Source organism: Lolium perenne, chromosome 6, assembly GCF_019359855.2.
Source record: "Lolium perenne isolate Kyuss_39 chromosome 6, Kyuss_2.0, whole genome shotgun sequence".
Taxonomy (NCBI): Eukaryota; Viridiplantae; Streptophyta; class Magnoliopsida; order Poales; family Poaceae; genus Lolium; species Lolium perenne.
This window is the reverse complement of record NC_067249.2, coordinates 87,617,009-87,689,097: the sequence shown is the minus strand read 5'-3', so window position 1 is coordinate 87,689,097 and position 72,089 is coordinate 87,617,009. Positions and strand designations below refer to the sequence as shown.

General features: G+C 45.0%; 4 long non-coding RNA genes across 30 annotated transcripts; all 4 read left to right on the top strand.

Moving 5' to 3' along the window:
* Positions 1-12,797: 12,797 nt before the first annotated feature.
* LOC139832015 (uncharacterized) lies at positions 12,798-13,521 on the top strand. The gene is made up of 4 exons (XR_011746471.1): positions 12,798-12,903; positions 12,993-13,127; positions 13,209-13,309; positions 13,436-13,521. It is a non-coding gene; the product is annotated as an uncharacterized lncRNA (long non-coding RNA).
* A 12,556-nt stretch (positions 13,522-26,077) lies between these two features.
* LOC127320999 (uncharacterized) lies at positions 26,078-33,004 on the top strand. 3 transcript variants are annotated; one of them, XR_007863772.2, is made up of 12 exons: positions 26,078-26,350; positions 26,432-26,783; positions 26,874-27,021; positions 27,304-27,474; positions 27,690-27,759; positions 27,937-28,024; positions 29,376-29,584; positions 30,344-30,439; positions 30,813-30,871; positions 31,083-31,281; positions 31,506-31,573; positions 32,670-33,004. It is a non-coding gene; the product is annotated as an uncharacterized lncRNA (long non-coding RNA). The 3 variants fall into 3 exon arrangements; XR_007863771.2 differs by having other exon boundaries at positions 26,425-26,783; positions 27,304-27,449; XR_007863770.2 differs by having other exon boundaries at positions 26,425-26,783.
* Positions 33,005-38,204: 5,200 nt separating this feature from the next.
* On the top strand, positions 38,205-46,765 carry LOC127320982 (uncharacterized). Of its 25 annotated transcripts, none has more exons than XR_011747048.1 (16): positions 38,205-38,893; positions 39,026-39,069; positions 39,279-39,295; positions 39,386-40,123; positions 40,255-40,329; positions 41,210-41,284; positions 41,383-41,607; positions 41,710-41,817; positions 41,956-42,068; positions 42,152-42,347; positions 43,304-43,399; positions 44,072-44,159; positions 44,614-44,710; positions 45,025-45,267; positions 45,358-45,483; positions 46,315-46,765. It is a non-coding gene; the product is annotated as an uncharacterized lncRNA (long non-coding RNA). The 25 variants fall into 25 exon arrangements; XR_011747050.1 differs by having other exon boundaries at positions 38,205-38,944; XR_011747032.1 differs by having other exon boundaries at positions 39,279-40,123.
* Positions 46,766-66,023: 19,258 nt separating this feature from the next.
* LOC127320984 (uncharacterized) lies at positions 66,024-70,990 on the top strand. Its single transcript, XR_007863751.2, has 2 exons — positions 66,024-66,214; positions 70,770-70,990. It is a non-coding gene; the product is annotated as an uncharacterized lncRNA (long non-coding RNA).
* The last annotated feature ends 1,099 nt before the right edge of the window (positions 70,991-72,089 follow it).

The window sequence follows — 72,089 nt, the reverse complement described above, 5'->3', positions numbered from 1 at the left end:
AAGTTTATTTTATCCTGTGATGAATGTCAAAGGGTTGGTAATATCTCCAGACGCAATGAAATGCCTATGAATTATACTCTTGTTATTGAACCGTTCGATTGTTGGGGATTTGACTTCATGGGACCTTTTCCCTCTTCAGAAGGTAACACTCATATACTTGTTGCTGTTGATTATGTTACTAAATGGGTGGAGGCCATACCTACAAAAAGTGCTGATGGTGAGACCTCTTTAAGAATGCTTTTAGATATTATTTTTCCTAGATTTGGAGTTCCTAGATATATTATGACTGATGGAGGTTCTCATTTTATTCATGGTGGTTTTAGAATTACTCTTGCTAAATATGGTATTAATCATAGAATTTCTTCCGCTTATCATCCTCAAACTAGCGGGCAAGTAGAATTATCAAATAGAGAAATTAAATCTATCTTGGAAAAGACTGTTAATAAAACTAGAAAGAATTGGGCTAGTAAATTGAAGGATGCACTATGGGCTTATAGAACTGCTTATAAAAATCCCATGGGAATGTCACCTTATAAAATGGTTTATGGGAAAGCTTGTCATTTACCTTTAGAACTAGAGCACAAAGCTTATTGGGCAGTTAGAGAATTAAATAAAGACCCTAAACTTGCCGGTAATAAGAGGTTGCTGCAATTGAGTTCTCTAGATGAATGGAGAAGTGAAGCTTATGAAAATGCTAAACTCTTTAAAGAGAAAGTTAAAAAATGGCATGATAGAAGGATTATCAAAAGAGAATTTAATATTGGGGATAAAGTCCTATTGTATCGGTCTCGTCTCAGATTCTTTGCAGGGAAATTACTCTCTAAATGGGAAGGACCATATGTTGTTGAGGAGGTGTATCGTTCAAGAGCAATTAAAATTAGCTCTCTCCAAGGCGATGCCACACAAGTGGTGAATGGACAAAGACTCAAGCATTATATCTCAGGTGATTCTTACAATGTAGATGTTGATGTTATTCGAGTGGAAACACCGGAGGCTTTCATCAAAGGTCAAATTGACAGTCCGCCAGAACTCGACTTTGAATAGGTAACAGTACTGGTAATAAAAAGTTCGCAATTTACTTTCCGAACAGTATTTTTGCTGTTTTTGGAAAATATGAAAAATTACGAGATCGAAACGGAGTGGAGGAGACGCACGAGGGCGTGCCCTCATAGGCCGGCGCGGGCCCCAGCCAGGCCGCGCCGCCCTATGAGCTGGCCGCCTCGTCGCCTCTTTCCGACTCTGGTTCGACCTGGTACTTTCCTTTTGTCGTGAATTTTTTTGCTATATAATCCCCCGGATCCCTGGAGGTCCGTATATCGCTTTCTCGACGTGTTTTGTTTCGAGTTGTTTCTGCCAGGATCTGTTTTCAGTTTAGAAGCACCATGGTCTCCAAGAACAAGGGCAAGGAGCTTTCGGATGAAGATATTCAAGATCCCGAGTGGAAAGAGGAGGACAAGAACGTCAAGGAAGAGGATGAAGAAGAGGTGGAGGAAGACTCGCGCGCACACCCGCGTGCTGCCATTGCAAGCATCAAGGTGGTGGACAACCCTTTTAGTGCAAACAAGAGCGCAAGAATTCGCACCGGGGGAGGAGTTCCACGTCATTACCTAGCTCCGAAGACATCTTTCTCAGGCACTCACCATCCCTTCCGCAATCTAATTTTCAATAGTCAAATTGAAAGGCCTCCCAGGGCAGCATTGCCTAGCAATTGGGATATAGATCGTTCTAACACTGCAGGAAGGATGAAGCCTGAGGGTGAAGAGTGGGGAAATAACTCCAAGAGTTGGGACTCGCCGTCGGACATACTTCTTAACCGCGTCGAGCACAATTCGGAGATGATTCGTACAAGATTGATGAGCTTCAGGAGCTTGTTGAGAAGCTTGTCAAGAGTTCATCACCACCATCGCCGAAGGAGTAATTCATCATCGGTATTGGCATCCCCTTGGTTTGTTCCAAGCTTGGGGGAGTGCCGCGGTATCACATCATCACTACCTTTTACTTTTTACTGTCAAGTAGTGTCATATCATGAGTAGGGAAGTTATCATATAAGATGGGTTGCAGTTTGGAAGTATCTTTCCTTTAGTTGGTTGTCTATGTATCCCTTGGTGTGAGTTATCGTTATGGAATATTAATGAGAAGTCTTATCATTTACATATTGCACACCTTATTTTAGTTTGCAATCTCTATTATATGATCGATCTTGATTTTAGTGTTGGTATCACTTTGGGAGCATTGAATAAATCTATTTGGTTTTGGCAAACTTAGCATTGGTCAATAGCAACAACACTTTGAGGTTTAAGTAGAAAAGAGAAATACATGTAGTTGTTTCATTGTCTTTCTTTCTTGATTAGCTCATAGCTTATTATTCTGAAGTTAAAACTGTTTGTGCTTACAAGGAAGATGCATGATTATTTCTATCACATGTATATTTGTTTGTTTCCTTCGACTCTTATGCTTGCTAATTAACCTTGCTAGCCAAAGACCTGTACTGAGAGGGAATACTTCTCGTGCATCCAAACCTTAACCCAAACTTATGCCAATAGTTCCACCATATCTACCTACTACATGGTATTTCCTGCCATTCCAAGTAAATACTTCGTGTGCTACCTTTAAACAATTCAAAATTTACTATCTCTTATTTGTGTCAATGTTTTATAGCTCATGAGGAAGTATGTGGTGTTTATCTTTCAATCTTGTTGGGCAACTTTCACCAATGGACTAGTGGCTTCATCCGCTTATCCAATAATTTTGCAAAAAGAGCTGGCAATGGGATTCCCAGTCCCAAATTAATTAATCTAAATAGACACTCCTCCATGGTATGTGATTGATGGACGGCACCCGAAGGATTCGGTTAGCCATGGCTTGTGTAAGCAAAGGTTGGGGGGTGTCATCATAATAAAACTAAAATAAAAAGGCACTCCTTCATGGTATGAGATTGTTGGCAGGCACCCGAGGATTCGGTTAGCCATGGTTTGTGAAAGAAAGGTTGGAAGGAGTGCCACACAAAATAAAAATAAAATGGGAGCCGCTCTTTGAAGGTTTGTCTGGCAAGGGGGTTAGAGTACCCGCTACCAGTCGTTGACAACAACAAACACCTCTCAAAATGTTACTTTTATTCTCTTTATATGATTTCAAAACTGAAAAAGCTCTAGCACATGATTTAATCCCTGCTTCCCTCTGCGAAGGGCCTGTCTTTTACTTTATGTTGAGTCAGTAAACCTATTTCCCTCCATCTCAAGCAAGCATTTGAGTAGTTGTGATCAAACCATTATATTGTGATTTGCTTCATCATGTCTTTTACTTTTCCTTGTTTAGTACAAGTTTTATCTAAATGAATATAGCTTTGCAAGTTATCAATGATCATGAGGAGACTATTATGATTGAGTATGCAAGTTGTGCCATATAAACTTTAACATGAGAGCGCTGCTCAATAAGATAAGTATAACTTGTTAATTGTTCTCTGACCAAGAACGAAGTTTGCCATCACCAACTATGATTTCTTATGCACCTTTATTTGTGATTACCTTATACTTGTTTCAAGTTGAGTTATATGAGGAAGTTGTTTACTAGAATGTCTTGTGTGAATGAATATGATGCTTCTTGTCCGTATTTTATTTATCGACTCTTCACTCCATAAACATGTGGTCCTGTTTACCGAGTTCAGTTTCGCTTGGGGACAAGCGAAGTCTAAGCTTGGGGGGAGTTGATACGTCCAATTTGCATCACTATTTTATATCATAATTTTCTATTATTCATTGATATATTTCATATTTGGACATAATACTTATGTTATTTCATCTATTTTGCATGTTTCATGATTATTGGAGGATCGAGCACCGGAGCCAGGATTCTGCTGGAAAAAGCGCCGTCAGAATGCAATATTTTGGAAGATCAACAGTTGATGGAAATTATATCAAAAATCCTATTTTTCCAGATGACGAAGTGAGCCAGAAGGGGGAGCTGAGGGGACCCGAGGTGGGCCCACCCCATAGGCCGGCGCGGCCCAATGCCTGGCCGCGCCGCCCTGTGAGGAGGGGGCCCACAGCCCCCTCTCGCCTCCTTTTCTTCGCGAACGCCTTCGTCCCGAAAACCTAAGCTCCAGAGGGTACCTCGCGAAGAGTTACAGCCGCCTCTGCGAGGCGGAGAACACCAGAGAGAAAAGAGCTCTCCGGCGGGCTGAGATCCGCCGGGGAAATTCCCTCCCGGAGGGGGAAATCGACGCCATCGTCACCGCCATCGATTTGGACATCATCTCCATCACCATCATCATCATCTCCATCATCATCACCGCCGTCTCCACCGCTGCACATCGTCACCGCTGTAACAATTTGGGTTTGATCTTGATTGTTTGATAGGGGAAACTCTCCCGGTGTTGATTTCTACTAGTTATTGATGCTATTGAGTGAAACCGTTGAACCAAGGTTTATGTTCAGATTGTTATTCATCATCATATCACTTCTGATCATGTTCCATATGATGTCTCGTGAGTAGTTCGTTTAGTTCTTGAGGACATGGGTGAAGTCTAAATGTTAGTAGTGAAGTATGGTTGAGTAATATTCAATGTTATGATATTTAAGTTGTGGTGTTATTCTTCTAGTGGTGTCGTGTGAACGTCGACTACACGACACTTCACCTTTATGGGCCTAGGGGAATGCATCTTGTACTCGTTTGCCAATTGCGGGGTTGCCGGAGTGACAGAAACCTAAGCCCCCGTTGGTATATCGATGCAGGAGGGATAGCAGGATCTCAGAGTTTAAGGCTGTGGTTAGATTTATCTTAATTACTTTCTTGTAGTTGCAGATGCTTGCAAGGGGTATAATCACAAGTATGTATTAGTCCTAGGAGGGGCGGTACATTAGCACAGGTTCACCCACACAACACTTATCAAAACAATGAAGATTAATTAGCCGTATGTAGCGAAAGCACTAGACTAAAATCCCGTGTGTCCTCGAGAACGTTTGGTCATTATAAGTAAACAAACCGGCTTGTCTTTGTGCTAAAAAGGATTGGGCCACTCGTTGCAATTGTTACTCTCGCACTTTACTTACTCGTACTTTATTCACCTGTTACATCAAAACCTCCTGAACACTTGTCTGTGAGCATTTACAGTGAATCCTTCATCGAAACTGCTTGTCAACACCTTCTGCTCCTCGTTGGGATCGACATTCTTACTTATCGAAGATACTACGATACACCCCCTATACTTGTGGGTCATCAACTACCTACTTGGTAACCAGCTCATTATCAAGACTGATCAAAGGAGACTCAAATATTTATCTAGCCAAAGACTGCTTGAAGGGATTCAACACAAACTCATGCTCAAGCTATTGGAGTTCGATTATGCAATAGAATACAAAAAAGGGACTGATAATACAGCTGCAGATGCCCTGTCCAGGAAATACACTGACCCAGTGGAAGAACAATGTACTGCAATATCTGCAGCTACTCCAACATGGATGAATGAAGTGGCTGACACTTATACAAATGATAGCAAGTGCACCCAATTACTGCAGGAACTAGCTATCTCTGCAAACAGTAACCCCAAGTACACTCTTACTTCAGGGATACTAAGATATAAAAACAGAATTGTCCTCGAGACAGCCACTGACCTACGAGACAGAATTTTCAATGCCTTCCACTCCTCAATATTTGGTGGACATTCTGGCAATAGGGTTACTCACCACAGGATCAAGAAACTCTTTTTCTGGCCACATCTGAAACAATTCATTGCCGACAAAGTAGCACAATGCCCAGTATGCCAGATATCAAAAACTGAACGAGTCCATTACCCTGGATTACTTGATCCACTCAATATTCCTCACAGCAAATGGGCAGAAGTGAGCATGGATTTTATTGAGGGACTACCTAGATCCAAGGGAAAGGATGTGATCCTAGTGGTTGTTGATCGACTCACCAAGTATGCTCATTTTCTCACCTTGACCCACCCATTCACTGCCCATCAAGTAGCAACATTGTTCATGGATAACATATTCAAATTACATGGGCCACCCAAAGTTATTGTGAGTGACAGAGACAAGATATTCACCTCAAAAATCTGGCAAGATAAATTCACTGCCCTCAAGGTGGACCTGCACTTCAGTAAATCTTATCACCCTGAATCCGACGGTCAAACTGAGCGAGTCAACCAATGCTTGGAGCAATACCTTCGCAGCATGGCATTCAAGGAGCCAAAGAAATGGGCCGAATGGTTACCAGCTGCAGAGTGGTGGTACAACACTTCCTACCATACATCCTTGAAGACATCACCTTTCGAGGCCCTCTATGGATACTCTCCCCCACAGCTGCATGACATAGCAGTTCCCTGTGATGTCTCTCCACAAGTACAAGTTACATTACAAGAGAAGGATCGAATCCTCAAAAGCCTGCAACAGAACCTGCTGCAAGCCCAGAACCGAATGAAGAAGTATGCCGACTTGAAGAGAACTGAAAGGACTTTTGCTGTTGGTGATATGGTATATCTCAAAATGCAACCATATAGAGAAACAGCTCTGGGACTACGCAATTCACTGAAGCTGTCATCAAAATACTATGGTCCTTTTAGAATGATGCAAAGAATTGGTAACGTGTCTTACAAGCTGCAGTTACCAGAAGGAACTCTGATACACGACGTGTTCCACGTGAACCAGCTCAAGAAACACCTGGGGCCAAAAGCAGTACCCAATCCTACTCTGCCGTTACTCACTCCAGATGGCAAGGTCAAGTATGCACCATTGGCAGTTCTACAGTATCGACAAATTCCACGAAGTGCTGGAGCGTATGACATTCCTGTTCCGCAATGGCTGATCCATTGGGAGAACATGACACCTGAGGAAGCGACTTGGGAGGACGCCAAATTTATCCAAGCAACCTTTCCATCCTTCCAGCCTTGAAGTCTGGTCTCGCCCAGGGAGTATTGTCACAACCTGAATACACTGGTGCTCTTCCTGGCGCTGTCGACAACAGGTGAACATTCAGTGAAGCAACGGTTCAGATCACTTCTCCTCCATCGGACGGCTACAATTCAATTCCGTTTGAACTGTCGCCTGTGACAAGATTTGGCAGTTTGTAAGCACACTTTATTTTGAATCGCGGGAGAGTGGGTGGCTGGGTGGCGCGATCAATGAAAAACCCTAATTCTTATCTCCTACTTTATCAAGTTCTTCCTTTTGTTGCATCTGCCTTTATATTCCAGCAATTATTTCCTTTATTTATCTGTTGCTAGATCTTTAGCAGCTAGTTCTTGCCGAAGATCTATGTTTTCCTTCCTAAATCATGGCCGGGTCCTGACACACCACACTCTGGAGCCCGATGCGGCGATGCAGACGCGCGGAAATGGCGCACCTGCGGCAACGCGAGGTTGAACGGCCACAACAGACGGCGAACTTGAATGCGTGCATGAGCTCCCACGCCGCCGACGGCACGGCGAGTAGTGCAGCACCACGTGCAGCACCATCATCGACCTCTGATTGCTTCTCCTGCTGTTACATGGCCGACCCTCTGCGTCTGCCATTTCACTAGTACTCTTGAGCTAGCGTTGCTGCTGCCTGCTGGTGTATTAGCACTGGCCGGCTGCTGAGGTATCTCATGATTTCTCCTATGTGCTCAAAATGCTCTTCAATTCCTGTGCTTTGTTCAGTTCGCCTTGCAATGTATAGTAACTGAATAAGATCGGCATGTTTTGTTCATGTAGAGAACCTGGTGAGGAGATATCAGAAAGAACTAGAAGCTGACTAGCACTACACGCTGACAAGCTGCTGAGGAACTACATCTCAAACTCGTTGTTAGTGTCACTGTCACGTGCATAGCTCACTTCCTTCTATAGCACTTGGACAACTTATGAACTAAAGGAAGCTGAAGGTTTACCAGTAGTTGCCCTTGGAATTTTGATAGGACTAATTACAGGTGGCAATTCAGGTGTCCTGTCACTAGTACATCCTTCCTCAATGGAAAACGCTCACGTTCCCCCGGGGAACAGCTCTCTAATCCTCCCACCTGAGACTCATTGGATCGTTTCCATCGAACCGTTCACGTTGCGCCACGTCGTCGTCTTATCAGAGCGCCGGACCGCGTCTCTCCCGACCGCGCCGCACCCGACCGCCCTCATTATTGCGCCTCTCCGCGAGCCCTTAATCACGCTCTCGCGCGAGGTGGCGGAGGAAGCGAGCGGCGCTGTGGAGCGTGCTGGGAGATTCAACCGCCGCCGACGACGATTTCCCTCCGCTCACTGGAGAACGGCGGCGCCAAGCTTCGTAGTAGAGGTTCGTCGTCCTCTCGTGCTCCTCTCATGGAACCCTAGACCCCGTTCCCCGCCATTCGCTCGATTTCTCAACCCCTAGCTATGTAGGTTCATCGGTGCCGATCTCCTCCTCCGCGTCGGGTTCTTCTTCGTTGCCGATCTCTTCGGGTGAGTAGCTTCCCCTCTCATCTCTTGTTCCTTTCTGCTGCTTATGGGTGTCCTCCTGCTTGATCTGAAGCATGTTTCCCCCCACCCCACCCCCCACCCCTCACTAATGGAATTTCCTTCCTATTTCTGGCATTTCTGGCATAGTATTGAAGGTAGAAGGCGCCCTGATCTATTGGTAGACAAGGAAGGAAGAAACTTCCACTTTTGCTACAGATGGATGTGAGTATTTCCACTGAAATATCAGGATGTACTAGCAGATGTTCCTTTTATTCTACCAGCAGATGTTCATGTGTTTGTTAGTTATTTGTTTATGTAGCATTTTATAGTGTGCTCATGGATCCATTGCAGCATTTTTGTGTTTGTTTATGGTAGTTTGTACCAAACTGTTGTTCCTTTGTGTTTATATCTGTCCATGTCCATGTGCATCATTTTTTGTTAAATGTATGTGTATTGCTACATTATTCCATTTTTTTGCTTCATTTGTTTTTTGATATACCACTTATTTTTTGTTGTTTCAGGTTTCCAAAAAAGCTGGGAAGCAACCTATGCCTAGTGCAGAGGATCAAGCTAAGTGGACTTCGAAAGACCGTTTTGCTGCGAAGCGTCTGCGTGGTGTTGCAGATGAGTTGAAGCCTGAGAAAAGAGCTATTATTGAGCAGAAGAGTGCCTTTAGTGCATTACTAAATGTTGCACCATTCAACATACCGAATGAGCTCATAGACTATGTTGCGCAACATATCACACCGTCTCTCCGTGAGTTCAGAGTTGGGAAGAAGCGGATTATTTTCACCAGAGATATGATTACCAAGGTGTTTGGTATACGCTCAGGGCAAACGCCAGTTGTTGAACTCAAAAAGTTTGAACAAAGTGCCCTTCGAGATGTTTACAGGGGTTCTAATCCTAGACCTGACATTCCTACCACCATCAAGGTCCTGAAAGGTTGTGAAGATACTGATGAGGATACTATAGTTAGGTCCTGGGACCTCCTATGTATGGCTACTGTTGTTGATCCGAAGAGCAGCAATCATGTTGGTATGGACTACTTAGGTAGCATGCTTCATCCATCTAGAACCCATGAATATGCCTGGGATGAGTACATCCTGGAGCAGTTGATGCAAGAGGTTAAGAAGATGCAGAAGAAAAGGTTAAAGACTCCTTCTCTTAAGAAAGGGAATCCCAAGTTTGAGTTTTGGATCTCTGGCCCATTTGCTGCTCTTGGTGTATGTTTTCATTCCGACAACTTGTTTCACTTCCTGCACTTAATTCTACAAGCATAGTTTTGGTTGCTCACGTACTGTTTACTGTTTTTCTCTTTATTTTATTTTTGCAGATAATCTATTTGGACCATCTTCAGTTTCCTCCCAGCAGTCATGTCATAGACTATTCACTGCCAAGAGTTTGTCATGTCAAATGCAGTGATTTTGTTTTTGCAGTTCAATGTGACCTTTCCAAGTTGTTTCTTCACAACACCAAGGTTTTTGGTAGGAGACCGGTAAGGAAGTAACCTGCATTTCCATGGTTTTTTTTGTTATTTTCTTACTTGCTTCAATTAGGATTCTTATCATGTTTTTCCTTGTTCTTTTCTTTTTTGTTATGTGTGTAGTTCCTTGATATAAGTGAAACACCATATGCAAATGGACTACCTGGACGTGCCGAGGGAGCTCCTGTTGAACCTGAAGTGAACCCTTCAGCCTCACTAAATGATTGGCTTGTTTTCCCTAGCAGCCAGGAACTTGAGGTATTGTTCATGCTGCAATCTTATTTTATTGTTGCTACTTTAGTGTTACATCTTTGCTACCTTCATGCACATTTGGTTGCTACAGATTTGTACTTGATAATTATAGATTATCTTTTTGTTTTTTGGTGCTGTAATTTTTGTATCTATTTTTATGCTCCAATACTTTATATGAACTGCTACAATACTTAATATGAACTGCTCATATATCATTTTTCTACATTCAAATGATTATGTTTTTCAGGTTCCAGACCGTTATAAGCATTTGCATGAGAAGCACAAGACCTTGTTTGCTGCTAAATTTGATATAGCAAACAAGAATTATGTTGCTGGTGTCAAGCGTATGCAGTCTCAAAGGATGGTTGCTCTCCTTTGTGATGTTGATGCTGCATCGCAGACACAAGAAGGTCCAAGTGTTACATTCCAAAGTATGCATGGAGATGTAAACACTGATCTAGGAGAGGATGTTTCTGCAGATGATGATGAGCAGTCTGACAAGGAGGACTCTAGTGATGAGGATGTTGATGAGGAGGAGTCTAAGGGTGCTGATATTGCTGTGGATGATCCAGAAGAGGATGGTTCTGCAGATGATGATGATGATATTCCTACGGCTTACTCAGAAGATTGTGATTTTGAGCTTGCACCAAGAGATTCTGATGTTCCATCACACCGCGCTGCACCGGATGTTCCACAGCCAGCTATTATTAGAGACTCCTCTTGCCCATCTGAGGATGCCCGTGAACATCAATATGTTGATAGCCCTGCGAGATCTCCGGTCCTAGATGATGCTGCTAAGCGTTGTAGGGAAATTGCACTTGCCAAGGCCCCTGATGCCCCCCTTTTGACCTTTTTGATCCTGGCACCCCTGAATGGGAGGACTTTAATAAGATCACCGTTTTAGTACCTGATGCGGTTGGTGGCTCTGCTGTAGGGATTCCTGCTGCATGCAGTGCTGCTGATGCTTCTTTAGCTACGAAGGATGTTGATTTTGGTCCAAATATGTCTGCTCCAGAGATTCCTAGTGCTGAGAGCCCTCCTACTCAGAGTTGTGTTGCGAAGATGCCTCTTCCAGAGAGCTCTGCTCATGAGAGTCCTGCTGGAGAGTTGCCTAGTGCTGATATGCTTAGTATGTTTTTCTTCCATTTTGCTCTATTTTACTTTTCATTTCTTTTTGTGACCTTTTTTTTGTGCTGCTGCATTAGTGCTTTATAGTTGCTACATTAGGGTACTTCATGTGGTACTTTAGTACATCACTTGTGCTACTTAGCATAGACTTCCTTTTACCCTTATTTCTGTTCATTTTTTATAGCACCACACTAGTGCTTATATAGTTGCTACATTACTGTACTTTAGTAGCTACTTTAGTACATCAATGGTGCTACTTAACATACACTGCTTCATTCCTTTTTTTGGTTCATTTTTATAGTGCTACACTAGTCCTTTTATACTTGCTACATTAGGGTACTTTAGTAGCTACTTTAGTAGCTACTTTAGTACATCAATGGTGCTACTCCTGGGGTTTTTGAGCATTGTTTTTTTGCTACCTTAACATAGACTGTGCTCTTATTTTCTCACATTATTTGTTTCCTTTATTCTTTGTAGTGATTGTTGTTGCTACACCCGCTGATATCCCCACCGCTGTCCATGCTGCTATACCTGCTGATATCCCGGCTGACATCCCCACCGCTGTCCATGCTGATGCTGATACCCCTGCTGATATCCCCGCTGCTATTCCTGCTGCTGTCATTGCTGATGCTGCAATCCCTGCTGATATCCCCGCTGCTATTCCCGCTGCTGTCATTGTTGATGCTGCTATTCCTGCTGCCGATATCCCCGCTGCTATTCCCGCTGCTGTCATTGGTGCTATCCCTGCTGATATCCCCGCTGCTATTCCTGCTGCTATTCCCGCTGCCGATATACCTGCTGCTGCAGTAGATGTCATTGTTGAGCCTGTCACTCCTGTTGATCCAAAGTCCACAGGTTTTGTAGCAGTCAATTAAAACGCTTCTTTTCTTTTTCCATTTTTGTTTTTGTTCTTAACAACATTTTTTGTTCTTTTCTGTGTAGGTGCCACAGTCGCTGAGACATCTTCAGGCAAGAACATTTCAACTTCTGGTCCTGAAACACATGACAGGAAGAATAGGCATAAAAGGGCAGCAAAAGGGCCAGCTGACAGCACTCCTCCAAAGATGAAGAAGATTAAGGTCTCTCAAGATACACGTGACATTTATGATAAGTTTATTTGTCATGGTCGTAAGCTTAAGAGGCAGCCAAAGGACCGTGCTATGTGAGTTTTTCCATACCTTTTTGCTCTGTTTTTTTTATTTCTGATGTGTTTTCAATTTGTTTTCCCTAATTACTTTCTTTTTTCTGCATTTGCAGTCCTGAGTTTGTGAGGATTGGACGCTACTATTGCTCATACAAGAGTTTCCTGGATTCTCTTAAGCCATGCCATTACCTAAGCAGTGAGGTTATGAATGTGTGGATTGAGAAGTTCAACCGTGAAGCAAAAATTATTGGTGACAATAATCCAAGGGCCAAGAAGAAGTTTTCCTTTACCCAGCTTATGGTGGTGAGCAAAACCATATCATGCTCCCTCTATATTTTTTACCTTCCTAAACATGTAACTAGTTTCTAGTATCACCATTTTTTCCTTCATATGTAGGATAAGTTAATTGTTGATCCAGCAGCATTTGAGATAGAAGGTTGTTTGAAAGAGTTCAAGACTCTCAACTCAAAGTTCAAGCTATTAAAAGATGATCTTGTATGTTTTCATGTATATATTCATACATTTGTTATTTGTTGCATTTTCATCATATGTTACCTTTTCGAATGACTTTTTTGTTTTTCTAGTTGTACTTCCCAATTGTGAAGAACAATCACTGGGCCGTGCCCTGCATAAACTTGTGTTTAAAGAAGTTCCACATCTTTGATTCAATGAGAAGTGCAAAGGATGGTAGCTTGCTGGAACAATTTGCTACCAATCTGGTTAGTTTTAGGTTATTACATGTTTAAATATCTTACATATGTAGCAAACCTAATTTTCTTTTTTGTATCTTGTTTATGTAGTTCATAAACTTCAACAAGCTTCTCATTGAGTGCAATTTAACAAGATTCAATCTGGATGATTTCACCCTAGCTGACATTGAGCACCCACAGCAAACAACATTGTAAGTGTGTTTTTATACCTTTTAATGTTGCTACAATAATGTTTTCCCTATGCTACATTACTGTATATCTGCTGCTACTTTAGTGCAAACTTCAGTATCCTTATACCAACACCTTTTTTGATGCAGGTTTGATTGTGGGTTCTTTGTACAACTTTTCATGGAGAACTTTGACTCAAAAGTGATGGCTCAGTTTGATAACAATGCTATCCCAGATCACAGGAGACTTGTAGCAGCTTCTCTCATTGAGAACAGGGACAATGGGTAGGATGCCGTCGAAAAGCTGATGGAAGATGAGTTGATGAAAAGGAAGAAATACCCTGCTTAGTTTTAGTTCGCACAGTAGCCTATAATTTTGTGTCGTTTGTGGCACTGCTAGCTTCATAAACTATGTAGTTGAAAGTGTTGGCCACAACATGTTTCGATGTTTGTCTCACACCTTTTGTAACCGCTCAAGACGGTGCTTTCCATGTACTGAGATTAAATGTTATAAGCTACTGCATTGGGATCTGTTTTGTACTGAAGTGTTATATGAAAATTATTTTTTTGTGTTCAATTACTCTGCGCTATCATAATTGTTCTTTTGCTACTTGTTCCACAGTTTGATAATCTTCCTGGCAACATGTTGTCCATTTTCCTGGCAACATGATGTCCATTTTTCACTTAAAACTGGATGATCCATTGCATCTTCTCATTTAGCTACATTAATAACCTCCCTGTGCTACTTTTATTGCCCACTTATGCTACTATTGCCATAACCATCTGCTACACCTTTTATTTATTTTTGCTACATTAATTTTGAATGTTTGCTACTATTGTCACAACCATCTCCTACTCATCAGCATTACCATGAATTGTAACACAGTAATAAATATATCACAAATGTATCTGCTACTCATCAACTTAACAACTTTCATTATTACTTTTGTATCACAAATATATCTGCTACACAGTCAAATAGGACAGTCAAATATATCTTATATTTTTACATGTAAACTTTTGTACAACTGAAATTGAACTTTTTTCATGTTGACATATAGCAAAAAATAGTAGTTACAAGTTGCCTGAATTCAAGTAACATATACTCAATTATGTCATCTATACTGTCTTCTCCAATTCAGAGTCTTTTGCATCTTTAAATTGCTTTGCAAGTACCATATACTCGCATTCCTTCAAGTTGTGTCCTTCTTCATTGCAAAATGGGCATTTCTTTTTTCTATATTGTCTTTTTGGTTTTGGCTCTTTCATAACCTTTGGCTCCTCAGCTTTTTTCTTTCTCTTCTTATTAGCTTCATCCCTTAGCTCAACTAGGGGCTTCCTTCTTTGCTCCTTCTCTTTTGGACAACCTTTGGGCTTTACTCTGGTAGGGTTACGAAGATTGTTGTTTGAAGGTGTCTCGTGTGCTACTGGCTGCTCTTGCTGCTGTTGGTTTAGGTTGCTACCATGTTGCTGTTGTTCATGATGAACATTTGATGATCTTGGATCTGTAGCATCCCCATGTTCTTCTTCCTGACCTTGCTGCCCAGCTACTCTAGCTCTATGCATTGCAGCAACAACCTTCTTTGCCTCATCAACCATGTCTAACACTATTGCATATGTGTCATCAGCAATACAGGAATCTGCTGCCAAACTATTCAGTTTTCTGCAAAGGGAGTTGTACTTCAAAGTGTTGTTCACTGGAACACCAAACTTGCCACCGGTTGATCCTGGATCAGGCACATGTGTTGTTGCTGCCATTGACCAGCGATGGAGCATGTACTTTTCTGGAATGCTTCGTACATTCATGTGAACTATCACCCTTATGATATGAGGGCATATCAGTCCACACATCTCAAATTGGTTGCAGCCACATGTGTATGTTTCTTCCTCTAACCCAACTTGTACTTTGTATGTTCTGAGGTCAAGTCCGGGGTTTGGGACAAGATCAAAACACAACTCTTCTAGCTCTGTTCGAAGCGGATAAAATCCAGTTGACATTTGCAGCATCTTCTGGAACCTGTCAAACACTTCTCTTGTGTAGAACAGCACTGCTTGCTTTTCAATGCTCCAGCTGCATTAATTTGTTTGTAGCAAATACAATTAGGAAATGTTAAACAATTTTCTATAGTATTTAAACTGCAGTGAATTACTGGACACTAAGAACTTGCTACATTTTTCTAAGATGCTGCAATTGGTCTCAATAGATATAAATTGCTACAAGTAGTGCTATCTTCACTAACATGCTACAATACAAATTTTTGAAAACTTGCTGCAATGGTCTCACCTTCCCCAAAGTGGAGCGGTTGTAGTTTCCATTATGAAACCTGAGTTGTCTTCTCTATCAAGCATGAGGTTCTGGTATAATTCGTACTGTTGCACAAAATTGAATACTGATTCACCTGGTCGCACTAAGGTCTTGAAGTAAGAGTTCAGTCCTTCAGAGCGTCTTGTGGTACTTGTGAATGGAAAGAAGTTGTGCCTAAAATACACTGGTGCCCATGTCTTTCTGCTCCCCCACATGTTTTCCAAGTGTGTGTTGTCAGTCATTTCATAGACTTGCAGCATATGCTGCCAACATAACTCAAATTCTTCAGGAGTATCTGTTCCATATATGCATGAGTAGAATGCATCTGCAAATGGATTTCCTTCTCTCAAGTTTGGCCCAAGCTTTTTCCTAGCAAGACTCAAAACATGATAAAAGCAGCATCTATGTATAGCGTTAGGGAACACCTTGCTAATCGCTATTGCCATTGCTTTATCTTGGTCAGTCATTATGTGATTCGGTGCCATGTTATCCATTGCCATCATCCAACGCTCAAAAACCCATCTGAATGTTTCAACTGATTCATCTGGTAGCAGAGCACAGCCCAACACAATTGTTTGTGTGTGGTTATTGATTCCCATTATAGGAGCAAACGGCATATTATAGCGGTTTGTGCAGAACGTTGTGTCAAAGAACACACAATCCTTATACTTATGGTACAGCGATCTAGTCCTTCCGTCGACCCAGAACAGTGCTCTTACTGCATTATTTTCATCAAGTTGTGTGGCATAGAAGAAATTTGGGTTTTCAGCTTTTCTCCTCTCAAAGTACTCAACTGTCAGGCTGACAACTCGCAGCGTCACAGCTTCTCGCAGCATTGTGCGGATGTTTGATACATCCCTCTTGACATATGGCAGCCCTCTCACATCACCACCACGGACATCTGCTAGGGCTCCCATTATTTTTGATGTAGATATGTTCTGGTTGTGAAGTGTTTGCAGCAACTGGAAATCTTCCTCTGGGACCTTTCGGTGTGATCGGTAGAACCGTCTTCTCCCGACCATTGACACCATTGGGTGTGTGTGCTCTGCATTGAAAAATGTGACTGTCCAAACTCCTGCACGCATGCCAACTACCATGTGCGCTTTGCAGTCATGTCGCAGCACTATGTTCCGCTGCCTTGTGTCCTTTACATCCATCTGCTCCTTGGCTTGTTTCCCTTTTGATTTCTGCGCACTGAAGCTGCTCATATCCGTTGCTACAAAACCTTCTGACTTGCTTCTAGTAGTTTTAGCTGTTCCGTCAAAAGGTTTGCCAGCATGAACACATTCGAAAACTCTGCTCAGAATTGTACCTTTTGGAGCATGTCGTGCTGTGTTGTACTTTGTATTGCCAATGTGTGTACCAAAACCTAGTTTGTATGCATAATTATTGTACACCTCTTTTGCTTCTTCTATATCATCAAAAGTCAGGCCAACATATGGTACCATAGGCTGGGACAATATCTCTTCATCATAATCCTGAGCTACACTTGCAGCAGAACCAGCTTGCCCACTGTGAGGTCCTGGTACAAATTTTCCAGCAGCACTGCTTTCTGGTGCAGAACTTGTTTCTGGTGCAGCATTGTTCAGATCAAAACCCCTCAAGATGCTGTCAGCAACAAAACCCTGCATGTATGCATAATCCTGAGCTTCACTTGTTCAAGTAATTTGTCTAAAATGTAGTGTCAACTGAATCTCAGTATTATGCTAACAATAGTTTTGCTACACCATGTAGCATCAAATTGTTAATGCATACTAGAATGTAGCATAAGTATTTTACCATGCGCACTGAAAATTTTGTTTGTACATTGCTACATTTTTATTTTGCAATTCTAATTCATTGTGTAGCAATTGTAGCAACATTTCAAAGTAGCACCATATTTTCATTAGTTGTTAGCATTTGCTGCACAATCTATCAACAATCCAGGAGCAGCACCAGAACAAATCACTAGCATTATCAAATGTAGCACCTCTTTTTAGCAAAACTATATGTAGCAAGTATAACACTGCATAGTCCATCAAATCAATCAATTAGCTAGCCGCGCAGTTGGCATATGTAGCAGAACCATATGTAGCATATGTAGCAGAACCATAGTGATTTGCAAATCAAATCACCGATGGAGCATCTAAGTGCCGTAGCAAATCAAATCAGAGTAGCAAAAAAATTGGAATAATCGCGGAAATACACTCACCGATGGAGCAGCTTCTTCAATCTCCGGGTCATGAGTGAAATACACAGGAGGGTTGTTGTAGGTACTTCGATTTGGTTGCGCCGACGGAACTCCGGCGCCACCGCTCGAGGATCCCGTCGGAAAACGACGGCCGAGATCTGGATTTGACGACGAGCTCGATCCTACTTGTGCAGCACGACTAGGTTCTCCGTTGGGGTAGAGGACGGATCTCAGCAGGTGCGCCATCGACGCGCGCTGCTCTGCTTTGATTGTCGCCGGCTAGTCGTGCGCCGTCTCCTCCGGCGGCGTCGCGGGAGCTGCAACCTCTCCCCAGCCCGAAGGACGTGCGGATTTTCCGAAACGGATCCTATAAAATATTTCACAGAAGTAGGCCAACACTTCTATTGGCAAATAGGAAGTTTCCAAATTCATGCCCAAGTACTCATCACTTCTTGGGTCTGTGTTTGCTACAAACGGATAAGTTTTTGCTACAAGTGTTTGCATGGTAGCAAAAGCGGGAGAAGGTACCGTTTCGTAAATCCAACGGCTGTTAAAGGCTGCATCGTACGGCTGCCGATCCGGGGGATCTGAAATCAGATCCCCCGGGGGACGCTCAGCGCGCGCCTTCCTCAATTGCCTAAGAAAATACTCCCTCCGTCCATAAATAGATGCCAAAGATTTATCTAAATTCGAATGTATCTATACACTAAATCGTGGCTAGATACATTCAAATTGAGACAAACTTTTGGCATCTATTTATGGACAGAGGTAGTATGTGTGATCTACAAATAAGACAAGTGTCTTGACTGACCGGCTTGCTTTGGCCATGTGTATGATGTTTGCATCATTTTCATTTAGCACTTATCCGTCTTGTATCTCCTTGTCTGGCAAACACCAGTAAACATGCAGTTTACCATCTGTCACATAGCCCAAAATTCTTAAAATCTCATCAATCCACCAGAGAGACCAAGTGTCAGGAGTTAAGTAGTCAAACTGATCAGAAGAAGCACTCACATACCTCAAATTTTCTCTTAACCCACAAAGAAACCCATTATGCACAACTTCAACGAAGAACAGATCACTATCTTCTCTTGAATTGAACACTGACAAAAAGAATTATAATCAGACAATGTATTTGATTCGGACACTTGTACAGCTGCAATTATTCATGTATTCAGATAACACTTACTGATTCAGACACTTTTACAAAATTGCAAAACCGTATATTCTATTCGTGTAGAAATCAGTGATTTACACAGCATATATGCTAAATTTATGATTTACACAACATTACCGTGACTGACAACAAAAAAAATCAATTTTTGCAGCAGCGGAGACCATCACATGACCAGCAGCCCAGGACTAAACGATTTGATTACATGTGCAGTAATCCAAACCTTTTATACATCTAATCCATGTACCAGTACTTGCGCTGCCCAGAGGAGTCGCCCTCGTCGTCCCGGCGACGGTAGGAGGGGATGTTGTGGCAGCCCTCGTGGCGGCGACCACCGTAGCCCCTGTCCTCCCCGTCGGGCACACCAAAGCGCCAAGTGAACGGCTGCACCACGGGGTACGGCGGCTCATCGGACGAGGTGGAGGAGGGCACCCCGCTCTGCCCTGTGGAGGGAGTGCGAGCTTCGCGCACAGTCCAATCCTCCACGAGGTCGACGTGGATGAGGGAGTCGTAGCGCAGGCATTCCGGCGGCGGCGCCACCTCTCTGCGCGGTGGGGAGAACCCGTTCATCTCGACGACACGGCCCGCGTCCTGCGGGAAAACGGAGAAGCCATGGTGCCCAGGAATATGATCAATGCTGCGGCACCACACCCAACAGCTGAAAAGCTCGGTGTTGTCCTGGGCGTAGGTGCGGCTGTCGAGGCGATCCACGAGGACATGGTTGCCCAGCACCTCCTGCGCCCCTTCTCTGGACCACATGTGCATCGGCATCCTCTCGATGCAGATGCGGGCGTGCAGATTGTAGACGATGTGCACGGCGTGGTCAGACTCGCGCCAGGCCTGAAAGAGGAAGGCGGCGCCCTCGACGTGCAGACGACCAAGAGCGACGGCGCGGTCGCGGTGGGTCGGGTTGTCGAAGAGGATGAAGAAAGCTTCAGGGTGATGTCGAGTGATGCGGAGCTGGTGAGGAGGCAGGCGGAGCTCCTTCTCGAGCGCATGCCCGACCAGGTGCGGGTTGGTGCAGTGACGCACCTCCGTGGCGGTGACGAGGACGCCACGGCTGCGGAGGTTGAAGATCTGCTGCTCGATGCTGCGGGAGGCGATGACGATGGAGTGACTCGAGGCCGGCGGGGAGCGGCGCGGCGCGGGCTTAGAGGCGACGAAGCGGTCCATGGCTGGAGGAGGGGCGGGGAAGCGCAAGCGCTCACGCACCGGCTTGCGCGGGTCGGGAGCCTTACTGGCGAGCGGGCAGCGGACGCCGGCGGTGTGACCCCAACCCCAGCAGTCGATGCACCGGACAGGGTCACGGCAGTCAGCGCGGCGATGATTCTTGTTGAGGCAGCGGAGGCATCGCCCCCGGAACCGCCTTAAAAAGGCCGCGCGGGCCGGGTCAGGAGCAGCGCTGTCGTCGTGGCGAACGAGCAGATGCCATGGGATGGCTTAAGTTGGGGCCGAATGGGCGCTAGAGGATTCGGGGGAGGGTTTGCGACTAGATGGGATGAACTTCCGGATGCTTTCCTCAAGAACACAACCAAAGGCCGGTATGCAAGAAGAGAGACAAGAGGAAGAACTCTGCTCTAGATCTCTAGCTTCATTGATCTTAACATGGTTACAGGTTTCTGGATACAAGGTTCCTCGTCTAATCTCCTCTATCGTAACGCGCCCGTAAGAGGCTGTGCCCCCTCTCCTTATATAGGGGAGAGGGTGGCTTACAGTGCAAGAAACCCTAATGGCATCTTTGACTGGACAAACTACTTTACAAAGCTACTTTAATCATGGATGACACTGGGGTCTTCTTTAATCAGGGACGCTGACGTCCTCCGGCTTCTTTCAGCGTCACCCTTCTCTTTGGCGCCAGGGCTCCGATTAAAGTCACTTTGCTTAGCTCATCCTTGTCTTCTAGCTCTGAAGAGAATCTTTGACCAGTCTTGCCGACAGGCCCTTCTTTTCGGTATCTTCTTTATCCGGTTCCGGTATACCCCTCCTGGGGAAACCGGCTTAGCTTCACTTAGCCAAACTCTTATCTTTGTGCTCCGGTAAGAATATTAAACCGGTATCTTGATGGCTCAAACCATCCGGTTTGGCATGCCTTTGGCATACCGGGGGTCATCCCCCCAACATTAGTCCCCGAAGCTGGTATAGTCTGGTGGATTCTATCCAACAGACCATGCCAGGTTCTCTTGTTTTATAGGATACCGGTTTAATCCTTTCAATGTGTGATGGGCACATACTTCTCCTTTCTTCACTTTCTCTTCCTTGGATCCGGCATCTTTGCCCGGACTTTTCTTTTCTCTCTTTGCAAGGTATCCTCCGGTTTCTTTTGTCCGGTATCTTTAGCATTTACTCTTTCCTCGGCGAAGTCGAGAATATCTCGGGCCCCGCACCTGTCAGTGACATGCGCACTGTTAACTGGTGCGCCAGTGTCAGAGGTCACTTCGCTTCGACTCCCGCGCGCACATTAAATGCTCTGCTGCGGATCCTCATCGCCACTTCGGATCTGTGTGCCCCTCCGTGTGTCTTTTATTTCCTTGCGTGTATCATCGTGCCACGTGGCGGCCCGCGGAGCGAACCGCCGCGGCCCGACGGTTTTCGGCCCATCTTCTCTCTTCTTTATAAGGAGAACCGCCCCCTCTTCTTCCTCTTCTCGCATTCTCCACCCTTCGCGCACAGTGCTCCTCGCTCTCTGCGCCTTCGCCGTTCTCCGTCTGCCGCCGTTCGCTCGAGCTCTGCGCCCGGCGAACTTGTGCCGCTCCTCCGCCGGACTTCGCCGTGCGGAAATCCCTCGCAGCGTCTCCGCTGCGACCGCTGCATTCACGCTTCCTCGCGCCGTCCTCTGCTTCACCGTCGTGGGAGCTCCTCGGTGACCGCAGGCCCATTGCTTCGCCGGTGAACTTCTTCCCTAGCGATTGCGCCACCTCAGGTTGGTTCCAATCTCAGTTTGCTTGTCCTTTGCTCGTTTTCTAGATCTTGGGTCGACAGTGTTTTTATTTCCCCTTTTCCTTTGATTTTCCTCTTACTCGTAGATCTTCGCGCGGGGGCCAACTGTGGGATTTCTGTTTTTCTGCCTTTAAATCAATGTCTAGCGAGGAATCTTCCTCTGCCTCCTCCTCTGCCTCTTCTTCCGGTAGCCGGCGTAGGCAATCTTCCGATAGATCCGCCGATTCCGCTTCGATGGATACCGATTCCGGTAGCCACGGAGAATCCGGTAGCTCTAGCCAAGCTTCCGGTGTAAACCCTTCCGCTGTCACTCGTGGAGCCTGGATGGGCTCCAACGTCACTGAGTACGAGATCGACTGGTTATACCGGTCCCGCAGGATTCCGGAAGGAGTAACCTGCCGGCTTCCCGGTGACGAGATTGAACCGGTGCTTGAGCCCGGTGAACATGTTGTTTTCCTCGCTCACTTTGAGCGCGGCTTCGGCCTTCCTGCTTCGCTGTTTTTTCGGAAGTTCTTAGATTTCTATGAACTTCAACCTCATCACCTCCCTGGCAACGCCATTTTTTATCTTTCCTGCTTTGCCACCTTCATGGAGGCCTACATTGGCATTCGTCCCACTCGTGAGACGTTTGCCCGCTTCTTTGCTCTGCGGATCAATTCCGTTCAGGGCAAGGAAATTCCTAAGCCCAAACCCCCCGTGCAGTGCGGGTCTTGCATTATCGGCTCCCGCCAAGGGAGCACTTTCTTCAAATTCTCCGGCCTCGAGTCCTGCCGCTTATGGCAAGGGACCTTCTTCTACGTGAAGAACAACGGCCCCGCGAACCTTATCGATCTGCCGCCCTTCAACGCGGCGCCGCCCAGCAGAGCCAACTGGAGCTACAACCCGAAGACGGATCACGTCGAAACCAACCGGGTGGTACGCTTCATGGCGAACTTGATGAAGGAGACTAACATCTGCTCGGATGATATCATCCGCACTTTTATCTCGCGCCGGGTGCTTCCTCTCAAGCGCCGGCAACATAGGATGAGCGAGATGTATGGTCCTGGTGATCCCACCAAAATCACCGGCCTTCCCCTCTCCAAGAAGGACGTCGTCCGCAAGGCTAGGCAAATCTGCCAGACTGCCATGCCGGTTGACTGTGAATGGGGCCTCCTTCCTCTCAGCACTACTAACCCTCCGACCCAAGAAGTAAGAGATTACGCAATTCGGGTCGGTTTACCGGTAACTTTTACTGTTATTAACTTCTTTTTTCTCGTTTCAGGCCAAGGATCGCTTCCCCACCATTCACGCAGAGCGACGAGGCCCTTGCGTGAAGCGTGCGCTTGATTCTGTCGATCCGGATCCATACATCCGTTGGAAGGATCTGAAGATGGGCAAGACCCAAGCCTCACGCCTCGGCAGATCTGTGCCGGAACCAACCGGTTCGTCCGATGACCTGACCTTGCCCGAGGTACCTTTCTTTTCCGGTTTCTTTTACTTCTTTCATTATTGCTCTTTCGCGGATCCTTTCTCAACTATCTTGAACTCGTAGATCCACGAGCACGCGTCGCCCTTGCGAGCCGAGGCCGGCTCTGAGTTCGTGGAGAAGCTGATGGCCCAGGGCCAAAAGAACAAGGTTCCGGCCTCCGATGCCGGTTCCAGCCAGGCCCCTCCCCCTAAGCGCTTCCGGACGGAGCCTCTGGGGGAGAAGGAAGTGGGCATGCGGCGCTACAAGCGCAAGCAGATGCCGACCGCCTCTGGGTAAGTTTCTTGTTTTCTTGCTTGTTTCTTTTTGCTAAGTTCTTTTTCCGGCTTCTTTTTCCAACTGTCTCTTTTTCTTTTTCTCAGCCCTGCGCTCAAGCTTGGCTCAAGGCCAGCGGGCTCTGAGGGTTCCGCGAGGACCTCAACCCCTCCTCCTCACTCAAGCCCGGCACCTTCTGATGCCGGCAACACCTCTGCCTCCCCTCTTGGGGGCACTACAAGTTCAGGGCGTGCGGCCCCTACACCGCCTGAACACCGCACGGAGGAGGACTTCGTCTCCCCTCCCGAAAACCAAGATACCGGCGCCAGCAACATCGGCGCCGAGGAAGAAGCTGCCGGGCGGGCGGAACCTTTGGTTCCTCCCGTCCTTGAAAAGAAGAAAATTTCCGCGCCGGGAACTTCCGCGCCGGAAAGTTCCAACCTAGGTGACGCGCCTAACGCTCCCCCATCTCCACGAACTGCTCCCACGCCACCGCCGGATGCCCCTCGCACCAAGACATCCGGGGCTGCTCCAACTGCGCCGCCGCCCAAGACCTCCAGGCTCATCGAGGGGAAGGCGACGGCCTCCAACGCCCCTTCCGGCGGTCAGCAGCCCCTGGTGCTGCACGTCTCCAAGGCCGCCAGCGCTACTAGCGAGAAGGCCACCGGCCTGCTCGGCCGGATCACCGAGTTCCAGCGCGGGGGCCGGGAGCTGGGGCATCTGCTGCCCTATGCTCAGAAGTGGAACGCCGCGGATATGACTCCGGCGACCCGCGGTATGGGCAAGGACAGGCTGCCGGCACCTGACCCTGTTGGGGACCGGTCTTCCAAGGAGCACTTCATGTGGCTTCGCCGCGCCGTGAAGGAGCTCGACAGCGCGTGGTATGATTCCACGAACAATCTGAGGGTGAGTTTCCAGCAACTCTTTTCAACTTTTACCGGTTTTCCTACTTCCGGAAATTTTTCTATCTTTCCCTTAATTTCATGCCGGTTTCTCTCTCTCTTATTGAATCTTGTCTATCTTCCCAGTCCCCGAGTTTTGTGGTGAGAACGTAGCTCTTAGCACGAAACTTAACTTAAAAGCGCGCAAAACCGGCATTGCCAGTCCCCGAGTTTCGGGCTAAGAACTCTGTTCTTAGCGTAAAACTTTAACTAAAACCGCGTGAAACTAGCACTGCCAGTCCCCGAGTTTCGGGTTAAGAACTCTGTTCTTAGCGCAAAACTTTAACTAATAACGCGCGAAACTAGCACTGCCAGTCCCCGAGTTTCGGGTTAAGAACTCTGTTCTTAGCGCAAAACTTTAACTAATAACGCGCGAAACTAGCACTGCCAGTCCCCGAGTTTCGGGTTAAGAACTCTGTTCTTAGCGCAAAACTTTAACTAATCTCTTTTTCTTGAACAGCTCACGGCTGACGCTCGGAAGGTCCTCTTTGAGGAGCTTCTATGGGAGCACCGGGATCTTGCTGAGGCACATGACAAGTGCCAAGGTAAGTTTTTTGCACTTCCGGCATCTTTTTACTCGTAAACTTTCTTTTTCTTAACACTTATGATTTTTGTTTAATAGTTATCCCGGAAGCTTCCATTGAGGCCCTCAAGGAGCAGCTCGCCGCCGCCCAACGTACGACTTTCCTGTTTTCCGGTTGGCTTGCTTTTCTTTTCATCTTAACTAGCTGGGTGACCCGCGCATTTGCGCGGCTAGTTTCCAAGAACGGTTATGTCTGGAAAGTTTTATATGGCAGCTATATATTCACTCACTCAACAACTTATTCCATTTAATTCATTATTAATAATTACACATCATGTAAAAATATTGTAGTCCTTTGGTTTTCTTCCTCGAAGCATGTTGATTTTGAGTTATTATTTGCTCAACCAAGTTAGCATAACTATTACGTATATTGTTTTTTTTTTGCTTAAACATTTCTCTCACACTCCTTTTGTTGCTTTATCATTCTGATTATGCTCGTGTGTTTTTTTATCAACTTGTATATTTATAAATATTTCAGTAAGTGAATCCAACTACTAATTATATTTATAATTCATAGTGAGTCTATCAATATATGGATTTTATAGAGTTCCAGATAAAAAAAAAACCGTACTTGTTTTGCTTCTTATTCTATAGAAAATGTGGTTCTTTGTCAACCTAATATATACTATATATTAAAGCTGACCCATTTTGCTTTAATCATATTAATCTGGATACTGTTCACTTCACCTTTTCATCCAATCAAATTTCGTCACGTAACCCTTTTGCCCTCTAGATGATAGTAGACTTCTTTACTACTCTTCACTCCTGCCATTTTGCAGTGCAGTTCTGTGACATGGTGTATCTAAAGGTATAATTGATGCCCCCCATAGGGGGCCTCACAACGATTTGCAATTCTGAGCCGTTAAATCTTATCAGATGTTGAATCTTGGCCGTTAATTTTTTTCACTGCCCCATATAAAAACAAGCCCCCAAGTAGAAAACCCTAGCCACCATCCTCTTCTGCCCCTCACGCTCGCGCCCGCCGCCAACAGCTGCCCTCACGCTCGCGCCAATCCCTGCCCCCATCTCTCCCCCAATCCCCTCCTCCATCTCCTCCTTAATCCCCTCCAGTTTCTCTTCGCCCCTTCTCCTCCTATATTCTTCTCCATGGATGCCGAGGCAAAGGGAACCATGGCTTCATGGATGAGGAGGTGGAGCTCGATGTGGAGGAGCACCCGGGAGGTCCCAGCAGCGCCCCATGGAGGATTTTCTCGCCATCTACGCACCATGCCCAGGTGGAGCAGTTTATTTTTACCTTGACTTCCCACCTCCTTCCTAAACAACTTCTTATTTGCTCCTCTGTTGTAAGGTTGAAGGTGTGCAGGGAAGGTGTTTGTGTAAATGCCTAAGGGCAAAACTGCTATGGAAAGATGATAATTTATGTGCATCTAGACAAATCCAAGTTGTGGTAAGCCATCCATGCAGCTCGAGAAGCTGATGCCCTCACACCTGTCAAGGAGAGGCTCCTCCAACCTTGGCGCCCTTCTCTCTGCCCGTCTTCCTCTCCCTAAGCTCGTGTCGCTGCGCCGCGACATCACACAAAATCGACAATGTGGACGACATGATGGTGAAGCGGTCGACGGATAAGGGGATTAGCCGTCGGAAAAGAATTTAGCGCTGCCCAGGCGCTGTAGTGAGCGGAGTCACGGAGAGCTGCACCAACTCGAGGTGAGTGGCGATGGCCGTATTTTCAGATATCACCACTGCATCCTCCATTCATGCCTTCTCATGGGGCTATAACCCCTTCGTGGTGATCAGGCCAATCCTAATGTGACGCTGCCAGCCAGAACCGAGAGGAAGATAAGGTGGAGAGGGACGGGACGGGGGAGAAGGCCTGCATCCTCATCGACGACGAAGATGGGGAGGATGCAAAGATGGCTTCTTCTTCTTCATCCAGGACCTGCAGGTTTCTCTCCTCTGCCCTCTCTCTCTCTCTCTCTCTAGATCCCCTTGTTCCCGATGAACCAATTTGGTGTAGATGATTGTATCATTGATCGGGAAAGGAGATGTGTGTGAAGGTGTTGATTTTGCACATATTTGGCTTGCTTTGGCATGTGATTGGTTGTGTCACTTGGGCAGCAGTATGTGAGGAGTGATTGCTCCTACATGTTTAGTTTAATTTTCCAATCTTTCATCTGATCGAATCATTTTTTCTTGGAAATTTTGGGTCTGAGACTTTTTATTACAGATTATGTAGGTAGTTCACTGGGTAACAAACTGGAGGAACGAGATTGGTGCGAGCTGGCAATGCGGAGATTCAAGAGGAGTGCACTGTCGCGACTTGCAACATGAGGAGCTCTGTCACCATCTCCGACTTCTCCCATCTACATGGTTGTGAGTGCATTCACCCAATATTGAGGTTCCTCTCTCTCTCTCTGGCCGTCTGGGTCACTGGACGGTCCTCATGTAATGGAAAGCCAGAGCTAAAACTTTTATATATTAGTGTGTTATGAAATAAGAAGAGGTGTAAAATTACCTACGTTAATACCTACTTTGCTATGAAATTTGGTATGTTCTAATGCCTATTAATTTGTTGGTGCATGATTGTCAGTCCTCTTTAATTTATTTGATCAGGTCTGTTATGGAAGAAGAACATGAAGTTCTATAGAAGATTAGGCCTAATCTTCATGTTCTACATGTAGTGGTTAGACCTTTTCCCCTATACCGTAGTGCAAGCAAGATTTTTTTTTTCAAAGAAAAAATACTCTTGCTGTCCTCCCATGTTTGTTAGGTTTTCTTCCAACTTATATTTGTTGGCTATTGTCTATAAACCCTAATCTGTATTTTTGGTAGTATCTTATGTGGTGTCCCTGCTCAATAGTGTGCTCTGGAGCTCTGCGCCACGACCGACAAAGTGGGAGACATGCAGCACTGCATGCTGGCTACCACTTCCCTCCATCAGCGCTTAGGTACACCCCTTTTTTCCATGCTAATTGCTGAATGAAGTTGCCTGGTGGGTTATTGAGTTCGTGTGGTTGTGATATATGGCTGCAACTGGCCAGCTTTGGTTAATTCTTTTTTCAGTGCATACATCACTATTATACCTGCTCCTTTTCTTGCTTATGATCATGTATACTACATTCATTTCTGGGAATTTGAGTATCGAAGAAGGCTTGCTTTTCTATGTAATAGAGCAACCAAAATGATCATTTACCTTTTTTATAGGGGATTGTCCTTTTTGAAAAAAAAAACAAATTTCTCTATGATTATTTGTTATGCAGCAGCCATTATCACTATATTGATTTCACTTCACATATAGGTTCGTTATTGCGGTTATTTTTCAGAGTACATCAATCTAGAATAAGGATCTTGCTTTTCTATGTAAAAGAGCAACCAAAATGACCATTTACCTTTTCAATAGAGGATTGTCCTTTTTGAAAGAAACAAACTTTTCTATGATTATTTGTTATGCAGCATCCATTTTCACTATACTGATTTCACTTCTCATATAGGTTCCTTATTCCAGTTCTTTTCAGAGTACATCAGTCTAGAATAAGGATACTTAGAAAGTTCACTTTTCGGTGTTTTCTAAATGTCGTTCTATTTCTGCTAGATAGAACACCATATAACACGATGCAATATATTATATCGTCATATCCACCAAAATTGTATGCTTTCCTTGATGTTTTTTCTGTCATAACGAACTGTATGCCTAATAGTTGGAACCCTGGTTGGTTATACATAGTTATTTATTTTCCCAAGTGCTTAGTGTGTGCCTAGCAGCTTGCACTAGAAAACTGGATATGTGGTTCCTGTAATCCTATTAATTTACAACTAATAGTGATGAAACTATTTATGAATGTGCAAGACGGTCATTGCTGCTCTATTCAAGGAGGGGAAGACATCAAAGCAAAATAGTAGAAAAGAAATGCTATTTTCTCTCCCTAATGATTTTGTTATAGTAGGCAATCAAGTTCCTTTCGATGACTATATTGAGATGTGTCTTGTACCCAGAGGGAGTTCGCATACCTAAAATTTAATGCTTTATCTACAGGTTGTATGTCAATTTTACATCTTTTAATGGGCTTTGCTTTTAATCTGTCTTCATTGTTCTCATGTTATTTAATGAGTATGTGAGTGCTAATAGACACTAATTCATTCTACCTCCCGTTCGTTTGGATTTTGGGCCATTGGATCGATGGCACCTCAGAGTGAATCTTTCAGATCGAGAGGGTTCTATTTCTTCTGTGCTCGATGCAGCAAGAATCGAATTGACGGGAATGCCAGTGGTTCATGTTTTGGTTTTTCCTTATCTCGCAGGGAGACTTCAAGCACATGGAGGACATGAAGCACATGGTGGCCTCCGAGACGCTCCCCGACTCCGACCAGAAGCTGCAGTATATTGCACCACCTGACAGATTGGTTGCCATCTGCTCGGCAACATTGGGTATCTGTGCAATTAGGTAGTGTATACCGTAGCTCAGACAATCACCAAAAGGGGTGGGATTGGACACCCTGTAGCAAACAAGGTAAAAGTTCTCTGAATAAAATGTCTTAACCTGCTTCTCTTTGTGTTGCCTGATGTGTGTGGGTGAGAGAAATAAAAAAGGAAACATTAGAGTTCTTCATTGGTTTATCCCATTTTGTTTAGCAGGAGTAATAAAATGGACGTATTATTTTTGTGGATTTGTATGGAAACTCATTCTGCACATGAGGTTTTGTATATTAAAACTATTGATTTGATTACACTTTCTGCTTGAACTGAGGTTTCTTTTTCCCCTCCTAATTATGGAAGGCATTCATGTTTCATCCCCTGTTTTTGTACACTAATTGTAGATCCTAGCACACCTTAATAAGTCAATACATGGTTTCATTTTCTAGGTGGGATAGTATGTACTTTAACTAGGAAGAGCTCAAAACTGCAGCATTTTACGACACCTCTGTTTGTGCTTTAACAAGGTGAAGAAATTTCACACCGGCTCTACAACCAAACCCTGATAGTGGAGACTCATGTCTCTTTTAGAGTTTAAGCAGCAACAAAACTATGAAGTTTGACGACTATGATCAGACTAAAAGAGATATGATGCACATTTACTTAGTAATTTGTGTTATGTTCTACATCTTTAATGTTTTATTTCTAAGCTGATAAAGTACAAAAGTGTGACCATAGTATTAATAAATTGTTGAATGTACCAAAGATGAATTATTGAGAGAGCAGTTTGCAATGTTTCAATGGTATATAAAGCATTTATTTATGTGATGAACTGATTATTCCCATTCATTTTCAGGTTTAGGAGCCACTATGCATTGCAGTTGTTGTACCACAAATGTCGTCTTCCTTCACATATTTACTATCGAACTCCACTTTATTAAATACGTAATAGGTACATTCTTTGTGTACATAGGTCAATAAACATTTCATATGCTGTACCTTTTGGCTACAGATTTTTTTGGCATAAGATAGAGTGTTCCTTATTTGATGGACCTATCGCTTTTTTTATGAAGTGTTAGGTCGCTGAGATGTTTGCGAGCAAAATAATCTAATCAGGCCCTATATCTCTTTTTTTAATTCAGTCTTAAAGATTTTATGTAGCATATCTTTGATCTGTTAAATCTTAGTGAGTTAGCAAGTCATTCTACGTTAATCTCTCTTTGTTTTATATTGTAGTATATGCTCCTGTAAGAAAAGTACCCTTAGTTTTGCATGGAATTTGTTTCCATTAAATCCTTACATTCTTTAGATTTCTCCTATTGCAGGATGATGATGTGAACATCTTGGGTGGCAACAAATAAAGTTTCGGTTGTATTTATTCTAGGTAACTTCCATATTCTCGGTGATAGTCCCTGCTTTTCTAAAGCATAAAATAGGCTTACAGTCAATTCATAGTTTCTTATAAAGTTCAATTCCATGGGTGGTTGTAGGAATGGAAAGGGAACAAAATGTAGCAATATTGTGAAATATTTTGGGTTTTAGTTTCGGAGATCTTTTGCACACAGGAGTCATTATTTTGTAACTTGAATGTGTAGGTTCTTCACGAATTTCAGTCAGGACAATCTGCTGACTATATAAACATCAGATATCGCACCACATGCCACCAGCTCAAGAAGAGTCGCACCTTGAAAAAATAGCGCCATGACCTGGCAGGATGTCGTGCTACGCCAAATACTACTGTTATGTCTGTGGGCCAAGATGACAATTGCGTGTTCTTAAAATGAGATTATACAGGTAGAAGCATACTGGTTTGATTAAACTAATGTGAAGTTGGAAACTTGGTGTTTGTTATCATTTCCTTCTGTGCATGTCTTCAGAATATCAAAAATCCAGTTGTTGGTGTCATTTGAATTATATTTGTGTGATTTAAAAAGTAAGCAATGCATTTGTTATACATTGGGTTTCATATTTCAATATACCTGGGGGGATTATTTAGGTTGTGCTATACTTCTGTGCAGGGAAACCTTATGAATCAAGTAGTGCGCTGATGAGGTTAATAGGTTTTTATGGACGTGAGAGGGATAAGGTATTCTCTCCATACCTAATAATTTATTTCTTCATAAGTACATTCTTTTTGGTGATTCTAATTATTTAAGTGTGCCGGTATCCACTATTTTACATTATGGGACAGTTGAGCTAACGAAAACACAATCAGCTTGCTGCTTTGTGTCTGGCATTAAATACCGAAATATCTGCACTCTTCTAAAATTTGGTACAGTTGGGCTAACAAAACCACAATCAGCCTGCTGCTTTGTGTTGGTTAAATACCGAAATCACTGCATACATATCACGACTAGCTGCTATATTTTGTTTGTTTTAGTTTGAGATCATAGGCCATTAATGGTTTATGAAGATAATTTCACCAAGAATAGAAGGTTGGTGATTCAGATCAGAGGTCAGTGTGAGCATCAAGCACTAGTGTTCAGCATGTATTGTTTAAGTGTGACGATTATATCATCATATTAACAATCACAATGATGATGTCGGGTATTTCTTTTGGATACTCAAATAGCTTAGTATTGTCCATTTGAGCATCATATATGGTATTGATACAGTGAAATTATCTGATACAGTGTTATACATAACATTACTGCTGGTGCATTATTTAGGCAAGGAAAGCTTTCACCATTTATTTCTCTTCATAATGATAATTTGCAACTATGGTATTCTGAGCTTTGAACTTGTATGCTTTTGTTGATTGGGGTAGATTCAAATGCATCGTTGTAAGTTAGGCATGTCTCCCATCTATGGCCTCTGCATGTACATACCCTGTTCTATTCTATTTTTTTTCTTGGGTGTGCATTTATCTCTTTCTAGGTACAATATATTTTTTGAGTGATACAATCTATAAAAGTTACAAGTTATCCTTATCTCCCATGGTTAGATTTTCCAGACCTGGCATGTTTGTGTAATTAGAGAAGAAATATCTTATTTTTTTCACTCCTACCCGTGAATCCTTGCTGAGTTTTCATTTTCATCTGGTTTATAGATCCTAATAAAAATTTGCACATAGGCTAGAGTTAACATTTTACGCATCAACTTGTCATGATCTGCTAGCTTACAAAAATTTATTTTTTCTGATATGATCATTGTAACTTATTTGGCAATTCATAACTATGAAGCTTCAGCTACGTATTCCAAACAAGGTTATATTGAGGCTTGGACATACCAGAGATCAACCCGTCGAGAAGCATGCATATACCAGGAAACCAAAGAAACAGCCTAGAAGCATGCGGTTTGTCCAGGACGAGCACTGCACCTGCAATGGAAAATATAAGCCACTTATCTACACTGCCAGAAGTATCTACGTTAGCTCCAAGGAAAAACACTTGGTTAATATGGAGCACTCCTGGTCTACTGTAATATTAACAATCGCTCTGTAATTGTAACAAGTTCCTCTCTTGGTTTGCTATCATGGCTACTGCACTGGGATAATAGTGTTTTCATACAATGTTGAGTTTCATGCTACACCATATGCTTCGAATCGACACATGAATATATAGATCCAGCTGACTCAATCATTCTTATAAGTGCATATCAGTACAGTTTGCTATCACCCTACGATGCAGACTTGAATGTACTTACATATAGGCTCCTTTTTACATGCAGACTCAGTGCTGATAGCCAAATGTGCATATCTGAGTTTGAGTTAAACAGCTAAATGACTGCATTATTTCTCTATATTGATGAGGACTATCATTTTCGTTCATTGTATAAAATGTTGTATATTTCAATGGGAGACTGAATTCCTAGGGGCATTTACAACACAGTCGCTTAGAACGGGTGCCAGGGCTGAAGTCCCACTCATTATCCTTTATTCCCGTCAGAGCTGAGGAATTTGGCTTGCTTCGATGCGAGAAGAGGTGTCGGGAGCTAAGAGCATCTTCAGTCACGTCCCCCAAATGACGTTTGGGGGACGACGGATAAGAAATGGAGAAAAATACGTTCCAGTCGCGTCCCCCAAAGTTAAATAGCACCTCATTTTATGTCCGGCGTCCCCGGTAGAAGCAAATTATCCCATTATCTAAGGGGACTTGCATGCCATCAATGATGAACCAACATGGTTAAAAAATTGGACACCCTAAATGAAAGTCGATTAGAAAATCCCCAGCCTATTAATCGCTACATCATCTCCCCTCCACACACTCGAGCATGATACCTACCCGCTTATCTCATTCCCAATCTATATAAACAAAATCTGAAAATGATTAAAAGATAATTGATGAAGAGTGAAAAAATAAAAAATGAAGAATGAGTCTAAAAAAAATGACACACATTTAGAGCTCGTTCGACAAAAATGAAGATTGATATACTTAGCAAATTCAGCTAAACAAATGAGAAAACCAACAAATGATTTTTAATGAGATATAAAAAGCTCACTATGGATGAAGGCAAATTGCCGGTCTGCCACTCATTTGCTCAGTTCCCCTTTTTTCTCCCACTAAAAAAAGCTGAGATTAGTGACTAATAAAATTATAATGAAGAACTGAGCAAATTAAAATGAAGAAATAAGTAAAACGAACTGAAGAAGAAAAATTAATACAAATGAGATAGAGAGCTCACCCTGGCTGCAGGCAATTGCTGCTTTGCTACTCCAATTCTTTGTTCCTCTTTCTTCTCCAACTTCTCTTTCCCACTAAAAGCAAAGACTAAAGAAACCACGTGGAAGACCAGTCCAAAAAACTCTCAGAAATCCGCAACTGACTCTGAAGAATAGTGAACAGGATCAAGACTGAGATGAAAAACTGAAGGTATATGAATGGATCACTAAACTAAATAACCTAAGAATCTGATAACTGAAGAAAGAAAGACTCGCAGTGATGATAAATGGAAAAGAGACTACGATGGGAACTGGAGAAAGAGATACTATAACTGAAAAGCTAACGAAACATGAACACTAACTAAAGGCTGAGGAAGAATGGGTGACTGAAACTTAGATCCAAACTGCCCAATTTCCACAAGCCCCCGCTATACGCTGTAAACACCCAGTACAGCTACCCTCGTCCGTCTCTCTCAATGGTGACAACCATAACTTAAAATCACGGACCCAAACTCCCCAGCCTCGACAAATCGTGCAGAACATAGAACACAGGTCCAAAATCTCCCTTCCCCATAAACAGGAAGCACAATAATTAGGAGCACGATATAGACTCGATACAACATCATCTGAAAAAGGAATCAGCGCGCGGAGGAAATCTCCCAAGCCGGCGCCGGCGCCAGACCCTTCAGCCGTCCCGCCAGTCGGTAATCCCCTTGGACCGGCCAGTGGCCACATCCCGCGCCAGACATATCGGTCAGCCGCCGAGACTCCCCGGAGCACGTCGATGAAGAGGACTAAGGCGTGGTCGGCCACGCCGGTGGAGAAGGTCTCGCCATCGCCGGCCACAACGACGCCCTGGCGCGCGCACTCGACGAGATGTTAGGCCGCCCGCTCGCCCCGCCGGTTGTCTCTCCCTCTGTGAAAGCTCGTGGACACACTCCGACAAGAGTCACCTCCCAAACAAAGAAGACACGTGGTGAGAAAAGACATGGGAATAAGCGGGCGGCCCTAGCGCGCGGTCGCGCGCGCAAGCGATCGATTTCCGACCGCGACTTTCCATTTTTGGACGGTATCGTATTCCGGGAGATTTCCATTTCCGTCCCGCCGACGACTGCTGCTGTCCGCCCGCCCGCGCATGCAAAAATTATTCGCGTCGCCCGGTGTTCGAACACCCGACCTCAGGGTCGAGAGCAGACCAAGCAGCACTGCTAACCAACAAAGCTGCCAATGATTCTTGTCCGCAAGAGAGACACATATCCTTTTTACACTAAAAAACCAGCGAAACGAATTAGATAAAAGCAAATCGCGTGTTCTCTGATCCGTTTTTAAACAAGGATTTCGAAAGGTAAATTTAGTACGCGGAAAATTCTTAATTATTTTTTACAATTATTTACCTAATGTTTATCATACATACGAATATGTTAACATAAATAGTTATTTATCAACCCATATACCCGTTATTTATCAACGGTACATGTGAGTAGTTATCCATATGAAAATCTAAATTTTATTTAGAATATTTTGGTGACTTGTTTAGCTTAAAATTTATCAACCCTCTACCCGTTGTTTATCAACGGTATTTAAAAAAATTATCGACCAAAAAGCTACTTTCATTTAGAATATTTTAGCAAATTTTTTAGCTCACAATTTATCAACCCCTACGCCCATTACTTATCAACAGTAAATACGAAAAGTTATCTACCCGAAAACCTAAATTTTATTTTGAATACTTTAGTGACTTTTTCAGCTCAAAATTTATCAACTGTATACCCGTTATTCACATTTTTAACTCACAATTTATCAACCGCGTTGGCTAATATTTATCAACGGTAAATACGAAAATCAACCCGAAAAGCTAATTTTATTTAGAATAATTTTTGGGAACATTTTGAGCTCATATTTTATCAACCCCTATGTTCATTATTTAGCAACGGTAATTGTGAAGAGTTATCAACCCAAAAATTTTATTTTATTTCGCGAAGCCGGGAGTCGAACACACGACCTCGGGGCCTAGAGCGCGAACCGAACCACGCTGCTAACCGTCAAAGCAGTGAAAGATGTTTGTTATAAAGGAGACACGTATCATTTTTACACTAAAAATCCAGCGAAACGAACCATATAAAACTTAATCGCCTGTTCTCTAATCCCGTTTTCAAATGGGGATTCCTAAAGGTAAATTTAGTACGCGGAACAATCTTAAATTTAGCTCATAATTTATCAAGCCCTATGCCCGTTAATTATCAATGGTAAATGTGAATATTTATCGAGCCAAAAACATAAATTCCATTTACAATATTTTGTTGACTTATTTAGTTAAAAATTTATCAACCCTCTACCCGTTGTTTATCAACGGTAAATTAAAAAAATTATCGACCCGAAAAGCTACTTTCATTTAGAATATTTTAGTGATTTTTTTAGCTCACAATTTATCAACCCATATGCCTGTTATTTATCAACGGTAAATGTGAAAAGTTAACTACCCAAAAACCTAAATTTTATTTAGAATATTTTAGTGACTTTTTAGCTCAAAATTTATCAACTCTATACCCGTTATTCACATTTTTAGCTCACAATTTATCAATTGCTTTGCCCAATATTTATCAACGGTAAAATGTGAAAGTTATCAACACAAAAAGATAATTTTATTTAGAATAATTTTTGAGAATATTTTTAGCTCATAATTTATCAACCCATGTGTTCGTTATTTAGCAATGGTAAATGTGAAGAGTTATCAACCCGAAAATTTAATTTCATTTAGAATATATAAGAAATATTTTAACTCACAATTTATCAACCCCCCTACCCCTTTATTATCAACAGTAAATGTGAAAACTTACCGACTCAAAAAGTTTGATTTCATTTAGAATATTTGGCTCTATTTTTACCTCACAAAGTTATCAACCCTCTATCCATTTTTTATCAATGGTAAAATATGAAAAGTTACCAACCCGAATTTTTTTAAGTTGAAAGAGGTATTTATTTGAGTTGCAAGTTTATTTATTTGAGTTGCAAGTGTATTTATTTAAGTTGCAAGTGGTAGTTCATTTGAGTTGCAAGTAGTTTCCCCACCCGTTTTTTTCCCCTCTTAAAAACCACTAGCCCAAAAAAGGGAATTAAAAAATAGTCCAAATAACATGAATTTTTATACAAAAGTAACAAGAATATAGAAAAAAACATGAAACTAAATTTGTAAAAGGGAATTTAAAAAATCCATAGCTAGGTTGAAGTTTGAATAAAATTACGCAATAACTAATACAATTGAAAAATAGCATAAAAGGGAATTCGAAAAAAACATATTTTTTACGTTTATAACATGTATATTCTACAGTACAAATTGTATATCTCTCTGTTTTCATCAAGAATGACTTTCGGCTCATATGGTTAGCATGACAGGTCCGCTGCGTGGAGGGAGAGCGTGGGTTCGAATCCCGGCGGGCGCGATTAATTTTTTCAGCCGCGGGCTTCGGCACGAAGAGACGCGCTGGTCGAATACGACAAAAATTGTCGCGACTGCGCGTAGGAAATGACCGCTGGAGCGGTCGTTCGCTAGAAAGGGAATTCGGGAATAAGCGGGCACACAAAATCAAACAGATACAATAGAAACCGAACAGAAGAGATCAAGCCCGTAAGAGACATCAAGATGCGCACAACCTTGCAACGATCCAACGGACACGAATATGACTATTCACTAATTTAAAAAACAGGTACTCCCTCCGTTCCTTTTTAATTGACTCAAATTTAGTACAAAGTTGTACTAAATCTGCGTCAATTAAAAAAGAATGGAGGGAGTAACAATTAAATAGGCGTTTATCATTTTGGAATGTGCCGAGGGTATGTATAAACTGATGTATGATCCTGTAGTGGTCTTAGTGCTGTATATCAAATATTTCGTCATTACATCATACTATTACGCCTGGAATATGATATTATTAATCTTAGAAACTAATGGGTTCAAATTATTCAGAATTTCAATACGAAAAGCAAGGAATGCATCCAAAGGCGCGCTTAAAATTTAAGAAATGTATTATCATATTAGCAGCTATTTTTATCTCTGTTATACAAAATAAATATGCACATGAACATCACGGGATCGTGCGCCAAGGCGCACATCTATAATAGATGCCCCCCCATGGGGGTCTCACAGAGATTTGAGCTTCTAGGTCGTTGGATCTTGGCACCAGCTCTTAGGCAGTGGATCTTGTCCGTCCAGTCTGGTGCAGCCTCCCATTCGCTGCCCCTAGATCAAGCCATGCAACGGCCGCAGTCTACCCGCATGCAGCTGCGCTCGGGACCCACGTTTCTCCGGGTCCACTCGTCATTCGCATGGGGTAACTTTTGGTTGGGTCAGGCGTGACCGGAGCGTGAGATAGCCAGCGGGCGAAGCCTCCCCCAATCTGCGTCCTCTCCTTTCTCCCCAATCCCCTCTCCTTCTCCACCCAGGCATCCTCCTCCCACCCTCTTGCTCGGCCGACCGCCCCCGCCTTCTCCACCCAGCCGATTGCGGCTCCACCGGCCGGAGGCCACGGCGGCCGGATGACACCGAGATCGACGAGGAATGGGGAGGCGGCGCGCAAGCTCGAGGTGGAAGGAGACCATGGTGGCTAGGGTTTCTCGATGCGCGTGGGGAGGGCGCCGCCAGGCCATTGACGAGCACTCTCGCGCTCCCATCACCATCCGCCGGCGTGTCTCCGGCGAGAGGAGGAGGCCACTGTTGACGAGCACGATGAGGATGAGGTCGCGCGGGGGAAGACATAGTCGGGCTTGCATGAGGTGCTTGGCCTCCACTGATGCGTCCTCAACTGCGTGGTGAGAAGTGGCCGCGGCATCTGGCCGTCGGTGCGGCTCCGGTCGTGTTTAGTTAAGTCCAGATTGAAGTGGGTCTGCCTTTTTATTCTCCTTTTCCCCATGTTTGACTCCTCTTTCTTTCCTGATGTGCAGCGACCAACACCAAGAGGAAAGCGACAAATCAACTAGAGAATTAGGTGATTACCCAACTCATCTCATCCCATCTCCTAGAGCGGCCTATAGTCTGCCCAATTTCCGTTTGGAGTTCGATCTGTTTGGTTTAATTTTTTGGTCTGGGTTCCTCTTCTCTAGGCTCCAGCGAAAATAAGAGTTTTATATAGCCAGGGATTCATGTTATAGTGACAAGACGAATGATGTTTCTTCTGCTTCCTTCTGATTTTTGCAGCCTGGACAAGTATATGAGTGAGAAAAGTTACAAGAAAAGGATTTCTAGGAGCGTGTCGACCATAACCAAAAGGATGACCATGACCAACAAAGATGATTTTGCTGCAGACTGCATGTTTGATGAGGGAGATGGACCGGGGAAGAAGGCGTTGGGGCTGTGGTGGGCGGCTAGCGGCGAGGACGGGGTCGACCGGCAAGCTGCAAGGCAGCGGAGGAGGTAGAGAAGAAGAAATGGCGGCTTCCAGAGCACCGATTCGTTCTCTCTCTCTCTCTCTCTCTCTCCCTCTCTCCCTCCCTCCCTCCCTCCCTCCCTCCCTCTCTGGTTCATATGAGTTTCCATCGTGGCAGAGTTAAGAGCGGAGGCAGACTCTTCATGTTTGATTTAGCTCCCAAAACATCTCATATAGTGTGTGCAAGATCCATTTTTACCTTTGCATACAACGTGTTTGATTAAAATCCTACATAAGAGTAATGGATGTAATATCTATATTCCATCTAGCTGAAGCTGCAGCAGATGTATAAGAGATAGTAGGTCGCTAGCTAATTTGACTAAGCAACAGATCAAGTTTCTGTTCCTATCCTTCCTGAATGCGCTGGCGAAATAGAACAATGGGGAAATCGTTACTATAGCTTAGAGCTGAGATCCGTGCAGTGGCAGGACCTAGATGCAACGCTTGACTATACACTTTTTGTTCCTTTTTAGATGTGCATCTCTGCCTGCTATGTGATATCCCATTCGCGCTAGCATTTGTAGTGTCTCCATGATGTACTCATCTCCCAATTTTGTTACTGCTGCAAAGACACCATCTTGCTTGCTTAGCGCAGACCATTGGAAGATTTGATTGGGTGAGTGCGTTTGTGTATGTAAATCAAATATATCCATTCACTTTTTTTTTCGATGCATTTCCTATGGTTTCTTTGCCTTCCGCCTTGTCCCCTGATGTGGTTTGTAATGGCTTTGTGTTCCGTCTTGGCAGGTCGGCGCCTTGCTGGAATTGCCGTGTCAGTTGGCCATGGCTGCTCTCGTGGTCTGCTGCCTGGTTGCGTTCTTGGTGAGTATGCTCTATTTCAGCTATCTCTGTAATGCCATGCAGTGGTTATGGAACACGGTTGTATTAGTTTTTTAGGATTCCATGCCCCTGTTATTGGTTTGGTACCCTGAAAACTTTGCCTCACTGTGGGTGTGCATGGCTTAATTTTTTTGATTGTTCGTTTTGTCTGGCAAATGCATCTTACATGCTGACGGTGGCCCAGATTAATGTGTGACACGAGTCTGACAATGAATGTTGTGCTGCGCCCGGATGAACTGGGGTAATTGCTTCTTCGTTGCTGTCTTCTTAATTTATCCTTTCAATGTTCTATTGATGGTCCCATGGGTGTGGTACAAGCGTACAACAAGAGATTGTGTATCACCTTAGGGAGTTCTTCGTGTCCTTAATGCTTGTTCATATAAGGTGATTTTGTAGCTGAAAGTTTGTGGTTTTGTACCCTTGCATTTTGATAATTATTTCATGCCTGAATTATATTAATGTAATAAACAAATGATTGGATATTGAGATGAGAGTAGTATGATTGTTTTTGAATAAAAGAACTGTTTTCTCCATTTTGACTTAATGTGGCAGCAATATACTTGTTTTGCGCTCTAGCAAGCAATCCAGCTACACTTAATTGTGCTGTAATTTTAAGCACCTCAGAAGTTTCAGGCTTAAGTTCTCATAGAATAATTCAGATGCCACAATCTTTCCCAAGATAATCACCCCCTCCCTTACCCTACATAGAATAGTTCTCCTATATACTTTGATTAACTCTCATGTTTCCTCGTGTAATCTTGGTTTAGTGTATTTCTGTTGCAGTAATGATATGATGTGATGACAGTTGTAAACAACTTGATTAGCAGTTTCTGGGTATTAGATAAATAAACGTTCAATGCAGATAAACGCCCTGGCGTTCATGTTCGATGGCATCAACTTCTGAGCATCCGACTACACGTACTATGCTTACTCCATGGTAATGTAAAACCCTTTCACACCTAAGATGACAAGCTGATGCATCAATTTTAGCGGTGAAACTTCTCAAGACTGAGCCGATCTCATGTAAACCTTCAGGTTGGGGTGGTGTCCATATCCATACACGATGAGGATGATGTCGCACGGGGGAAGACAGATCTGGCAGCAAAGAGAGCCACCATGGGCGAGGACATGAAGCCCTTTGATGATCAAGTTGGCTATATTCTAGGAGTCTGGATTGGTTATACATTTGAATTCTCCTAGAAGGCTCCGCCAACGCGTCTCCGACGAGCGTGAGAGGAGGCCGCTGCTTCTGTGCACACGGTGGGGAGGCCGCCCTCACCGAGCCACCTTTCAATTTCTTATCCATCTTTGGAGTCAGCATTTATCATATTTTCATCAGTTTTTCTATAAATTTTGCTCCAGGTGCGGATTGTGGTGGAGGGAAAAAACAGTTTTAATAATATACCTGGTTCGGTGTATTACCCTGGTGGTGACACTGCCAAGGACTTGTGACTTCAGCTTGTTGCAAATGTATGCATTATTTTTCCGTATTCCATTTGAGTTCAGATTATTCATCATAAGAAGCAAACATTGCAATTTTTTTCTTGAAGTTATCAAAATTTTGCACTTCGAAATTGTTTTGTAACCTTTGTAACCATACCATTGTAGGGCTTTGCCAAATATGCTCGAGTGGAGTGTAAAAAAGGAATGGCTGCGGACTGGATTTAAGCTGCCAGTAACTAACTCAAAGTCAATACGTGACCAGAAATTCAGTAGAAAAGGTGGGTTGCGCATATTCATATTGGAGAACACATTTTTTTTGCTTAAAAAAAGATGCTGACAAGGCTTTGTTACCTGACTTCAGGTTGTTGTTACGGAAGTTCATGATGGTTGAAAGTTTTATGCCCAGACAATAGGTGACTAGAGAGTTTCATCCATTCAACAGCACTTGCATCATTGTTACTTAAAGAGGCACTGGTCAGTGGTGCTTTTAATTAATCCTGTGAAGGGAGATAGTCCTTGCTCAGTTTAGCCTTGAGAACTCCTGGAATAGAGCAATGGTAAGGCTACAATTAATTTACTCACCTTGAAACTAACTAAATGTTCTTGTGTCAAGGTGTAAACCTTACACTTATCCCAGCAGCTGATTTCCTAGAACTTAGTTGGACATTAAACTCAGTAGCTTATTTCCTACAGCTTCATTGAAAATTCCTTTGAGTTTAATTATATCAAATTTTCCGTGCAAAACATTTAGTGGCATTAGTTTAAGTTCTCTTCAAGTACCACCTTTGAGTAAAATTGTGGTCTTAGATCGGACAGTGGTTTGGGTCATTTCATTTCAGATAGCTATGACCTATCATTAGCCACTTCACGTGATGTTAATTTGGAAAATGTCACTCTCTACTTTAGCAAGTGGACCTTGTTGCATCTTTGCTGCAGTCATTTGGTTAACTTAATTTACCTAGAGGATACTTTAGTTTTTATGTTCAAGGAATTTAAATCGCTCATTCTAAGCACAGTGGAAAGGAATTATAAGTTTTGTTCCTAGCTGAAGCAGTATATGTTTTCATGGATTTATTGTTTATATGCCTCTAAACTTTTGATGATTTTGATGAAAAGTCCATATTCAAACACTGACACATAGATTCTGAAACAAGATTAGGAACATATTCTCTACTGCTTTATCTTGGATAATATGCCACCATGTCTTCATTTGTGACGGATGTGCACAATTTGGTAAAAATCTACATGATTACAAAGTTTTATAATGATTTTGATTCCTAAATAGAACTATGATCTAAATAGTTACTGCTTTTCACTTCAATTTGATTATGCCACTTTGTCTTTCTTTCTGCCAGCATTGTATACTCAGGTTGAAAGATTTTTTTCCAGTATGTTGTGAAAAGATTGATGAGCCAAGACTGAAAATTAAACCTGAAACCTTAACAACACGTGTTCTTGTGCTTTGTGTATTTGGTTCCTTATTTTTCTTAAAGGTTACTTATCTTCTTTGTAGCTTGGTCAGCCTGTTTTTGATGATCCAAGCCTTCCGCATGCCCCATCTACTACGTATTCTTTTGGAGATTATTTGATGTCCCATCTACTACACCAGGTTGTATTCACGTTTTGTTTGGATATTATTTGATTGTTTCGTTGACAGAAGATCAAGAACGGACCAAAGTTGTTTGGTCAGCTAACACAGTTAATAACTTACCATTTCTATTTTTCCTTGTGTCGACCATTGCTGTAGTCATATCTATCATTGCTAGGTTTTGTAGAAAGAATATTGATGGGTAATTGACATGTGTTCTAGATTTTGATTCATGTATATTACTGCATTGCTGCCTACCAATGTGCATGTCTTTGTTTGCTATAATATCGGTTCTTTTTACTGTACCTAAAAGTGAGTTGATAGGTGCATTCGATGTTTTGTCTCGGATTATAATTAAGTGAGTAGCTTCAAATGGAATGTTGTGTGCCTTTCATTGGATTTCAGTCTTTTGTTTTCTAAATATTATATGGCTGGTAAAGTGTGTATGTGCGCACAACAGGGTTTTCTAAGCTAAGCTTATTAATTAGTTTCTAACCATTTTTTCATAATTATTACGTTTTTGGAAAGTTTAATCTGATGGTTAATGGTTTGACCCGCCAATGTAGCAGCCACTAATAGACCACTGTTTATTTACTTATGAATATTGCTTTGTTGGCTAAAGTTCAGCCTTCTTGGTAGTTTGGCTGGATAAAGTTCCTATGCTGATTCAACCCATGTGTAAAACGTTTGTAGGCACAGGCTACTGGGGCAGAACCTCAGGCTGATGGACCCCCTAAGAAGAAGAAGGGAGTACTTCGACAGTCGTCCAACAGATTATAAGGTGTGACCATTGGTACCTAAACTGATATCGCTTCTTACTTCGTTGTAGGTTATTATGTAATTTATGTAGTTTGGTCTTAGGCTATGTGTAGTAAGTAATGGGCATCTCTGCTGACAAACTCAACTCTCTACTCAGTAACATATTTTGGTGTAGTAGAATGCCTTTGTTTGTTATAGTAGACAACCAATCTTAGGTTTGTCACGTTTTGCTTTCCGGTCAAATTATTCTATTAGAATTATGGTTACTTCTCAAGGTCTGTCTATAGATCATTCAAACTTCATTCTATATCTCCTGCTTGGCTTATGTTACTTACATATAGCGGCAATATACCATCTCATACTCGATGCATTTGAAACTAAATCAGTACATGGATTTTTTTTTGCATTTCTCTACAATTTAACAAAACCATGTTTAGGGTTGGTTCGAATATTTACACGCTTACTTCCTATTGTAGGAACCTCAAAGGATAATCAAAATTCTTTTTAGAATATTACTCAATCTTATGCTAGAAGAACTTGATGTTTCAAATGATGAATAACATCTTGAGCTATGTGAGTATTGTTCTGTTTAACACCTCTGCGCTGCAAGCGGAATGTTCTCCTGTGTACTCATTGATGTCTGTAATAAAGTCCAAGAGCTATGAAAATAACATGTATTCTGCATGTGTAAAATCCATACATGTGTTGATCTGGCGACAAATACAATCATCATAAACTGCTTATGTCAATTGTCCATAAGCGTTTGCTACTCCTTTTGTGATTTCATTTGATTTATCCTAATTTCATCATACGACTTTTTTCCTATCAAACCTGAAAAATAATTTATCATTCCATTGCCTGATTTTTATCGTTGACGAATTTTACAGGATCATACACCAAAGCGTACATCTAAATCTACCAGGAATTGCATCACCAAAGAGTATCTTTTATTAATTCGCATGTGCATTACACAATTTTCCTACGGTTTACTCCTGAGAGTTGTGTCAAGGGGTGACCTCCAGGAGGCTATTAAAAGTGCTTTCACTTGATGAAAACGGGAACCAAGTACATAAACAAGGAACAAAATGTACCAGGAATTGTTTTAATTATAATCTCCAAACAACATATATGTAGGTACTTTTATTAATAGCTAACAATGCTATGCATTTCCTTTCCGTGCGTTACGCATCCAGTCGACTAATACCTTTCACGTTTCTCAGGACTTGCTTTGTGTGTGGGTAGGAAAAGTTTCTGCTCTTTCATGGAATGTGCGCTGCTGTTCCAAGTGTGCGCTTTTGTACAGATGCAAGCTCAAGGTTGATATATAATCTCTATGTGATATGCATGTAAGTATTTTTTTTGTTTTCTTAATGATGATTTCATAATGACATGTTGTCATACTAAATTGCTGAACCCCCTGGGTTTTAAAAGCTTTATTATGATTATAGATTATACTAGAGAGCAAGTCCAATCATTTTTTCTAGGGAGATTCTCTCAGCATTCTATCAGTAAATAATAATGGACATGTAGGTGAGGTTTCAGGCGTTCGTGCAAACATTAGTCAAACACTAGCTTATTAGTACCCATTTACATCGTCTTGTGACATTAAGACAGAGCACTAAAACAACAAACATGTCAGCTCTGGCTGCATCCTATGTGAAAACACCCGTGATTGTATCACACTATGTTAAATACGATTTAGAATGGATAAAAAGGTGGCATAAGAGGTCGCGATCATAGGTTAGCTAAGGAAAAGAAGATAGTGTTGTTTCTGTTTCTCATTTGCTTCCTCTCTGTGTCCATACTCCATGTTCATTCTATTTATGGTATGACTATTGCACTGACCGCAATGGCCAGGTGCTAAAATTTGATATGTGATAGTACTTTAGTGGAAACACGCCGAGGTTCCTTGGAAAAATCGAGTCAGTTGCCATCTTTGTTGCCACCACTGTCTGAGATTATTCTTATACCTGTTCTTTATTTCATTAGACATGCCGGCATGGTATCATTTTTGTGTTAAAGAAAAAGGGATCAGCCAGCGGGAAAGCATGTAGATGGTACATCAATATAAACATGCGGATATAATTTCCTTTACTCCTGGGTACAACATTTTGTCCTGAGTTGTCGATGCTCTAATATTGAGTGATATTGACAAAAAAAATTTAATCTTATTTCAGTGGTCTACTAAATTGAGCCTGTAATAGATTCTTCGGCTATCAATATGCGTTGCGTCACCAAGTAGGCGACCGAGGAAATCTCTCGCTGAATTGATAAAATTTAATCTCTTGCATGCGACCGTTTGGAGAAATGTCTGGATAAAATGAGGATGAGCTACTGTTCGTAAAATTAGAACCAAGGTTGCATCTATAAAATTGATTTGTACTCATGTTGTGTTATTGTGTAAGGTTGTTTATAGCCTTTTCAGTTCAGCTATTTTGTTCCTTTTGAATACCTTTTAACACGCAATGTGTTATCACCCCTTATCTGATTAGGTTACATTGATATGTTTGTAATAATTATGTTTATGGTGTTCTATTTTTTTCTTAGCTTAGTATATATGTCATATAAAACATTCATTAATGCCAAAGGCCAGGGCTGCTTCTTACTGTATAGTTAATTTACCTTTCATTTGCAGCGGTGTTGACTTTTGGTTTTGCGAGTACCTATTAGTTCCAGGTGTGTTGTGGCCTCTAACAACCTTTCTTGGATTGCTTTTGATAGACCAAGAATCTTAGTTACTTTAATATATTTTCTCATTTTTCTGATTGTATGTAAGTGTTTGCTATTCTGATAGTGATTTTGTCTGCTTTATTTCTTTTGAGAAACCTTCACTTCCTTTTGTAGAGCCTAAAAAACGTATCAAGCACTTCATTTTCTTATCGTTGTTATATAAAAAATACACTGACACGTACTTCACGGGATCGTGCGCCAAGGCGCACATTTAAATCTAGTTAAAGGAATGATGACACGTATGGCTAGGTTTTCTAGACATAGACACGTCAGGATACGATACACAACTTTTGCTCTCGCCTCAAGCATTTGAGCACTGGTTACTTACATGAACATTGCACTTTTTCTTTTGGATTTTTTTAAAAATTCATACTATTTTCAAAAGAATTTTATGGTAATTTTTCGCAGTAGATCATCGGTAATCCTAATAATATGTCGCGTGAACAATATTTAAAAACTCAGTTTCTAATTTCTCACAGTAGATCGTCGGTTGAAATAGTTAGCTTTCGTAATAATTTGTCACGTTAATAATATAGTTAGTTATTTTTTTGCCAGGCGGTTACTATCTATAATTTCCTCAAAACAATTCTCGATGCAATCCTTAAATGTCGACGGTAATTTTTCGGTGTCAGCTACGAAATAGGTCATTGATTACCTAATATTTAATTATTTGAGGGCGCATATTCTAGCGACAATAATTTCTCAACAGTGCAACAATTCAATGTGGTACTTTCAACCTCAAGTTTACTTACGGCAGTAATTTTTTCGCGAGGTGGCAAGTACCTATAATTTTGTATGAAGCAATTTTTCAGTAGACATCTTGAACACGCCGTTAACTACCTACTATTAATTATTTAAGGTCACATATTTCTCTGCCGGTCATTTTTAAACGACGCACAAGGGTAGTAATTATTACACGAATCTTTAACCTCAACCGTTGTTCTGGATAGTAATTACCCGTCGATATTTATTTAGTACTGCATAATTCTTCAAAGATGATTTTAAAAAAAATCCAACATCCGCCACCACTTTTAGTCGGGGAAAATAATGTTGTTTTCTTCTATGGTAACATCGAAAAAATATACTTACTCCACCATCCATCACATTTTCACCTAGAATGACCTTCTTCTATGGTAACTTTACAAAGATTGATTTAGTCTATCACCCGTTGCCTATGTCGGTCAGAGAAATACTACCATTTCTTTTTGTGGAAACACGGAAAACTAAAGCACTCCACCATCCACTGCCTATTTCAACACTTCCGCGGTATTTTAGCAATTTAGATATTGTTTTATTTCTACAATATTTTAACCAACGATCTATAAACAAAAGCACTCCACCATCTGCCACCTATTTCACTGGCACTTCCAAGGTACTTCAGCAGCCCAGATATTGTATTATTTCCACAAAATTGTAACCAACGATCTTGCTTCCGCGGTACTCCAGCAACCCAAATATTATATTATTTTCACAAAATTGTAACCAACAATCTTCATACCAAGGACGCGGTTAAGTTTTAGATGTTTCTTCAGCTGTTTTTGAAAAGGAATCCCGCACTCTTAAGCCTGAAAATGTTGTTTTTAAAAAATAATGCCGCACCGTAGACAACACGGGCGCGGCGTGCGCCGCGCCGCAAACTTCCTAGTGTGTACTTTATTTATCATAGGTTCCTAAGTACACTTATATACTAAGGTAATCTCTAGAACCGCTATTAGCTATGCAAATAATATATCCACGAACATGCTGACTTATTCTTGACCGAGATAATAATATAGGGAATTTGTACCAGGAGAATGCAAGATTTTTCGTCCCCTGGTGCGGCTGCGTGTGATCCGTCTGATTTCCACAGTGCATGGTGAGATGGTATCTTTCATTTTTCTTCCACTTTTTATTTGCATCCACAGCCTCTTGCATAAGCTTGCATTCAGAGTAAGGCTAGATGCAAATGCAGGAGGAGAAATAATATGTTTCCATCGGCTTCATGCATTGTACAGTTTGGACAATTCCCATAGGTCCCGTTTGCACTACTTCCTCCTGTAGTTTGTCTTGCTCTTATGTCGTGTGGTTCTGGATTGTCCCAGGTGAGTTCTTGAGGCTGTGTTTGTTTCTAGCGGTCTCTTTTCTTCTTCTTAATAAACACCGGCATCTGGTCTCTGAATTCCTGCACTGTTTGTGTTCACATTGTGATAAAATAATCAAGCCCATACATGTATTTGCCAGATTATATACTCTCATTAAACGTCGCACATGTGTTTCTCCATTTGGGTCGCAATCCATCCAAACTGCTTCCTGGACATTAGACATCATTGCTTCACACCAGATTGATATCTCTCCATACTAACTTGTCTAATAGCTGAGGTACATAGTGGTTAGTCCCGACCAAAACAAACTGGTCTAGATATATTTGTTCACTTGCTCGATCGATGGCGATACGTCGTGTTGCTGAAATTGACGCCGCGGAGATTTATCTGATCTTTCACGGTACTGCAAACACGTAGCTAGCTCCCAGCCATATTACTTGATTTCTTCTGGTGCAACGTTTTCTTCAGTACAAATACTTGTAGCCTCATTGCCATCGCCGATAATATTATTCACTTCAGTATGTTTGATATATTCCTGGCGCCTAGCCGGAACCACGTACCTTGTAACCTTCACGGAATTATTAAGAGCAATAGGTAGTGCCTCATGAGATGGTGTGTTTGTTTATTATCAATTTTGCTACTCATATACCAAAAAAATTAAGAGTGCTAAAAAAATGCAATATACACGATGACCTGGAAAAAAATTAGATGCGATTAAGTATAGTTGGTGCTAAACTAACCAAGAGTACTAACTTGGTTTGCAATATATATGCGCTCTGTCCCATACTGCATTATAGAAGCAAAATAGTATTTTTTTTACCGGGAAGTGTTCACAATAAATTTTGTGCAACGATGCTATCCCTCAAAACAGATATTGGAACCAGGAATCTACTCAAAGCACTCTTCAAAGCAGAAATACATATTTGCTATCTTGAATCTATCAGGAAAAAAAAGGTAAGGCTCTCATAGTGGTATATACCTGCACTGATGATGTCAGTTAGGTGATAGAAGCAGTTGGCATCCCTCGGTACGATGTTTCTCACATACACATTGGCAATCATCTTGATCGTGGCATGGTAGTCGCTGCAACTCCTCGCACGCACCAGCATCAACACCATCACGGCCGCATTCTCAACAACATCCGTGTCCAGCACGCGCCGAGCTGAGCCTTCCACACCGTGGCATCCACCCTCGTCGTGCTCCGGCTGAGCAGGTCTGTGGCGTCGTCGAGCCTCGTGGATAGGTCTAGAAGGTCCACTGCCCTGGTGCGACGCCGTTCTCGACATGCATGGACCTGAAGTGAGCCTGACGGTGTAGTCCGGATCGATGTGTCTGCACGTGAAAAGCAGATCGACCGATGAAGGTGCCATATACGGGCCTGCACCCGGACGGTACCATCTCGGCGTAGAACTCCAGCGACTCCTTACCCCGGCCGTTCTTTGCGTACGCGCAGATCAGGGACGTCCATGTGATTGGATCACGCCGGGCCAGCACGGCCGAGATGGCAAACTCTTCCGTGTCGACCCCCGATCGTGCGACGATGTCGCGGTAGACTCGCATGGCAGGGTCGTGGGATCCGGAGTTCTCGCACATGAAATCCAAGCACTGGCGCTCCATCTCAGCTCGAGCTACTTCGTCTCCCACGCGCTCGCGCTTCGGCAAAACGCCGTGGCACCTGCGCTTGCTCCGGCAGTCCCTCATCCGTGTTTGCCGTATCGCAACCGCTGCTGTCGTGCTCACGCCCCTCGTTGGTCCTGCTCCTCTTCCCGGTCGCCTGCAGGAACAGAGTCTCCGGCGGAAACCCGTAGGACGACCCAACCGACAGCTCTGGAGGATGAGGCCTTCCGCTTGACAGGTACGGCGGGGTATCAGCGGCGTTCGACTGCGCTGCTAAAGCCGATACGCAGATCATGGCTGTTCGCTCGCCCATAGATCCGTGCCCTCTGCGGAGGTTAGTTATTTGATTGAGGAGGTAGAGATTGTATCTCACCGCATCCAAGAGTTGATATATCGCTTGTTTGGATAAAATATTTGCATAAAAAAACAGAGTTTGTTAGGATATAAGCTGAGGCGTGGGGAATTTTCTTACGTGGTAGCAAACGTGGTGGCTAAGGACACGGCCTATGCGCACATTCACCAGCGGGACGTACGTCACGAAGTAAATCTTAGCCGCTGTGTTTTATTTGATTTTATGTCTACCTAATCTCCACCGTTGGTTGGTTGTTGTTTTAATAATATAATAGATAGATAATACAACTTTGTTAACATTTTCTTTTCCGGGTTTCAGGGGAGAAGGAGCAGCTTATCCGGCAGCACCAGGAGGAGCTGAGCGCCCAGAAGACCAGCTACCAGGAGCTCAAGAGCCAGCTCATCCAGCTTGGCCTTGACCATGCCAAGGCGCTAAAGGTTGCTGAAGCCGACGCAGCGGCCAAGATGCATGAAGCTCTTGAGGATGCCGGCAACTCCAATATGGTGTTGCAGGCCGAGCTGGAGGAGGCCGCCAAGGCGTTGAAAGCTGTCGAGGATAAGGCCGCGCGGCTGGAGGCGGAGTGGAAGGAATATGACCGGCTAATCACGCAAACTGATGCGCATGCCTTCCGTAAGTTCCTTCTTTTTTCTGTTTCCAATTTCTGCTTATAAGCTTTTTTCTTCCGGTTGCATTTTCTTCCGGCTGCATTTTCTTCCGGCTGTCTTTTCTTAGCCTCTTTCTTTCTTTGCGCAGGCCTCTTCCCGGATTCCCAGGCGTTTGCCATAAAGAGGGTTGAGGAGCATCGTGTTGGCCAGGTCCAGGAGAATCTTGGCATGCCATGGACCCCCTATGACCATCTGGTTGCGCTGAACGCGCGGGTGTCTCATATGCGCGCCATTGATCGGAATCTCTCTGATATTCCTAATGTGGCTACCCAGCTCTTCAGGACTCTGTGGCCTGGCGAAGTGGTGCCAGATACCTTCTCCTTGATCAGCGACCGCCTCAAGGTGCCAGCAGGAGGATCCGCGAATGGCAGTGCTCCGCTACCCGCGCTGGGGCAGACTCTGCACTCCGTGTCGCCTGCTCTTGGTATCCGGAGCTGAACCTGGACGCCCTCACCGGAGTGCGCGAAGGCGCGGAAACCGATCTGGACCCGATCCTCACCGCTAAGCGGCAAGATCGCGCGTACCACATCGCGGAGTACGCCGATATGCGCACCTTCATCCCTCCCCCTCCTGACGTCAAGGACTATCTCGACGAGGAGGAGGATGAAGCCTATGAGGAGCCTCTGGACGATGCTGGTGCTGGCGATGCTCCTCCGGAAGCCCCTGCTGCCTGATGATCTTCTATTAAGTGTTTGCCTGTGATATGTTCGTTTGTCCTGCTTGTCTCAAAACAATGCCCGTTAAATTCTACCCCGGTATGCCGGGGTTTATGATGTAAAACTTTAAGTTTGCTTTTGGTTGTGGCACAACAGTTTATGCCGGTATGTTATACCGGTGTTAATTATCTTATGTTTGCCTTAGCATATTTGCTCATGGTTTTGCTTTTATCCTGCACTGCAAAGATTCCCAAATTGTTTCCGCATCCAATTCGATGCACACTTGGTTCTTTTGCCTTGGCTCTGCCTGCCTTCTCTGGGCGTTCTTTGGCGTATGAGCACAAGGTTCTTTCACCAAACAAGCATTTTCTTGAACTTAGAAATAACTTCGAAATTTTGCAAAAAACCGGTTTAACCGGGGTTAATTAAATTTTTCTGGATTGCTTGTTCCCACTCTCTCTTTTCGCAGTTCGCGTGCTTAGTTGCTACCGGTTTATCTTGCTTGCCATGAAGCCGGTTTGCGGACAGCAGCAGAGTCGAAGACTCCGGTAGGTTTAGCACGCTACTAAACCGGAAAGAAAAAATGTTCACTAAGCAACCGGTGAACTGAAAAAATAAACATATTGCATGCAACTTTAGGGGTAGTCCCTGAGATTCATTCGAGTTTCCGACATCTTTTTATTCATAGCATATAAGGTACAAAAAAGGAACTTCTTACTCCACAACTTCAAGAGTAGAAAGGACGCAACAGAGCTACGTTCCATGGACGCTTGCTCTCCTCTCCGGATTTGTCCGCCTTTCCTTTTTTCCACTCCTGCGCATCGATCAAGTAATAGGAGTCATTGTGAAGAGCTTTGCTCACAATGAAGGGACCTTCCCATGGTGGTGAAAGCTTATGCCGGCCTTCAGTGCGCTGCACTAGGCGTAGCACCAGATCTCCTTCCCGGAATACTCTCGGGTTAACCTTCCGGCTGTGATAGCGTCTGAGGTTTTGCTGGTAAATGGTTGTTCTTGCCAATGCCAACTCTCTTGCTTCTTCTAGCAAATCCACATCATTTTCTCTGGCCTCTTTGACCTCTTGCTCAGTATAGAGCTGTATCCTTGGTGAGTCATGGATGATATCGGTTGGTATGACCGCTTCTGCTCCGTACACCATGAAGAATGGAGTGTATCCGGTGGACCTGTTTGGAGTTGTTCTTATGCTCCACAACACTGATGGTAGCTCATCAAGCCAGCAGCCTGGTGACTTTTCTACCGCTTCGATGAGCCTTGGTTTGATACCGGAAAGTACCAAAGCATTCATTCTTTCCACTTGGCCATTGCCTTGTGGGTGTGCCACCGAGCACAAATCCAACCGGATGTTGTTGTCCTCACAAAACCTTTTGAACTCACCTTGAGCAAAGTTGGTTCCATTGTCAGTGATGATGCTATGCGGGTATCCATACCGCAAAATGACATCTTTTAAGAACTTCACCGCTGTGTGCCCATCACACTTTGCGATAGGTTTCACTTCTAGCCACTTGGTGAATTTATCCACCATAACCAAGATGTGAGTCATGCTACTCCTTGCAGTTTTGAATGGGCCAACCATATCAAGGCACCAAACAGCAAATGGCCATGTTAGTGGTATTGTCTTTAAACCGTAGGCCGGGTATGATTTTGCTTGGCGTACCTCGGCACCCATTGCATTTTCTTACCAAATCCTCGGCGTTTTCCAAAGCAAGAGGCCGCAGAACCCATGCCGGAATACTTTTGCTACCAGCGCCCTTGATGAAGCGTGGTGCCCACATTCTCCTTGGTGAATCTCCTCAAGCATTTCTTTTCCTTCTTCTGGCTCCACACATCTTTGAAGGACACCGGTAACGCTTCTCTTGTACACCTCGCCATTGATGAATGTGTATGCCTTGGACCTTCTTTGGATTCTTCTTGATTTATTTTCGTCATCCGGCAAGGTGCCTTTGATCAGGAATTCCTTAATAGGTTTAACCCACGACGGTGTCTCTCGAACTAGAAACACCGGTGCATCTATCTCCATGTTATCCACCAGCATTGTTTCTTCCGGTATAACTGCAACAGTCCCCGAACTTGCCGGAGCAGTCCCCGAGTTTACCGGAGCAGTCCCCGGGTTCCCTTCATCGATGTCCATGGGTACTATGTGTGATTCCGGTACGAAAATTGATTCCGATTCCGGGCTTGGTTTGATTGATGGTACTCTTAAGTGTTCCAAGGCTATTCCGGGAGGAATTTCCTGCCTAGATGAGCCCAGTTTGGACAAAGCATCCGCGGCTTCATTTTCCGCTCGTGGTACATGGTGAAACTCACAGCCCTCAAAGAAGCCGGCAATCTTTTGCACGTGAAACTGGTACAAAGCCATGTTGGCATCCTTTGCGTCCCAATCTCCGGAACATTGTTGCACGACAAGATCTGAATCTCCATAGCAAATGATCCGGTGCACACCGATTTCTTTTGCTACCTTGAGCCCATGGATCAGAGCCTCATACTCAGCGACATTATTTGATGCCCTGAAATGCACTTGCAGAACATACCGGAGATGATCTCCCTTAGGCGAGGTAAGCACCACACCAGCACCTAGACCTTCTTTCAGTTTGGATCCGTCGAAGTGCATCTTCCAAGATTTCTATTCTTTGATCTGGCGGCTTGTATTGCATTTCCGCCCAATCAACGAGGAAATCAGCCAAAGCTTGTGACTTTATGGCATCTCTCCTTTCATACACAGGCACATACGGTGATATCTAAATTGCCCACTTTGCAATCCTACCGCTAGCATCTTTATTGCACATGATGTCGGAGATTGGTGCTTCACTTACCACTTTCATGGGGTGTTCTTCAAAATAATGCTTAAGCTTTGTGGCGGCCATGTACACACCATAGGTCATCTTTTGGAAGTGAGGGTAGTTTTGTTTTGAGAGGGAGAGCACCTCGCTCAGGTAGTATACCGGCCTCTGGACAGTTTTTCCTTCCTCTTCTCTTTCAACCACAACTACAACACTCACAACCCGGTTTGTTGCTGCTATGTATAATAGCATAGGCTCCCTTTCTAGAGGTGAAGCCAGTATAGGCGCTGTAGCCAACATGGTTTTTAGCTCTTTGAACGCTGCGTCTGCCTGAGGGGTCCAGACGAACGTGTCAGATTTTTTCATGAGAGCATAGAGTGGCAGAGCTTTTTCTCCCAACCTGCTTATGAACCGGCTTAGCTATGCCAAGCTTCCGGTAAACTTTTGCACGTCCTTGAGATCGCGCGGTATAGTCATTCTTTCGATTGCCCGGATTTTTACCGGATTGACCTCAATGCCCCGGCTTGATACGAGAAAACCAAGCAACTTACCGGCAGGGACACCAAAGGTACATTTTGCCGGATTGAGTTTCATCCGGAATCTTCTCAAGTTATCAAATGTTTGCCGGAGGTCATCGATTAAGGTTTCTTTTACCTTGGTTTTTACCACGACATCATCCACATATACTTGCACATTTTTTCCAATTTGATCAAACAAGCATTTTTGCATACAGCGCTGGTACATTGCACCAGCGTTGCGCAAACCAAAAGGCATAGTGACATAGCAATAAGCCCCGTGCGGGGTGATGAACGCGGTTTTTATTTGATCTTCCTTTTTCAAGGGGATTTGGTGGAAACCAGAATAAGCATCCAAGAAAGACAACAGCTCACACCCTGCAGTGGAATCAATCACTTGATCGATCCGAGGTAAAGGGAAAGGGTCTTTTGGGCAAGCTTTGTTCAAGTTGGTGTAGTCGATGCACATGCGCCACACCTTCGGAGCTTTTGCTTCCATGTTCTCTTCTTTTTTCTTCTCGACCAGCACCGGATTGGCTAGCCACTCAGTGTGCAGTACTTCCACGATGAACCCGGCAACCAGCAACTTTGTCACTTCTTCTCCAATGATTTTTCTCCTGTCTTCAGCAAACCGGCGCAGCGGCTGCCTTACCGTCTTTGCATCTTTCCGGACATTTAATGAGTGCTCAGCCAGCTCCCTCGGAACACATACCAAGTCATCAGTAGACCAGGCAAAGATATTCCGATTCTCACGGAGGAAGCTGACGAGCGCGCTTTCCTATGCCTCATTCATACCGGCACCGATACGAACGGTGCGCTCAGGGTAAGCCGGATCCAGCATAATGTCCTTTGTTTCTTTTGTCGGCTTAAATGCCGGTGCGCCCAGGTTTGCACTCATTGCCGCTAAACTCAGCTGTGAGGACTGAGCCAGCCAAGAATCATAGCTTTGCATCCTCCTTTTTTCTTCAGCGATCACCAGTGACTCTGCCAGGTTTGATCCGACGGAAGCTGTTTCCAGTGAGACTTTGTAGTTTCCTACCACAGTCAAGGGTCCACGAGGTGCCGGCATCTTCATCTTGAGATATGCCGTGTGAGTTGAGGCCATAAAAGCAGCCAATGGTGGTCTCCCCAGCAAAGCATGGTAAGGACTATCTAAGTCCACCACCTCAAACTCAAGGTTTTCAACCCGGCAATTGTCACGTCCTCCAAACGACACATCCACCCGGACTTTTCCAACCGGTGCGCAGGACAGTCCCGGAACGATTCCATGGAACGTTGTGCGCGTTGGTTGAAGCATGTTTTCTGTTATGCCCAGCATGTTCATGGTGTGCCGGTACATGATGTTTATGCTGCTCCCATTGTCTATCAGCACCTTGCTGAACTTGACTCGAGCATTTGGCCCTTGCATGATTGGGTCCAAGACAAGAGCATAGCCACCCGGGTTAGGCATGATCTTAGGGTGATCCTTGAATGACCACGAGATCTCTTGATCAGACCACAGCATATATTTTGGTACTGCCGGCATCACCGCGTTCACTTCCATAGAACGGCGATATAGGCTCTGTCTGTCGGTTGGCTCAGTTACGAACACAACGCAGCGCATATCTGGATCTTTGTAAACATTCCGGCCCAAAGGTGCCGGTGGAGGTGGTTGGCCATTGCCTTCTTCCACATGGTTAACTTGCTGGTATTGTTGCCGGTTTGGCTGTACCGGTAAGGCGTTTGCCCCGGTAAGCGGTGGTGGTGGTGGTAGCTGTTGTTGCCGTGGCATGTCTTGCGGTGGTTGTGCATCCTTTACCATTCCCTTTTGCATCAAGTACTTGGTCCAGGTACAATCCTTCGTCAGATGGTTTGACGGGTGTGCCGGATTCGGTGTGTGCCACCGGCAAGGTTGGTCCATGGCAGCTTCCATGGTGTACTTCGCGGGTTCTTGCCAGTTCTTTTTCTGAACCCAAGGCTTCTTTTCTACCCACTGTTTTTTAGGACCCGCCCATGGCTGCGATCCAGTTCTCTGCCTCTGACTGCCGCTGGCCTCAGAGTTTTCTTGCACTGCAGCAACTTGCTGCGGACCGTACCTTCAATCCGGGAAATCTTCCCTTCTTTTGTTATTCCGGTTATCCTGGTGTTGCTCTTGGCGCTGCTGTTTCGGCTCAGGTTGCACTGCCGGCTGCGTTGGGTCTCCCAACGCATAGCTATCCGCCACACGTATCATCTCTGCCAACGTTGTCGGCATGTTCCGCTGCAGCTTTTGCCACAACGGTGAACCTCTCCTGCATCCACCGCTAAACCAAGCAATGGCTTGTGCCTCGATTACCCCTTCACAGGAGTTCCTTGTAGTGTTCCACCGGGCCAGATAGTCCCGGTCTGTTTCGTTCTGGCGCTGTATGCACAGAGCGAGCTGCTGCGGCCTGTTTGGCCTCTGATAGGTGTTGCTGAAATTGCTCACGAAAGCTTCCTCAAAATCCAACCAGCCATTTATGCTTCCTGCCGGCAAGTTGTTTAGCCAGATTCTTGCCGGTCCAACCAAAAATGATGGTATGATTCTCACGGCCCATCGCCGGTTTCCTCCTCCAGCTACAGTTCCTCTGCCGCCTGCGACGTATACCGCGGTCACGTAGTCCGCGAGCCAGTCTTCCGGCTTCGTAGTGCCATCATATGTTTTTGTGTCACGAGGCAACATAAAGTTGCGAACTGGTGGCTTTTCTTTCATGATCCTTGGACCGAAACACTTTGGGCCCGGGGGACCTTCTTCTTCGATCATTTCTGACAAGTATACCCTATCCAGACGGTGCCTCGCATCCCGTTCTGGTAGGTATCTTTCTCCCAAGCGTTCTCCCAACGGGTTCCGGTATGTTGCCGGTCTTGCGGAATCAGCCTCATCATAACATTCCGGTACCGTGGCCCTTGCCTGCCGGTACCTTGGGGGATCTATTTCCTCCTCATCATACGCCGCCCTTGCAGCTCGATAATTTTGCCCGGTTTCTTGTCTACCGGCATGATTGTTTCCGGCATAGCCCTCTTTGGCGTAGTGATACGTCTCCGACGTATCGATAATTTCTTATGTTCCATGCCACATTATTGATGTTATCTACATGTTTTATGCACACTTTATGTCATATTCGTGCATTTTCTGGAACTAACCTATTAACAAGATGCCGAAGTGCCAGTTGCTGTTTTCTGCTGTTTTTGGTTTCAGAAATCCTAGTAAGGAAATATTCTCGGAATTGGACGAAATCAACGCCCAGGGTCCTATTTTGCCACGAAGCTTCCAGAAGTCCGAAGAAGAGACGAAGAGGGGCCACGAGGGGGCCACACCCTAGGGCGGCGCGACCCCCCCCCCTTGGCCGCGCGGCCCTGTGGTGTGGGGCCCCGTGCCGCCTCCTGACTTGCCCTTCCGCCTACTTAAAGCCTCCGTGACGAAACCCCCAGTACCGAGAGCCACGATACGGAAAACCTTCCAGAGACGCCGCCAACGCCGATCCCATCTCGGGGGATCCAGGAGATCGCCTCCGGCACCCTGCCGGAGAGGGGAATCATCTCCCGGAGGACTCTACGCCGCCATGGTCGCCTCCGGTGTGATGTGTGAGTAGTCTACCCCTGGACTATGGGTCCATAGCAGTAGCTAGATGGTTGTGTTCTCCCCATTGTGCTATCATTGTCGGATCTTGTGAGCTGCCTAACATGATCAAGATCATCTATCTGTAATTCTATATGTTGCGTTTGTTGGGATCCGATGAATAGAGAATACTTGTTATGTTGATTATCAAAGTTATATCTATGTGTTGTTTATGATCTTGCATGCTCTCCGTTACTAGTAGATGCTCTGGCCAAGTAGATGCTTGTAACTCCAAGAGGGAGTATTTATGCTCGATAGTGGGTTCATGCCTGCATTGACACAGGACGATGTGAGAAAGTTCTAAGGTTGTGTTGTGCTGTTGCCACTAGGGATAAAACATTGATGCTATGTCTAAGGATGTAGTTGTTGATTACATTACGCACCATACTTAATGCAATTGTCAGTTGCTTTGCAACTTAATACTGGAGGGGGTTCGGATGATAACCTGAAGGTGGACTTTTTAGGCATAGATGCAGTTGGATGGCGGTCTATGTACTTTGTCGTAATGCCCAATTAAATCTCACTATACTCATCATGATATGTATGTGCATGGTCATGCCCTCTTTATTTGTCAGTTGCCCAACTGTAATTTGTTCACCCAACATGCTGTTTATCTTATGGGAGAGACACCTCTAGTGAACTGTGGACCCCGGTCCAATTCTCTTTACTGAAATACAATCTACTGCAATACTTGTTCTACTGTTTTCTGCAAACATTCATCTTCCACACAATACGGTTAATCCTTTGTTACAGCAAGCCGGTGAGATTGACAACCTCACTGTTTCGTTGGGGCAAAGTACTTTGGTTGTGTTGTGCAGGTTCCACGTTGGCGCCAGAATCCATGGTGTTGCGCCGCACTACATCCCGCCGCCATCAACCTTCAACGTGCTTCTTGGCTCCTCCTGCTTCGATAAACCTTGGTTTCTTTCTGAGGGAAAACTTGCTGCTGTGCGCATCATACCTTCCTCTTGGGGTTCCCAACGAACGTGTGAGTTACACGCCATCACGTAGCCTCTGTTTGCCCCTTGGCCTTTTCTGCCGGCATCATATTGCCCGGCTTGTTGTTTTCCGGCAAGAACCGGATCATACACAGTCATCTGCTGCGCATTCACCTCTTTTTCTCTTCTCCTGTCCGGATGGGGGGGACGAAGCCTGCCCATGGGACTTGCTACCGGCATTCCTTGTCGAACGCGCGGATTTTGAAGCCACAGCCTTGTTTAGCTTATCAAGCTGTTAAGCATTTTGCTGCTCGATAGTTTCAAGAAGTTCCCGGACACGCTCTTGTTGTTTTGCCAGAGCGTCCCCGGAAAGCGAGTCACACAGCGCTACAGCAGCTTTAGCAGCTTTTATTGTTTTATCCGGGCTACTGTACTTAAGTCTCTCTACAATGCTCACAGATGCAGATGTGCTTTTGCTGGCAGCAATTTCTTTGCGCAGATCCTGATCTAGATTGCGAGCCTTAAGCCGGTTTTCCGTTAGCCTAGCAGCATGAGCGCTAACAGAAGCAAAGCCATGGGCAGCGTTATACTCACGTACGGTTAGGTTCAGCTCGCGCTGCGCCCTGACGATGTCTTTGCCGCTCTCGAGCATCTTCTGGCGCTGCGCCTCCAGCTCCGCCTGAGCCGCTGCCGGGTCGATGTTCTGCGCGATGGGGGTGGCGAGGACGTTCATCTCCGCTTGGAGTGGTGTTTCCGGTGGCGCGGGCGATGCTCCCGCAGCGCCTGCACCGCGTTCCAGCGGTGGCTTGGCCGCACGGGTCGAAACCGCACGCCCAGCGCCTTCTTCCGCAGCTTCTTTGCCGGCGTCGACCGCGCCTGCCATCATCACCTCCACACTGCCAGGAGCGCGGCCTGCATGTAGCCACCTTGGCGGATCCGGCGCCACCAGCACCGGCGAGAGGCACTGGCGCACAGGGACGGTGCCGAAGTAGATGCGGTGGCTGCCGAACTCGATGATGCGGCCGTTCTTGGGGAAGATGCCGCCGTTGGCGAAGCAGCCCGCGTTGTCGTTGATGAAGTCCATGGCGTAGATGCGCTGCACCAACGCGGAGACTGTACGCTGGCCGGCGACGTCGAGGATGCCCGCCCGAATGTGAACTCCAGCAAGCGCCACTTCATGCCCCACGGTGGGCGCCAACTGTCGTCGTGGCGAACGAGCAGATGCCATGGGATGGCTTAAGTTGGGGCCGAATGGGCGCTAGAGGATTCGGGGGAGGGTTTGCGACTAGATGGGATGAACTTCCGGATGCTTTCCTCAAGAACACAACCAAAGGCCGGTATGCAAGAAGAGAGACAAGAGGAAGAACTCTGCTCTAGATCGCTAGCTTCATTGATCTTAACATGGTTACAGGTTTCTGGATACAAGGTTCCTCGTCTAATCTCCTCTATCGTAACGCGCCCGTAAGAGGCTGTGCCCCCTCTCCTTATATAGGGGAGAGGGTGGCTTACAGTGCAAGAAACCCTAATGGCATCTTTGACTGGACAAACTACTTTACAAAGCTACTTTAATCATGGATGACGCTGGGGTCTTCTTTAATCAGGGACGCTGACGTCCTCCGGCTTCTTTCAGCGTCACCCTTCTCTTTGGCGCCAGGGCTCCGATTAAAGTCACTTTGCTTAGCTCATCCTTGTCTTCTAGCTCTGAAGAGAATCTTTGACCAGTCTTGCCGACAGACCCTTCTTTCCGGTATCTTCTTTATCCGGTTCCGGTATACCCCTCCTGGGGATACCGGCTTAGCTTCACTTAGCCAAACTCTTATCTTTGTGCTCCGGTAAGAATATTAAACCGGTATCTTGATGGCTCAAACCATCCGGTTTGGCATGCCTTTGGCATACCGGGGGTCATCCCCCCAACAAGCGCCAAGGCGACGGGGCGGCGCAGGGATGGGCCGCTGTCCGGACGGAAGCGGAGGGGAGCGCCCACGCCGGCCGCGCCTGGAAGTCACCACCTCCCAAGGAGGGAAAGACTCCTCCAACGAGGCATTGACCGGAGGGGTGGCGTCGCAGACCACGATGGATCTAAGCCGCGGGCGTTCCGCAACCAGTGCGGATGTGGGGCGGGCGACGAAAGGAGCGGCGGCGACGAGCAAGATCTACCGGATCTGGAGGTGCATCTGGGAGGGACGGAGGACGGACCGCGGGATCCCGCAGACCTGCTGGTGGTGGAGGACGGACCGGTGGATGCAGCGCGGGGCGCAACAACCACCTCGGAATCAAGGCCGTGAGCGGCCATGACGCGGGGGACAAGGGCGCCGGCGGGCCGGCGGGCCAGCGGACGGGAGCTAGCGCTTACCTGCTCTCCCTTGCTCTCTGCTCTTCTTCTGCTCAAACTAAATTATGGTACACCTACAGCATATCCTCGATCGCGCCAGATCGCACCTCGCATCCTGGAAAGGACGTTGGATCAACGCGGGCGGACGCCAAACCCTCGCGTCCTCAGTGCTTAGTGCTTTACCCATCTTTGCCATGACGGCCCTGAAACTGCCGCCTAAATTCATCCAGGAATTCGACAAGATCAGACGGAATTTTATCTGGGATATCGATGAAGAGGCCAATCCGGGGGGTAAATGCAAGGTACGGTGGCTCACCGTCTGTTCGCCCAAGGAGGTGGGCGGTTTAGGGCTGCCAAACCTGAGGCTTTTCTGTCGTACCCTGCGCCTTCGCTGGATGTGGCATGAGTGGAGTGACCCGCCCCGCCCTTGGGTTGGCACCCCGACGCCGTGTGACGCCAAGGATCAAGAGCTCTTCCATGCAGCTACCAGGGTTACCATAGGAGATGGTGCTCGCGCGCTGTTCTGGCGTTCCACTTGGCACGGGAACTCCCCCCTTCGAGTTCAATTCCCGCTGCTGTACGCCAGATCGAGAAGGAAAAACAAAACTGTCGCAGCAGCGCTACTTGATGATAGTTGGGTCGCTGATCTGGGCAACGACTTCCCTACTGCTTTGCTCCCGCAGTTCATCGACCTCTGGCGCCTGGCACGATCTCTCGTGCTAGCTCCAAACACGCCAGACTCTATTCGATGGATTCTCACCACCGACGGAACCTACACCTCTGCCTCGGCGTATCGTCTGCACTTCGAAGGACGCATTCTCTCCGCCGCACCAGATATGATATGGTCTCCATGGGCTCCGGCTAAATGCAAATTCTTCCTCTGGCTGCTGTTACACAACCGGCTATGGTGCGCCGATCGCCTGCAACGTCGTCAGCTGCCCAATGCATATTTTTGCCCTCTTTGCCTCAGAAACCTGGAGTCATCTTTTCACCTCTTCTTCGAGTGCCCGTTTTCCAGACGGCTTTGGACCACGGTGGCGGCCTGGCCGCACTGCTCCTCCTTCCATCCGACGGTTTGGGGGACCGCGGCATCCTCCTGGGAAAGCTGGCAGCTCATGATCCAACAAACGCCGGACGCACATAGAAGAGGGACGAGCTCGCTTTTCACGCTAGTTTGCTGGAACATCTAGAAGGAGCGAAACGCCAGGATCTTTCGGCAAAAGTCGGCGTCTTTGCAGCTGATCATCGCTTTCATTCGTGTTGAGGCACGAGAGTGGAGCTTTGCCAACGCTAAGGCTCTCAGGAAGCTCCTGTTCGAGCCGCCCTGATCTGCCTAGGCTTTGAGGGTTTTTTTCTTTTCCTCTTTTATGCTTTCTCTCCTTTATCCCTAGCCCATTCGATGAGTTCCTTGACACATCGGTGGGTTACTTGTAAAGATTTCCCTCTGCTTATCAATGAAAACCAGGAAACTGGGTATTTAAAAAAAAAAATGTACCAGTACTACATACGCACGTTCCCATCATTATTCATCACTAAAATCACTTCAATTCATCCCGACCAAACGCCCGCATCAACCCTATCAAACCCCACGGTAATGAACGGAGAAGGAAGTTTGGGGGCAGGAAAAATTACCATACCGTACTCCGGCAGGTCTTCCTTGAACTGCCGGTGACGCATCTCAGGAGGATCCTCGACGGAAGCGACGACAGGTTCGAGCTCGCCGCCATCGCTGGGGTGTTCCCTTTCCCTCCGCGTTCAAGTAAGGAAATAAAGAATATACCTGAATCAGGGGATCCTTTCCATCGTATGTTATGACCAATCACGATGGAAGGACCGGGTCATCATATTTTTTCATCCGTTGCAGGCAAAAATGCAAAATTACCGTCCAGCTAAGCTCCGACGTGCCTGATTTCGACTAATTTAACTAAACTGTCACGGCTAAGCAAGTTTAGGTACCCGGTTGCACCTTTTACAACATGCTAATTTGCACATCCAGGACAAGATGTAGTACTACAAGTGTACATAGCTCTTAGGTAAACAATAGGTTGAAACAACTTCGGAGTGTAATGTGAACCAATCCATCTGAATTTCTAATCAACGAGGCCTAGTGTGTGGGAGTCTTTTGTGTCTTTTTAACTAACCTATTTAAAGTGCATTAGCATTAGCATGTCTTCCTATCTACGTACCCATGGGGACATTAGAGCATCTTCACTCGTGTTCCCTGAAGCGGCCCCTAAAGGGCGTCGGATCGAGCGTTTGGGGGACGTGTTTTATTCGTGTTGTGTTTGGGGACGTCGCTCCCCAGCCGCGTCCTCCAAACACCATCCCCAATCAGAAATTCAAATAGTTTGTATTTAAAAGAGATTGTTCCCGCCGAAGTCGTCGCGATCAGGGTAGCGGCGATCAAAGTACTGGGCGCACGATCATATTACAGACCGGTGGTGCAAGCTAAATTAGAAGAAGGGGTTGGGCGAAGCCGACGGCGCATACTGAGTCGGCGTAGGCCCGTCAATCACGACGACCTCGTCGTGATCTGCTCGGTGTGCATGCTCGGTCGCCGACGCAGGTGTACTAGCTGATGTTGTCGCAGACGCGTCTGCCGGCTCTTGCTCCGAGGTTGGGGTTGCAACCGCTATCTGGGTCGCCGCCTCGGCCGCCGCCATTTTGGCATCGATGTCGTCGAGGATCCGACCTTTGAAGAAGTTGTGCGCCGCCCGCTGCGGTGACCCAGCATACCACTGCATGTTCTAGTATACAAATCGTTATATGATCTTCATGAAGGAACTTCTTCACAAATATCACATACCTCAGAGTGGTACAACAGAAACATTGTTGGTCATAACACTCGAGATTATATTACAAACACAAGTTAGTATTCTCATATGTCCGATGAGAACACCTCAAGATACTACTGAAGTACTCTTACAACTTAACATAAGATCAACTGAGCTCAACAACTTATTTAGGTAAGCTACTACGCTGCTCGGCTCTAAGATATCTAGGATAGGACACTACTCCTCCGCCTCCGCTTCGTAGACTATTCCGTAGTCCACGCTTTTCACTCCTTCGGACAGATCAGGTTCCTCGTAGACCAGCTCGTAGTCTCCTTCTGGTGCTCTATCGTTGGCCTCCACACTACAATAAAAAAGCCATGAAGAGACGATCAATTTAGAGGCTAGAGAATCTAAATTTCATCTCTACGTGGTTGTAAAGACGCTGGTAGAAAGCATCGTAGAAGCGCCTTCTTATGCACAGTCTCAAATACCACAAAGATGCATTGCTAGCGTCCCAAAAGTAAAATGAGACGTTTCTTTAAGCGTGTTTATGCTAATAGAGATGTTTTATAGGTGCCCAAAAAATCATCTGTACAAACATGCAAATTATTATGTGTTATATATATAAATTAATTTATTCTTCAAATCTTTGCAAAATTTGCCCCAACGCACTTAGGCCTTGTTTATTTGTCTGGTATTTTTGGGGTTGGGAGGGGAAAATACCGGCCCACGACCAAATCCCGAAAGTTACCGGATGGGCTGTTTACTTGTTTGGTTTATTTGGGGAATTTTCCAGCCCATCCCGGATCTTCCCGACCCACTAACCTCCACGCTCCGGTTTTCTCACCCACGAGGTCAACCCCGTGTTTTTGGTCGTGGAAAGCAGACGAAAGAGGGAGGCGACGCGACGGTGGCGACAGGCGGCGGGGAAAGGAGACGGCGGCAGGGACTGAGCGAGCAAACCGCAACGGAGACGACGAGATCCTTCTCGAGCGACTGGTCGCATGTAAGTCCTCGGCAAGCACCCGCACCACAAGAGGAGCAAGCTCGCCTCCTCCTCGGCCGCTGCCATGGAGCAGGATTGATAGCTTCAGCTCCGGTCATTCAGCTCACTGCCTTTTTCTAGTTCGAATCTTGTACTGGTGCAACCTTATTTTGTTCTTTTTCTTCTACGGTGGCTGTTCAAAACATGGATGTTTAAGTTATACTCACGGCCTGTCCGGAAGTGAGTACACAAGGGAGCACAATCGGTGGATAAAACTAGGTGGGGAATAATCTTTGCAGGGATTGTGGAGGCCTGAATGATCCAGATCCACTTTACTTTGGAAATAGGTCTATTACTAAAGTTACTTTGTGAGCCAAGTAAAATATGGTGGATTCAATCAGCTACTCTTGAAATAAGACTAATCCCTGACGAGATATTTTGTAGGATAAAGCAAGATATCTGCTTTTGCTGTGCATCTCCAGTCGTGTCCCCCAAACCGTCCCCCAAACCGCGCCGGATCGAGCGTTTGGGGAACGTGTTTTGTTCGTGCCGCCTTTGGGGGACGTCGCTTCCCAGCCGCGTCCCCCAAACGCCGCCCCCAATCAGAAATTCAAATAGATGCATTCAAAAGAGATCGTTCCCGCCGATTCGTCGCGATCAGAGTAGCGGCGATCGATCAAAATCTTGGGCGCGCGATCATATTGCTGCACCGGTGGTGCATGCAAATTAGAAGAAGGGGAAGGGGTTGGGCGACGGCGTCGTATCCCGAGTCGACGCAGCCCGTCGAGCACGATGACCTCGTCGCGATCTGCTGTTCTTTGTGCATGGTGCGTCTGCTCCGTCGCCGACGCAGAGGCCGACGCAGTGTAACAATGAAGACGCGTCGACCTGCTCTTCTTCTTGCGCCGCGCTGCCGCCGATGCCGCTGCCAGGGCCGCCGCGTCCGCCGCCGCCATTTTGGCTTCGATGTCGTCGGGGATCTGGCCTTTGAAGAAGTTGTGCGCGCTCGCGTCCGGGGAGACATTCCCTCTGTCGATGTTCTCAGCAGGGACATGTCGTCCCTGCGTTTCTTGAGCTCCAGCTTCTCCTCTTGCCTCTTGAGCAGCTCGGCCCACCTTTGGTCGGCCTTCTTGTCGCGGGAGATAAAGGTCGAGGAGACGTCGGCGAGGCATTTCGTGATCGACGCCTGCGTCTTCTCAGACGACGCAGCGTCGGCCAAGGCGGCCTTGGCAGCCTTGTTGCCAGTAGGACGCCCTGTCGAAGTTGCCAGCGGCGCGTCCAGATCAATGGCGTCCTTCCCCTTGGACAGCGACAAGCGCGTCAACCGCCATTTCTCATTCACTTTCAGCTTGCCATAGCAATGCATGAGCACGAAAGACTTGTGACCTTCCGAGTTCCTCGAGTACAATTCCATGGCCCTATCAAACTAACCAAAGGAAGCAGAATCATTTCATCGAACACAATGTAGGCGCTACGGATTATGGAAGAAAGAGTCGTACCAGTTGGGCGACGTCGGCACTGCTGTCGCCTCTGGTCTCTAAGTCCTGATGGTACCCATGGAAGGAGTTCACCGACGCCTGGATGATGGCCCATCGCGTCGACATTGCCTTCTGGCTCCTCTTCATTGGCACTTTCTTGTACTCACTGTTGATGAGCTTGCGCTCATCGAACTCGGCCTTGATCCTCGCCCAATACTTCCCGCTTTTTTGGTTGGCGCCGATGATGGAGTCATGGCTCACCGTCGCCAACGACTCGCACAGACAAAGATCTTCCAGAGGCGTCCACTTCGGGCCTCGTGTGCCCGACGCCTTCTTCTTCTTCTTCGTCCTCACGCCGTCCGCGTCTACCTCCACGAGATCATCGTCACCGGCACCCTCGTCATCCTCTTCCTCGCCGCCCTCTTCGTCCTCATCGTCGTCCTCCTCGTCGTCCTCCACCCCGTCCTCTTCCTCCTCGTCCTCCTCCTCAACCCCGTCGTCCTCCTCAGCACCGGCGCCGTCGTATTCGAGCGGACCCCTGCGGCCGGTGAAAGGACCGCCGTCCGGACCGGGTCCTGGCTCGCGCTGCTCATACGTCGGGGAGTAGAGGTTGTTGGGGTTGAAGCCGCCGTGCGGCAGCGCATCCTGGTAGTGCGGCGACAAGTTAGGCGTCACGCACCCGGGAGTGCTGGAGGGGCCGTCGTTGTAGAAGGCGGATGACGACGGAGAGAAGACTCCCGGAACGTACACCGGCACGTTCGTACTATATGGGCTCGCGTTGGTGGCGGCGATACACCCGGCCAGTATGTGCTGGTGCTGGCGCCGCCAGAGCCTTCTTCTCCAGCTCCGCCGCCCTCCGTCCTTTCCGCTCCGCCGTCGATAGCTTCCGGCGCAGGCAATCTTGCTGCCATTGATCGTCGGTCCATCCTTCAGGCTTCTTCTTCAAAGCCGGCGCCTTCCGCGGCCTCGCGAACGGCGCTATCGCCCCTTTCGTCCCATTGCCCGGCGGCTTCTTGGCCGCTTTTTCGCCATCTTTTTGGGGGCTGTCGGTGGCGCCATGTGGAGAGGGTAGCGCCGGCGGGTGGACGGCGGGAGGGAGAAACAAATCGGCGGGATAGGAGAAATGAATCGGCGGCGGGATATGTTTTGGGAGGCCTGAAATGCGCGGCGGTATATGCGCGATTTGGCGGGAGCGGCGGGATTTGGCGGGAGTGTGAGACGAATTTTCCCTGTGCCGCTGACGGGTTGGCCCCGCCACTCCCCGTCTCGCTTTTCGTTGTGTCTGGCGTCCCTGGTGCGTCCCCTGTGGGACGGGGACGGGCTCGGGGCGCCGGACACCGTATCGGGGCGCGCCGGACAAAAATGGGCTTTGGGGGACGCGGCTGGAACGCATTTTCTGTCCGGCGCGCCCCAAATCCCTTTGGGGGACGCTTTGGGGGACGCGACTGGAGATGCTCTAATGTTCATTTGCAACCTCCTGTTTAGTTTATTGGAAATGGTAAATTTCAAAGTTTGTAACACTTTATTTGTGAACTTGGTTCTCAAATAAGTGCAGTATTCTTGTAGCTCAGATCATCCTTACCTGTCCAACTTCATTGCCTATGTCAATTAAATTACAAATTATTTGTGTGAATTTGTTGTACGCTCAGAAGCATCTCCACACAAGTTCAATTACTGTTTTCAGTAGTTTGGCATACTCTCATGCACTAATAATTCCCCAAATTCAGAACCAACCTTTATAATTCTATTCAAGATAGCACATTTTGTTTTGTGACATGATATATTGAATAGGCTGACCATAATACAGTTAGATTTACTTGGCTGCATCGACAACACTATCTTCTCGGTTTTTGAACTGAAGTCTTATATATTCATGCTTTATTTGGCAGCTGTGCTTGCCTTTGCATATACTGAGCTATGAAGAACATGAGTGCAATTATCACAGAATTACAAAAAGAAACAACTGATTAACTTAATCTCTGCCCTGTGTGTTTAATTTAGAGGGTCCTTTAGAATTTTGATTAAGTAGCTTTTTTTGATAGATACCTACAACCGGTATGGTCAATGATTTACTGAATTGTCCGGTGATCCTTTCGGATCCACCTGGTATTCTGTTAAGCATCGGTAGTTTCTGCTTTATTCTCTCATTGTACCATTTTACCTTCATGTGTTTGACATGCTCTGTATTAGATTTTTTTGGAATGCTAGTGATTTCTGGAATGATAATGAGCTTGTAACCCTTGCACAGAATGCTTTCTTAGAGGCAAACTTCTCTAAGAATGAGGTCAAGGGTGCAGTCTTCAGCTCTTATGCTGAAGGTGCTCCAGGGGCTGATGGTTTATCTTTTATTTTCTATCAGAAGTTCTGGGATCTTATTAGTTCAGTATAAATGGGCATAGACAAGCGTACTGAACTGGGATCTTTTTTTTAAAGTTATATTCTGCTACTGTTGGTTAAACTGTAGAAGAAATAAAGTTTCAGACCGGTTGGGAACACGCATCAGTTAGAAGTTGCCTTGTTGATCTTGTAATTGAAATAGAAGATTTCTTTTGTATTGGCTTGACCAAATGCCTCTATACTCTTCTGAACTCAAGTTGGAATGAATCAAAGTTTAAGCCTCTAATTACTTTTACTTGTTATTGTCATGCCAGCCAGCATATTTACATGGCCATTGTTGTCAAAAGGCTCCAGCTAGTATATTCAAGTTGAATTAGTTTTCTTAATTTCCCGAAGTCATTTTGTCATGTTGCTATCAGTCTTTTAAGAATAGTTGTTGGTATGATTCGTTCATGACTACAAGGATTGCGTACAAGTGAAGCTGTAGGTTGGCTGTTGTAGTCTGGGTCTCCCTTCTTGGCTGGCATTGAGCAACATCTACAACATCTTATTTGACCACTCGCGGACCATTTTGCATATGATGTGCAATAACATTTGAATGGTTTTCGACCAGTAAATAGCATGAGCTCGACATGAATCTATGCCCTGAAGCCAACTTTGGTGTGTATGTAAATTATAAGTATGCTCCCTAGTTGCAGTTATACTGTATAAGCTATAAGCTATGTATCAGTACTAAATTTTACCTCTGCATGTATTTTTAGATGGAGGTCCTTTGATGGTGGCGGCGTGGTTTCTGGCATTCAGCGGCGAGCACGCATGACTTCTAATGTTCTGCAAACTGCACGACGTTGAGTTTATGGCGGCGGTTGCTCATCTGCTGAGTCGAACATTTATTTATATGTGTGTTCTTGTTCGAGAAAATTGCATGACACTGAGTTTATGTAAAACATGGAGTTTTTAATTTACTAATTGTCCATTATCATGTCCTTGGATGCAAAGATTGAGTTTTTATTATCTGATCTCAATCCTCTCATATCCCCTCTCATTCCCAAAAACAAAGTAACTAGAGGTTGTGGGGGAGGGTGTGGGGAAATAAGGGGAAATTAGGGGGAAAATGGGGATCGGGTGAAATGGGGGTTTCACCCAATCCCTTCTCATCCCCAAACCCCTAGGGGATGAAAATACCCTAGGAGTAAATAAGGCCTTAATATGACTAAAATCAAATTCCATCCATTGAAGAAACAAAAAAAAAAAGCAATACAAAAATACAGTGCACAATAAAAGAAATCAATTATATCATTTGATGACCATGGTACTTTACAAGTGAAATGCACATCCTTACAAAGATTTACATACACGACTGAATAATACATAGAATTTCCGTACGTAATTTCCTAACTAATGAGAATTAAACTAGATCGTGAAATCATCCGGAGATTTGCATACACGACTGAACGATGCGTATAATTTATGTATGTAATTTCCTATCTAATTTGGAATCACTTTAGATCGGGAACATCGGCAGACTTCTTTGATCTCTACTATTCCGCTTGAAAAATCATCACTAAAAGTATCCTACAAACGGACAACCACACGAGCAAAAGTCAATAGGTAAACTATTAATAATTTGACAGCAAGTTAATATTGAAAGGACGAGATGTCGCCTAGAGGGGAGGGGGTGAATAGGCGTTTAAAAACTTTTACGAATTTGGCTTGTAAGAATGCAGAATTAAACAATGTTTATTCTACAAGCATAAACCCTAAATATGTTAGGTGCAACAACAACAATTAGAGCTAAGCAAGATAGGCACAAGATATATGTAGCACAAGTGATAGCAAGATATATGTACTTCAAGCATGATGGCTATCACAAAGAAAGTAAGCTCGGGTATAGAAATAACCGAGGCACGCGGAGACGATGATGTATTCCCGTGTTCCCTTCATTTGTAAGAAGGTACGTCACGTTTGGAGGAGTGGAGGTCCCACGAAGGATTCCCCAACGCCACGAAGGCTCACCCTATTCTCTGAGACAAACCCACGAAGGATAATGACCATTTTCTTATGGTTAGCTTTTTCTCCAC